This window comes from Streptopelia decaocto (genome assembly GCF_964273445.1).
Source record: "Streptopelia decaocto genome assembly, chromosome: 1".
NCBI lineage: Eukaryota > Metazoa > Chordata > Aves > Columbiformes > Columbidae > Streptopelia > Streptopelia decaocto.
Window position 1 is genome coordinate 193882911 of NC_138663.1, and position 72089 is coordinate 193954999.

At 42.4% G+C, this 72089-nt stretch overlaps 1 protein-coding gene across 4 annotated transcripts; it reads right to left on the bottom strand.

Annotated features, from left to right (window-relative positions):
• Positions 1-3729: 3729 nt before the first annotated feature.
• ZC3H12C (zinc finger CCCH-type containing 12C) lies at positions 3730-51531 on the bottom strand. 4 transcript variants are annotated; one of them, XM_082051040.1, is made up of 7 exons: positions 51103-51113; positions 50786-50933; positions 29744-30510; positions 16494-16633; positions 12575-12809; positions 11554-11660; positions 3730-10795 (listed from the first exon to the last, which is right to left on the bottom strand). In XM_082051040.1, the coding sequence occupies exons 3-7, from the start codon at positions 30436-30438 to the stop codon at positions 9399-9401; spliced, it is 2574 nt and encodes an 857-aa protein (XP_081907166.1). In that variant the 5' UTR covers positions 30439-30510; positions 50786-50933; positions 51103-51113; the 3' UTR covers positions 3730-9398. The 4 variants fall into 4 exon arrangements, with proteins under 4 accessions (XP_081907166.1, XP_081907164.1, XP_081907163.1 ...); XM_082051038.1 differs by having other exon boundaries at positions 50786-51531; XM_082051037.1 differs by lacking the exon at positions 51103-51113 and having other exon boundaries at positions 50282-50886.
• Between the last annotated feature and the right edge of the window lie 20558 nt (positions 51532-72089).

Consider the following 72089-nt stretch of genomic DNA (forward strand, 5'->3'; position numbering starts at 1 on the left):
AAACTGATTTCTTCTTGTATGAAATAAATCAGTAAACAACCACAACGTCACCCCTCTCTGCAGCTCCTGGGTCCCCTGCCTCTCCTCGGCCCTGGGGCCTGTGATGAGATCCCAGACCCCCAGTGCGGGGGGTGGGTCGGGATGGGGGGTTGCTGTGCTCTGCGCCCCCCAAGCTTGTTTCGCTGGGGCTGAGCCCCAGCAGGTCAGTGGTTTGAGTCAAGTCTGCACACGTGTCTGACCCCAGAGCCCCCGCACCTGCAGGGACAGCAGGCGGGGCTGCGAGCCGGGTCCGGGAGGGAGCGGGTAGGAAAATGCACCACCTGAAATGGGGAGTTTTGCTACTGCATTCAGTCTGTTATTTTGCCCCGAGGGAAAAAGAGACTTTCTAGTTCCAAAATTGGCCAGACAGAAGTTAAATCCAGGTTTGTGCATGCCCAAAAGCTTTGTACAGGTGGATGGAGACCAAATTCCTTCTCCCTGCCTCCCAAGCAGCCCCGGCAAGACCCCTGTGCAGATTTTGCGGTTTTCCCCTTGCCAAGGGGTGGAGGGTCGGGTCACCCAAACCTCGGCTGCAGATCCGGTTCCAGGAGCCATCGGGGATCTCTATAAGCCGACCTGGCCCCTGGAAGGAACCTGCCTGGCACTCGCCCATCGCCCGCTCCTCATCCCCTGTGCTCCCGCTGCTTACGCTTCATCCCCCTCATGAAAATTAATAGCGGTGTTTAACTTCTGTCATACCTACCTGCTGCTCTTGGCAAGTTCTGCTGAGGGGAAGGGGGTGGGAAAGGCCAATATAAGAAAAAAAGGTCCTTCCTGTGGGGGTGATTAAATAGAGGGACACTATGAACGTCTGTACACCTACCATGGGGTGCTCACACACGTCCCAGCACCAGCTGTTGGCCATGGGGAGAGTGGGGCAGCCTGGCTCCAGACCCCAGCCCCGTCCTGCCCTGTGGGACACTGGAGAGGACAGGGCTCCTGGGTCTCCTACAAGCTGGTTCTAGGCAGGTCCTCCTCAGTCTGGAGCTTTGCCCAAGCTCTTCTCGGAGAGCCCTGTGGGGTCGGACAGCGGGGCAGCAGCTCCTTCCTTGGTGGTAGCCGCAGGACCCCAGGAGGCTGCTGCCTGGTTGGGAAGGTGCAGGGAAACAGGGTCTGTGACAAACCTGATCCATGCAGGATATTTCAATAATTTTCAACACGTTGCTGCTTCTGCCATGCTGAGTGTCTCAGGAGTGGGTCCTGACACTGAGGAGCAGGGTGATGCTGGCGTTTTCTGCGTGCACTTGTGTGCCCACACTAAACATTTGTAGCCAAAGGGATAGTTCACACACTGAATCAGAAAGTCTCTCATCCACTTCTTCAGCACAGATTGATCTCAAAGATCCTACAAGGCTGGAGGACAGTGCTTGGAGCAGCCAAAGAAATGCTTTCTCCTGCTTGGAAATGGTCTTGCAAGAAGCATCCCTGTGTGGTTGTACAACAGTCTGTCTTGTAGCTCCTCTGAACAAGGTCACACAGTCTGCACGTTAACTCTTGTGTCTTACGGCCCAAGCCTGGTGACAGCTCAGGACACGCTCTAGGGCCTGTTACCTCTCGCTTTTTGCAGGGACAAGCTGATGGTTGTGGTTGGGCTGTAGGTACCTGCCCAACCTGCCCTCTGCTCCTCAGCTCTTGGCATTCACAGCTCTCAGCCTTGGAGCAGCTCAGCTTCAACCCACCTCCTGCCCACAGTTCACTTCTGCGTCTGAGGTGGGTGAATGTGGTGTTGTTTTTTGTCTTCGCTTGCCCTCAGCTGTGCCCTTGAGGGAAATGTGACTTGCAGGAAAAACCACCTGTCTTCTCCTTAACTCCTCTGGGTGGGGGCTGCAGGTGAAGCAGAGCAGGATGGGGCCCTTGGAGGTGTGTGCAGGTTCTTCAGACAGCTCTGCCCAGCCTGATAAATGCAGCAGAAGCAATTTGCCCCTCTGAGACTATACTGTGAGTCCTTCCTTTACCTGCACTTTGGGAACGGAGCCTCAGCCCTCCAAAATTGCATTTTCTTACCTGGTGAGTAACATGATGCTATTTTTTTAGAAGTGTAAGGGAAAGTGTGCAGAGGATGCTTTTTCATTTCCTCCTCTACTGCAAATAGATTTCTGGATCTATCACGCAGAGATGCAATGCAAATGCTTTAGAGCTGGGATGTCAAACTCATTCTCACCAGGGGCCACATCAGCCTCATGGTTGCCTTCAAAAGGCTGAATGTAATTTTAGGAGTGGTTACATTTATGAAGTGAGCCTGATGTGGCCCCTGTGAGAATGTTTGACACCCCTGCTGTAGAGAGAGCCTTTGAGCAGCAGCCCAAAGAAACCAACAGCGCTGCGCCGTGCGGATCTGCAGCCACGGAACCCTCGCCTCAGGTCATCGACTCGTCTCTTCTGGCTGGAGATGTGCTCATCCGCCCCGAGCCCTCCCGCTGTTTACATACACGCTCTTTGCTCAAGCTCCAAGCAGCGATTTAATGAAAAGTAGCTGCGACAATTCAAACAGTGCTTCCGGAAAAATAATGTTGCGTTTCCATGTGGCGTGTGTGAAGGCTCAGCTGAGCTGAAGGCGACGGGGGCAGCTGGGCCAGCACCACCCTGCCATAGCCCAGCTGGGCTTCTGGCAATAAGGGGCAGCGGCGCTCCGAGTCCAGCTGCAGATCAGAAAAATGCAATGTGACCACAAACCAGGGGCCAAGCAGCCTCGGCAGAGCTTGCAGAGGAACCAAAACATGAAGCCCAGCAGCTCTCAGCGGTGGTGCCTGGTCTGGAGCACCCCGGGAAGCGCCTCCCACCCCTCACATTGCACACAGGCAGGTCCCACGGCTCCCACTCCGCTGCCAGTGCGACCCGCCATGGTGCAGAGCACCCGTGCTCAGCGTCCAGAGCAGCACCCCGGGGCAGCGCTGCCGTGTTTCCACGCAGCTGCTGGGCAGGGACCCTCAGCACAGTAACAGCGCGGGCTCAGACTGCATAGGGCACAGTAACTCTGCAAACCTGCATCAAGCAACTCACCCGTGGTCACAACCGATGAAGGGCATCGCTTTTTATTTGTAGGCCAGCTGCTCATTCCAGCTGCGTTCGTGCCACCTCGCGTGGCTCCTGCGCCCGCACGTGGGGAGGGAGCAGGCGGGACTGGGGTCCCAGCGAGCCCGGCACAGGGAGCCCAGCCAAGCAACGCCATTGGGCAACAAAACATCATCCAACAGCTCCGTTTATTCTGAGTAGTCATTATATCACAGCTTATTGCAGCTCCTGCTGTATCTTTGCATCCACCAGCTGATAACTATTTTCATTCTCTTCTAAATTTTCTGTCTACCCCACAACATTCTGAGCTCCACCAATAACAACTGCACGATGAAAGACAAGCAGATGTGCAGCAGCAGGTGGAAGGAGAACAGGTCCCCTGGCACAGTCTCCATCCAAATCCTGCTACTGAATAACTGACATTGCTATTTAACCCGAGTCTTAGTCTTTTCAGTCAGTAAAATGATGGGAAAGCACCTATTAAATATTAATTACTGCATTAAAAATGAACTGATAATCTACAATAATTTCATGTGTTTGAAATCCAGTTTAAATTTACTCAGAGTGAGCACTTCTGTTGTGCAGGTAGGAAAATGGAGCTGTCTACAACTCACTGCTACCTTCTATGCTGCTCTTGAGATCATTTTGTTTTTATGAAACAAAACCAGCCCATCAATGAGGAAAATGAACCTTTATTTTCTTCTCTAAAAGCAGAATCCATGTACATTTTTTTCTGTATGGTTTAGAAGGTGGTTTTAAGATGTGAATAGTCACATCACAGAAATCATACAGAGTAACCAGTGAAGGAACAAAGAGCCAGTATGACAATTGCTTTATCAAATAGTCCAAACATTATTTTTAACTCATTTTTTTTTGCTGGAGTGGACTTCAGGACAACATTAAAAATCTCACCTAGTCAACACAAGTACAGAGATAATGACGGGGAAATGAACTACAAAACACAATTATTGCTGCTGTATCTGCATTTCTGTTTCCTGGCAGCATGTTCTGTAATACGCTGGTAAAACAGTTTTTAAATATCAGTTCCATCAAGAATGTTGTTCAGATAAATAAAAAAGTAACCAACCAGCCAACCTAACTTGGTAAATGAGACTTCATCTGAGAGCGAAAGAACAAGTCAGCTTAAAAAAAGCAGTGAGGTTTTTGTTTTATAAGGTGAAGAGAAGGTTGTTACACCTTTGATGTGCTTAAACATCTACAGAGATTTGGCTTGGAGCGTTCCCAACAGCCACAAACTGCGATCCCGGCTGAACGACCTGTCAGCACCAGCGAGATCTCGGCTCTGAGCGGGTGCAGGCGGCTCCCCAGCTGTGCTCCAGATGTGCTCCTCAAGGCCCCGCTCCTCCCGCGCTGACACACAGGCCCGGTTTAGCTCGGGTCTCCTCTCGCGCCGCTGGAATCAGCGCACAGGAGTGACCTGCGCCCAGCCGGGTCAATGTGTGAGCACTCGGAGACCGGGCCCTCCAGCGGCCATTACACCTGAGAGAGGAGATGAGAACTATTGCCATCATTTAGCTTAGAAGGTAGACAGAGGAATAAACATTTCAAGCACGAGTTGTGACAACCCTTTGAAACCTGAAAAATGGAAGCTGGGACACTATTTAAAGCATACTTGTATCTATGAACACCACGCCGTATTGATGGTGCCGTCACACCCAGTGCCCTGCCAGGGAAACCCAGCGCACAGCGGGTGGGTCACACACAAACAGGCACTTCACGTGCCATTTGGTGGCCAGATGACCAGTTTCTGATGAAACCTCAATGAAATGTATTCTAGAACATCTAAAGATGAAGTCTGAATGTCTCTGATGTTACCTAGCAAAAGGTTAGCTGGAACAATAACACGGGTGATTTGAGGATTAGTTACATGGTTAGTCTGAACAATGTGCACATACATACTCAATTTGAACAAAATTCTTAAACTGCACTTCTCTAAAACGTACAAAGTATATAAAATGCATGATTTGACATTTATAAAACCTCAGCCCTTGTATAAAAAAACAAAAGAAGGCCATAGAGTTTTTCTGTTGTTGTTTTAAGTTTAAATCTATTGGTTTTTATTCTCAGCAGTTTTAGTTCCTATGATAAATAAAACATATAAACAGCGCTCCACCACGGCCTTATAATGCAAGGAATAAATTAGCAAGAGTCACACTGTAAATCAAAATAAATAATTTCTACATTATTTTTATTTAAAAAAACGGTATCTTTAATTGCACAGTATTTTAAATTTTCAGTAGCAATGAAAAGTCAGTTGGCTATTTTTCTAAATGCTCCAGAGAGTACGAAAACATTGTGTTTCATTTTTCAAGCTTTAGACATCGCAAACACCTTGGTCAAAGCATCAGCTGAAAACCGATGGATGTTTGGCAGTCTCGGTGCAGCCAGATGCTGCAGCAGCTCTCACCCAAGGCTTTCACTCCCCCGGTGCTCCCCTCGCCGGGGCAAACGCCCCCAGCTTTCTGTGCCCAGTGAGGTTCTCTGGTTTGCACCGACAGCTTTGATACTCTTGGAAAAGTGTCCACCATCAGCTACGACTTCCACAGCAGAAGATCATCGAGAGCCCATAGGCTGCAGGGCTGCACAAGTCCCCTTCCAGGGCTGCGCTGGCCCGTGCGACTCCTTTTTGGGGTGTCGCACAACACATGGGGCTGCTGGCTCTCCCCACAGCTATTCTGCAGTGGGGGACCAAGCTGCGATTCAGACACACCACAGAAAATAAGGACACCTGAAAAGATATGATCTTACCTCGGATTATTAGCAGTAGGCTTAAACCCACTTGCCAAGTGCATGTGAGTGTGTATATATGTAGACATATACGCACACACATTTATATTAAAAAAAAAAAGAAAAAAAGGAGAGACAACAAAGCTATTAATACTGTCATAGCCTGGGCATATTTACCTCAAAATTAGGTTTAAAACGCTAAATACTGGGAACACGCTGTATACAAAACAGTCGTGGGCAGATGCCTCATGTAAACGTGCATTCAAAATACGGAGTATCTATATACTATTACTGACATAATAGCTTGGGATTGTATCTAAAAATATGGAGTTTCTGCTAAGTATCAAAACAGCTCTCAAGTACTGAAGACAAGGGCGAGTGTTGCCCTCTTCTCGCGGTGGGACAGGTCTAACCCCAAGGTACTTAATCCTTTGCTGCAGCTCCAGCATTCAGCTGGGGAGGGATCACTGAACCACATTCACTGTTTAAGTAACACGGGACGTTACAGTTCATTTATTTGCATCAATGCAATTACATTGACAAATGTAGTATCTTACCAGTATCATTGCTTCATGTTTATTACTGGTGTCCTTCCTAAAGGCTCTTAAATATATAGACCGGTGTCGTCTTTGTGGAGGAGTTCACAGGCAACTTCTCATTATTATCACAGCAAAACCCAAGAAAATATCAAGGCCAATACCTTGTCCACAGCAAATCTGCTTTACCCAACACAAGAGAGTCTAAGGGGAACTAGCACATCATTGCACAACATTAAACACCATCAGATTACTCCTTTTCTTATACTTTTAAAGCATTTTCAGTGCCTGAGCACAAAGCACAGAACCTATTACAGGAATTCTCTAGCAATCCACACACTTCCAGGGGTTCAATACTGCATTGAACCCCTCCCGGAGGCAATCAATACGAGAGCACACAGTCCCACGCGTCTCCTCGCAGGGTTTTAACACCGTGGCTGAGCCCAGACCTCTCTATGTACACAGCAGGGAGCGTTCTGATGCTCACGCGATAGGGTAAAAGACCAAACGCCTCTACTACATACACGTTTCTGTTCATGCTTAAAGGAATTCAACTTTTGGCAGAAGTAAATTCCTACATAAAAAATAAATGTAGAAACCCATTAAAAACACAAATATAATAATTGCATTATTAAAACAGCTGCATCTACACTATGGTGTAGTACTTAAGTGTAATTCAATTTCAAAAAATCTCAGTGTACAACTAAGATGAGACCCATTTCCCAGTTCAAACCTCAGCGTCAGCACTGCATCGATCTCTACATTAAAACACGCTCTACGGATGGCGACCAACCAAATCCAGGGAAAAACTGTTGCCACGGATGAAGAAGTCCTCTCCCTGAACAGCCAGACAGGACAGCGGCGCCGAGTCCCCCGGCGCTGCCGCAGGGACAGGGGACAGACCCCGCAGCACATCTGCAGCGGGACCCGCGTGAGCACCACCTCCCGAATCAGTTTGCTGAACATGGTTCAGATTATTGGATGTGTCTATAAGCACAATGCTCTTTAGAAGCATTTACTGTGTACCCAAACCCTACTCGTTGCAACACACGGTGTCGCACAAGTAGTGAAAACGTCTTCGTATTCAAAGGTGCTTGGACATCATTTTCAGGCAGCATTTTACCTTTATTTTAGTGAGTTCCCACTACAAAGATTTTAGAAGGAAGAAGATGCCAATACTTGCTTTTTTTTTCTTTTTAACGTGTGAAATTGAGACAGACACCTAAATAAATATCTACCTTTACTTGCCTAAACCTGTTCTATGCCTGAAATCTCTAATTTTTTAAATAAGGGATAAAATGTTGCCCAAAAGACTAGTTACACATTTGTGTTTCTATTTAATCTACAAATCAAAATAGTTCTCAGTTAAAAAGATACAATTTGTATCAACAGTAAAAGGTACTTTCTGGTTCTTCAGGGCCTTACTTTAAATTCCAGCAAGCGTACCAAAATTATCAGCAGTAATAGTGTAAGCTAGTGATTTTTTTTAACACTGAACATCGTTACAATGGATGAAAACCTAAAACTGTTGGCAACTATGTCACATAAATACATCTGACATCAATTGCAAAATCTATTTCTATTATATATATATATATAAAAGCTTACGAAGTGCTAGTAAAACCCATGACTTAAAACCAGAAATATCCCTTACTAATACTAAAACAGACTTGGTTTGTCTGTTTCTAAAACTACACTATTTGTGGCAAGAATTGGGCCTACACGATGCAACAGGCCAAAAACTACTATGAGGAACACCTACGGTATCTTCTCTCCTCGCAACCCTCCCCTCTCCAACCGAAACAGAATCAAAAGAAAAAAGTTTAAGTTATTATTTTGAGCTACAATATCATTACCATAGTGCAGTCAATAAATGTTGCATATCCTCAACACACAAAACCTTTTCAGGCCAGCCTTGATAAATAGCAAGAAAAATCAAACAGTATCTTAAATACAAAACTTGCATTGAGATAATTAAATTCATTTAAAAACAGGTAAATACTTTATGAAAAGCGTATTTTATGCAGTACACTTGTGCAGCAATACAAATTAAAAACACACAAAACAACTAAACGAGACCCTGCGATTTCAGGCCCCCTTCTACTGACCAGAAATACACAGAGCTGGGTAACAACACGGGAACTGAAACAGGGTGGCCCGGTTTGGGGAGGTTCTGAGAGTTTGCAGCTCCTGCTTGCTCCAAAGGGGGCTGTAAATTCTCAGCACCTTTCAAAATCAGGCACTAAGGCTTTTACCTTGTCCATAAATTAGTAAAAAAAAATATATATTTTGTTTTTCCTCCGACTGCATCTGATCTTACTGCTAAACTGCATCAACAAAACATGTAACTACTTAAAACAAAGAAAGCCATGAAAAGTGCCATACTGTAAATTACCAATATATTGTTACCCATTTCACTGTTAACTGGTAACCTAATTATTTGTTAAAAAAAATGAAGTCAGTGCTGTAGTAAACCTTTGTTTCCTATAAATAGATGATTATAGCACAAAAAAGCTCACAAAACCAAACAAAACCAAACAAACAAACATACTTACGCTGTTGTAAAAAGTTCAAAAACTTGGCTTGAAAATTGCCTGCCAGAAGTAGCAAAATCCTCTTTCTGCAGGTTGTTTTAATACCACACAGCCCAAGGACAAACATCCAGCAAGTTAAAAAACGAAAACAAAAATCCCAACAACATGTAATAAGGATAGAAAGTGCTGCATATAAACCCCTGATGCACCAAAGATTATAACCAGAGACCACAGGTTTTTCATATATATATATATATGTATATATATGTATATATATTAATTTAAACTGGAACATTCTCCAGCTGCGAAAATAGCCGTTTAAAATTTTTCAAACTAGAACACAAAACATATCTGGTACTTCTGATGCATGGGGCTATACATACAGACTCCATGATACAGTATTTCACATAAACGGATTACTATATAACCTCCTTGCTGAGAAGGAGATCCCAAATGCTATTGTAGCAAACCTCCCTCAGCGTCAGAGCTGAGCTGAAAACTACTCGACACCACAAAGATGCATCATCTCTCAATAACCCAGCTGAGATTTTTCCACCAAGATGGCTGCAGCGAGCTGCTGAGCATCCGTCACGTGAGGGTTCTTCTTCATAACGATCCTCACAAGATCGGGGGGGAAGATGTTGCAGAGGTTAATGTAAACCTTCTCCCGGGTGTCTGGGTGCCTTGGAGGGTCTTGAGGGATTCCACAGTAAGGTACGCGCCAGGTCTGGTCCTGCTGTTCAGGTAAGCTTTGGAAGGCAAACTGTTCGTAACACGGCTGTGTGGGGTTACTGGGCAAGGAGTAGGTCTGGCGGAAGCCGTACGCATCCATCCCGTAGCTCTGCCTATCCCAACTTCCAAGCCCATCTTGGCCAGAGTAAGGCTTTCTGTGTCTTAACGGAGAATTATCATACAAACGTGAGTCTGAAATGCTGTCTATTCTCGTGGACACGAGGGCTCTCCCCAGATGCATGGTCTTTGAATGTGACGAACTCTGAGACGCAGAGTAGTCGTTCGGACAACTAGAGCGAGCACCGACTGTTGGATGCTGTAGATGCACAGCCATGTATGGAACTGGAGGTTTGTGGTGATGCTTTGGTTCTTCGTGACTATAGCTTTGCACTCGTGTAAGAGGCTCGTGGTAGCTCTGTAGGAAGGGCTGAGTGTTAAGGCGGCCATGGGGATGCATGTGTTGGCACTTCAAGTTCTCCTCCAGCTGTGGGTCAGGCGAACTCACGTAAGAGCGGTCGCTGTAACCCACGTAGGAATCACTGCTGCCGCAGCTAACGCTCCCTTCGCTGCTGCAGTCGGAAGCTACAGAGCTAATCCTATAGTCTGTGTCCAAGGAGAAGCACCTTTCAGGACTACGTGGACCAGATATACTGAGATTTGAATATGCACTCAGCATAGAGTAATACCCTGCATCCACAGGTGACTCACATTTTGGATACTGGTCATAAGGCATTGGCGTTCCGTGATTTTTGGTTGCCATCATCACTGTAGGATACTGTCCCTGTGGTCTTTGATCCTGAGGTGGGAAGTGAACTCCGGACGGAAGGCCGTTAGTTAAAGGTGCAGTACTTTGGGGTTTTGCAGCAGGGGAACATGGTATACTAACTAAAGAAGGTACGGACCTGGTTTCCAACTTGTTTTTGGTGGGAAGCTTTTCCTCCAAGTCTTGATAGACTTGAGTCCTTATACTAGGATCTGATTGCCTCTTTGGCGCAGCACGCTTCAGCTCAGAAGTGCTGTCACTTTTAGTGCTACAGGGAACGCTATTGCTTTTTACGAGTCCTCCCTCACTTGTGGTTTTGGCAGCTGTGCTTCTAGACATGGCACGAAGTTCATCAGCTACAGATCGCTGAGGCTGATTTCCTCTTTCTGGATGATAGTATTTGCATTTGTGTCCATAGGTACATTTCTTCCCTATTAATACAAACGTAATCAGATAAAAAAGCTTCAATGAAGATCTGTTAATAATCAAACAACGGAAATGCTCCTCATTTTAATTTTTACTGACTATTTGAAAAACCTTGCAAATGGTTTTGTGCAACACAGAGTGAGATCTAAGATCTCCTCTCTTTTATTGTGGGGAAAAAGAGGCAGTGGTAGTGTGCTGCATATAGTGCTCCAGGAATGCAAACCAACACTATCAGCCACATTTTGAGCTGAACATGACACTGTCAGGGTGTCTGTAGACACCTGCTGTATTGGGCCAAGGAGATACACAGGCAGAAAACTTAATAGGAAAGTCCCATAGAGTCATAAGACCAGCAGGTTTCAGTTCAGTCAAGAAGGTTTTGTGCCTGTGGGGCTGCTCAGCGGCTAACGTCAGCTCAACTGATTTTCTGGAAGAAAACTTAAATGTCTTATGAGCAAATCACATTAGAAAAGGGCTTTCTGGAGCCTGCAGAATTTAGGTACTGTTTTGCATTTATTCCTACAAATGGTTAATATAGTTGAACCTTTAGTTCAACTAGTAGATAGAAATATTCTCTAAATAAAATGTGAAAAAAATCACTTAGGTTTCCACCATCAGCTCAGCATTTCAAACTTTCTCAAGTGAAGACAACAATGTAAAAACCTCTGTTAAAAAGCTTTTATTTTTGTCAGTGTTAAAATAAAGTTGGAGCTTAGTCCCCAGTCCCAGCAGTACAGAAACTCAACAAATTAAACCAAATTACCGTATGGACACGGTTGCTTCTTATGTTCTGGCACAATAGGCTTCTTCCTAAGAAAATTGTCCAGACTTGGACCATGGCGGCCAAGAGGATCATCAGGAGGCATAAATCTATAAAGAAAAAAAAATAAATTATGGAGGCAAACAAGCCTTTTCATATTCTTCATGCAATGACCAAGAACCTCATGACTGTGACCTACGGCATAACCTGCCATGCTGGTATTTTTAAGCCTGGGAACTTTGAGAGCTCTTTTGAAAGGCCACCTTTCTGCTGCAGGCACTGCCTGAGAGGTGAGTCATAGAAAGAGACTGTGTGGACACCCCTCGTCTGCTTCAGAGACCTTCAGTCCAGCTCAGCTGGCTGCTCTGTGGCAAAGCCAGGCTGCACACAACCCCTTCCCAAACCAAAGTAAGGGCAGCAATACAGGCAGCGAATTCATAAAATGCCACAACTAACTTTGCAAAACTGTGCTCATTGTGTAGGATTCTTGGATCAGTACTTAGGCACTCAAATACAAGTGCCTGCTTGGCAGAGTACTGAGTTCCTCCCAGTGCAAGAAGCCACCAGCAGTAACTGCAGCTGATCTGTATGCCAGGGTATGAAGGTACCACAGATGGATCTAAGCAGACAGCTGAACTAGAGACCTCCTGAGGTTCATTCCAAGATGAGTTTTTCTATGACTTTAAGATTTAGGAGTCTCAGGCACTCAAAAATGCTGGCTCAGTATATCAGAAGAATTGGAATATTACACCATAGCACACATCTAATATAGTATATCCATTGGCATACATCAAAAGGGGAAGAAATAGCCTAAAAAGATATAAAGACATTGTTATAAAAAAGCTCTACCAAAAGACAGAGTTCAAGTATTTTTAATCAGAAGACCAAATCTATCATCAACTATTCCTCTTGTTTTCCTACATGTACCTAAAAATTTGGGTGTAAGATAAGAAATTCATACAAGTGTTCAAACTGTCCTTTCCTCAGTTATTTTAGTGGCACATATAAAGACAGAATGACTCACTTGTCATTAACAAATGAATACATCAGCAAGCGTTCATCTATGAACTTCTTCCATTCAGGCTTTTCATTAGCTAGATCCCTGTAGTTATCATTAGAAACAATGATGCCATCTGACTCAAAGGCCAACTTCACAATAAATCGGTCATCGTAGCACACCACCCTTCTCCCTTGCACCCGGCGGGATGGTGTGAACACAAGAATCTTCTCCTTTTCTAATTTACGCAAGATTTCTTGATCTACAAGGAATAGGAATCAACAGTTAGAAAAATAAAGGAAAGAAAAAGATGTTTGTTTTATCTCCAAAAACATTAGACTTGAGGAAGAAAACCCAAGCATTTAGGACTAAGCATGTCTTAAACGGTTACAGTCCAGGAGAAAGTGTCTGTTACACAGTATTTGAAGTTACAGTCGGCAGTCAATTGGCAATACTTTAAAAAAAAAAGAAAAACCCAAACCACACTGAAACCTCCTTCTCCATACAATTTCTCCAAGACCATCACAGGGGACTTTGTTCATGTTGCTGTGGTTAAAAGAAACACGGCATCTCAAAATGCCTGTGAAAAATTCCTCTGGTTGACAAAGGGGAGAAAGAAAAATCTTCAATCTTATGTTTTGGCAAATAGAAGGGCTATACTCTAGCACAGCCAAGGGCTTCCCACAACTGAGCTCCTTGGTAAAGACAGACCCTTTTGTGGTACCCAGCAAGAAACAGACTTTTAAGTAATTCCAGGAGCTCACATTAATGGGATGAAAGTTTCTGCCCATCAAGAGAAGAGGTTACTACTAGTACCTATAAGGACTAGAAAATCCACATTCTGTCCAAACACTCAGGCTCTTCACAAATCATCGAATCATTCTGGTTGGAAGAGACCCTCCAGGTCATCGAGTTTGACCACAACCTAACTCTAGCACTAAACCATGTCCCTAGGTACCGTGTCTATGACCCTTTCAAACACCTAATGCTAGCAGAATCCCCTAAAAAGATGTCTAATGTCATCTTATAACAAAGAAAAAATTTGTGGCGGCGTTTGTTTTATTTTATTTTACTTCCAGTAATAGTTCAGAACATATCTCTCCTTGAAGGGTTTACAGTTTTACATTAAAAGTCTTAGCAAATCCAAACAGATTTATCTTTAACCCTGCAAAATAACTTTAACATTCTACCTAATTCCTTCTTATCTTACACAGTCTGTAAATCACCTACCCAAAAGCATTAGTGTGTCAAGTTCTGGGCTCCCCAGTTCAAGAAAGACAAGGAATTACTGAAGGGAGTCCAGCAGCAGGCTACAAAGATGATTAAGGGTCTAAAGCATCTTTCTTACAAGGAAAGGCTGAGAGAGCTGGGTCTGTTCAGCCTGAAGAAGAGAAGGCTGAGAGGGGATCTCATCAATGTTTATAAATATCTCAAGGGTGGGTGTCAAGAGGATGCACCAGACTCCTTTCAGTGGTACCCAACAATAGGATAAAGAGCAATGGGCACAGACTGAAGCACAGGAGGTTCCACCTGAATATGAGGGAAAACTTCTTTACTTTGAGGGTACCAGAGCACTGGAACGGGCTGCCCAGAGAGGCTGTGGAGTCTCCTTCTTTGGAGACATTCAAACCTGCCAGGACACATTCCTTTGTGATTTGCTCTGGTGAACCTGCTTTAGCAGGTGGGTTGGACTAGATGAACTCCAGAGGCCCCTCCCAACCCCAACCATTCTGTGATTCTCTGTGTGGGACCTGGTGATCCTGAGGAACTTTGAAAGATGGCCTAAAGAGGTTGGTCTGAACTAAGATTATGGATGTAGCACCAGTGCACCTAGCACTGAAGCACAGACCCCTTGTGTTGATTCTCCTAGCTGTCACTCTTCTCAGAGCAGACAAGCTATGAAAGAAAAATAAACACAAAGCTAGGCAACATCTAAAACAGCAGAAGATGGTTATGCAGTGAATATGAGTCACAGGTCTTAATAATGGTTTAGATCTCAAATTACTCAACTGTTTTGTAGCACAAGAAACTTGACAGGGAACATGTTCCGTCTAGGGAAAAAAAAAAGACTCCAACAGGAAGAAATACATCATTAATATTACATATACGCAATATATTTGATACAAGCATTTATCTGCTTAGTAGAAAAAGCAGAAGATTTAAAATGAAATCCAGTCTTTTTGTATTCACACACCTCCACCCTGCCATGTGATAAACAATGAATAAGAGTGTGATGGAAAGTGATTTTTTTTCCTCACTAATGAAGAATAAAAAAATCTGCCATGTGATGACTGGCAGGTAATAAAAAGAAAGATGAAGGTGTTGTTTGATTCAAGCAGCTTAGTAAGTTTGCTGATGACACAAAACTCAGGGAGCTGTTGACACTCTGGAGGGCAGAGAGGCCCTGCAGAGGGATCTGGACAAATTGGAGAACTGGACAATCACCAATCGCATGAAGTTCAACAAGAGTGAGTGCTGGATTTTGCACCTGGGACATGGCAACCCTGGTTGTACACATGGACTGGGGGATGAGACACTGGAAAGCAGCTCTGCGGAGAGGGTCCTGGGGGTTCTGGTCGATGCCAAGTTGAACATGAGCCAACAGTGTCCCTGGCAGCCAAGGGGCCACCCGTGTCCTGGGTGCATCCAGCACAGCATTGCCAGCCGGGCAGGGAGGTGATTGTCCCGCTCTGCTCTGCACTGGTGCGGCCTCACCTGGAGCTCTGTGTGCAGTGCTGGGTGACACAGGATGAAAAGGATATAAAGCTACTGAAGAGTGTCCAGAAGAGGGACACGAAGTTAGTGAAGGGTTTGGAGAGGAAGCCGTATGAGGAGCAGTTAAAGTCACTTGGTTTGTTCAGCCTGGAGAAGAGGAGACTGAGGGGAGACCTCATTGTGGCTACAGCTTCCTCACAAGGGGAGGAGGAGGGGCAGGCACCAAACTCTTCTCTTTAGTGACAGAACCCAAGGGAATGGCAGGAAGATGTGCCAGGGGAGGTTCAGGTTGGACATTAGGAAAAGGTTCTTCCCCCAGAGGGTGCTGGAGCACTGGAACAGGCTCCCCAGGGAGGTGTCACAGCCCCAAGCCTGACAGTGTTCAAGAAGAGACTGGACAACACCCTCAGACACATGGTGTGAACTGCGGGGTTGTCATGTGCAGGGACAGGAGTTGGACTCGATGATCCTTGTGGGTCCCTTCCAACTCAGGGTATTCTATGATTCTATGATTCTCTCAAGTACTGACAGTCTAAAACCACCCTAACGTTAGTCATCTACAACTTTCTAAAAATACCAGGTGGACACATATTTCAGGTGCCTATCTCTGGAAACAGAGTGTCAGCACAATGTATTCCACAAGACTGGTAGCAAACAGGAAGGACGACTCTCCAGCCTTCACACAGAATCAATTGGTTTGATCAAGAAATAAATGTCTTCATCATTTTTTTTTTCCTAGATAAACAGGTTCAAAATGAAGATTTTCAAAAGCTATCTCACTTGTTAATAGTAATGATGAAAAGGGGAACTGTTCCTTTTCTGTCAGCATAATTCCCGTAACCCCAAGCACAGGCAGTGACTCACCACAGGTGACGGGCGCACACGTCAGCCTGGCAGAATCTTCTCACCACACACAAGACTACCCTGTGAATCACTAACTTCAAATCCCTTCACTGCTAATGCTACATGGGCATAACAGATTTAAAAAATGGCAATTACATTATTCAAGAAATAAGCAGCAACATTAATGGAACATTTACCAGGTGAGCAGAAATGGAGGACTTGGAGAAGGCACTGCTTTCTTTTTCCTTCCTGAAGATCGCAATGAAGTTACGACACCAAATATACTTCCTATTATAGTCTTTCCTTTCTAAATATTTTTTCATTTGAGTAGTAACATTTATGATGTGCCAAGTATCAAACAAAACAACCAAGGTGGAACAGAGCTTACCTGTGATAAGAGCGTCAGGTCTCGACTGTTCTTTCCTCCATGCTGGTACAAACACTGTAACATCCTTGTGGCCTCTTTCCAAAAACCAATCTACTGCCAACTTGATTCCTCGACAAGAAAATACTTCTTTGTTCCCATGGCTGAAACACACATTAAAATTCCTTATTATATGACTTTGTTTATTATATGACAATAAACAGAACACAGAGAAACACGTATCCCAAAGCCACCCTCTTCACTTGCACCATGCTAAAGGCAGCTGGGAGTCAGCCTGAGCCTTGCCCAAACATTGCCATCACTTGCAAAATGGTGTGGAAGAGGGATACCACATCTGCTGAACATTTTAACATCTGTACACAGATTCAACAAGTAAGGAAAAATATAAGCAGAGAGTGTTAAAAAAACTCATAACCCAACCAAAAGTACAGGGTTTAACAGGCACCATGGAGATCTGATGAGGGAAGAGTTCAACGTGTTTAGGAAATGCCATGGATGAGTATGGAGCACTGGTGTGTGTGGTGGCAAGGGAAAAGACAGCAGATCCCCACTGCAGGAGCTCTGTGATGTCCCATCTGAGCAGGGAAAGAGAGAGAAGGACTCCAAGCCCAAGGCGGGGAAGGCACTCTGCAGGACAGATCAGGCAAACTGAAGAGACTGTCCAAAATCAACATGAATTTGCTTAGTACTGCACTTCAGAAGGAGAAATTAATTGTGTATTCAGCAGAAACCCATCAGACACAAGCAAAACAAAAGATGTGCATCTGTTGAGTAATAATTGTCTGAGGTAAGGCAAGAAACACAATTATGTCATTTTCTAAAGGCAGATGAATCTTCAGCCAACTTCTACATCCAGTTTCAGGCATGACATATTACAAATACACAGAGGAACTGGAAAGAATGCAAAACAAAGTCAAACAAGACCTATGGGACGAGGCTGAAGGAAGTGCATTTAGTTAATATGGAGAAAAAAGGCAGTCTGTTCAAGAAAAAAAAAATCTTCAATATATAGAAGGCAATTAAAATAGAGGACAGCAATCAACCATAGGGTGTTGATGGAAAAGTTTTGGTAGCAGGGGGCTGCACGGTCAGGGGCTGCCCCATGCTGGGCATGCTTAGGTCCAGCTGGCTCCATAGCAGAGAAGAAGGGAATGAGGGACCACCAAAGTCAGAGGAGGAGGAGGTGCCCATGAGGAGCAGGTAACACCCCAGAGACACCACAGCCTGTGGAGAAAGGGAAGAAAAGCATGACAGGAAGAAATAGCAGAGAGAAACCGCCATGTCCTAACCAAAGAAAAACTGAAGCAGGAAAAAATGATCTTTCGCTAATATTGTTGGCCTTAAGGAAGGAAAAAATAAATAAAACTGCTTTGAAACAAGATATTGCCTGCTTTTCTCTGCCTCTTCCACAGGAGGAGTTGAAAGATATTTGGCAAATGCAAGTTCAGTGTGCTCTGGGGTTTTGTAAGCTGGTGGTCCTGTACTGGTACTGTGGTTCTTAAGGTTTCTGCAGGGCCCGTTGGTGGCTCAGCTCATTGCCCAGCTTTGCCCACAGTGGCCTTGCTGTGCGTCCCTTGGGTAACTTCTGACTCTCATTCCTGTAAAACTGATTGGGCTGTCATTGATTCGCTTCCAGATGCAGCCCCCATAATAAACCTTGTTTGTTTGAAAAAGTTGGAATTTCTCTTTCTGTGAAGAGATCAGGAGGAAAGAAATGTTCCTCCTGTCACAGGGCAGTGTTAGATTAATGGCTGGACTCGATGATCTTGACTGCCTCTTCCAATCAAAATGAATCTATGACCCCAATACCTGGTGCCATTCACTGCCTCTCTGAAGGGACCGTGGCACCTGCAGCCATGACGATGGGGAGGAGAAGTGTCTGGGTGAAGTGAGTCTGGGAAAAGGAAAGGACAGATGTTTTTCCCCCTAAGTGTTCGAATGTTTTTCTTCTTTGTTACCTGTTTTCTGAATCAGTAATTAAATATTTATGTTAGCCTTCCAATAGAAATCTATTCTTATTCTATTCTATTCTATTCTATTCTATTCTATTCTATTCTATTCTATTCTATTCTATTCTATTCTATTCTATTCTATTCTATTCTATTCTATTCTATTCTATTCTATTCTATTCTATTCTATTCCATTCCATTCCATTCCATTCCATTCCATTCCATTCTCCTCAAGTTGAGTCTGTTTGGCAGGCAAGAGTATTGGTGAGTGATTTCTCTGTCATTATTTTGATCCATGAGTTTTCTTCCTCCTGTTCCTCTCCTGTTCTGCTGGTGGAGGGAGGAAGCACTCAACTGGGTGGGTGCTCGGGTACCAGCCACAGCTGATCCACCATAGTCCCACTGAGCAAGGACAGAAAAGTCCTTAATTAGCATAAGGAACAGTAAAGCAATACGTTAAAAAAATGCGTTCTAACTGATCAATGGGACATTCTGCCCATGGATTTGGTAATCTGCTCACCATACACTTTGCAGAAGAAGTCTGACAGCTACTCTGAGGCCAGTCTGGGTACTCTGTGCCCAGGAGAAGAAGAGCGACTTCTCTGGGGTCTCTCCCAAGCCCACCACTCTATGCAGCAGGAGAAACACAGGGGCACGGCAGCAAGCCGTTATCTTTCACCAGGCTGGCTTGTCCTGTGTAGCACGTATGCCACAATCTGCTCTCCATAAAGGTAAAAGACAGTTCTTTCACCATGGAGTGATTTGTGGACAATATGATGACGGACAGAGACAGGGATCCTGAAAGTTTCTCCTACTTGCATGTTTTGAGGTAAATAAAAACACCAGAAAGTTACTTTAAAAGTTTTTTTTCTTAGTAGTACCTACTATTTCCAGCTTTCTAAAACATAGCACTGCTGTCCTTTCCTTGGTACTCTGAGGGAGCCTGAGTAACTGTGCCATGAAAGAAGTGACACGGTAAAAGTGAGAAAAATTTTGAAACAGTGTTCAGGTTCCAGAAGCCTGTGAGGGAGGTGGTTTACACGTTCACCTGTATCTAGGTGTTGAGAGAGAGTGAGTCATGGCCAACACCTCTCACAAAGCATCATCCTCAGCAGAGGCTGTGATGAAGGTCACAGGGCCCCAACAAAATTAAAAAAAAAATTAAAAAAAAAAAAAAAAGAAGGGGAAAAAAAGAGCCCACTACCATTATCTGCGTTTAAGTGAGGAACTGTCCTACTTCCTCTTCTAATGATGCTGGGAGACAGGACCTGAAAACATAACTGAATACCAAGATCATGCAATTGTTGCCAGCTATAATAATCAAGTTTGTAGATTTTAGCTACCACAGGGTTTTAAGTCCATCTTCATTGCCTACAGGGCTATACTAGAAACACTGGCAGGAGCAAGACATCGATGTATCTTAATATTCTGTTTAACTAAGGGAATAGCCCTCTGCAATAATACATTCCTTGTTTTGTACAGCAACATCACGTAATACACTATTACAATTACACTGTAATAACACTATAAAAAAGTACGTAGCAATATTTTTTCTAGGCATTGTTTTGTATTATACAATTATTCTTGTGCTTGTTTGGCTAAAAGAGTGGCATCTTTGCGTATTTCATTACTTCCCAGGAACGGGAAACCAAACCACACACTTGTATGTCACATTTAAAATGCACTTGCACACATGCGTAGAAAAAATGGCCAACGGTATTTCCAGTCATTGCAAGTCTAATTACATCTCCCCTCGACAACGTAAAATCAGGACATGCGGGTGCATTCAGCATCCAGCGGGCAGCCCTAAGGCCTCCTTTGCAAAGCCTGAGATACAAGAAGTTACTGTTCCTGCTATCAGCAGGTCACATGCACCATAAACACATTGCAATCCCTTTTAAACAGTCAAGAAGGGCTTGTTCCAGATACTAAATTCCAGTGAAATCACTGTACTGTTATTACTCTAAACAACTTCCATGGTTTCAAACGGATAAAACCACTTTTCACTCCTGACAGCGAACAAGTGTTTTGTTAGACTGCAGTTTAGTTACAGTATGTTTCTTCCCATAAGTCTCAGAAATTATTTCTGGAATGAACTCCTGGCCTCTCTGAAATAAATGGACATTCTTGCCTATTGGTTTCCACCAGGCTGGAATTCAAGTCACACTTTTAAAGGCAGAGGGAGGAACAGGCAGTTCATCCTGAACGGAAATTTTAAATATACTTAAACTCTAAGAAACAGAAGTGGGAAATACATTACAATACATACTAGCTTTTCTGCATTGCTGAGCAACTGGATTTATAGCTTGTATAAATCCTCACATTTTTTTTCCGCTCCTTTTCAGACACTTGCATAAGCTGGTATCTGAGTGGATACAAATTCCAAGAATTTTAAATGACTTGTGAGAAAGTCTGAAGAAGATGTGCAATTAAAATCTGTTCTTCTGTTTTGTTGTCATGCAGATCTGATGCTCTCCTTTTTGTGATCTTTGTGCTTCATCAGCTTGATTATATATCAGATGGTAAAAAGACTGAAATCATGCTTCTTCCTCTAACTTTTTCCCTTCTGATTAGTTGTAAAGAACAGGAGAAATGTCTGTACTTCTTTGTCAAGAAACTTTCCTATAAAAATCTCTTCCCAATTATTACAAGTATGTGAAATCTCAGAGCAGTCAGGATGACAACTGTAGCCCTGGGTGAGATATTGGTGTATTCTGCTTTGGTTCTGCTTATGGACTATATTCAATCTACCACTGAGTTGAAGGAAGATAAAGTATATTCCTTAAGAAGTATCTATTTCATATTGTGCACAAACAATCCTTTTTATCACCACTTTCATATTTGACCTGTTGATAGCTGTGGTTTTAGTTTTAAAAGAAAAAAAACCCCAACATTTCCTGATCAAAAATCAATCAATCAATCAATCAATCAATCATTTTCTAGGCCATCAGAGTTAGAAGAAAGTGATAAGATACAATGAGAACATTTTCGTTTTCTCCATCACCTTCCTAGTCCCCAGATGCGATTTTCAAGTTACTAACTCTCCCCTCCTCTACTCTTCCCTGGTGAGGCTGTATCTGAGTGTTGTGTCCAGTTCTGGGTTCCCCAGTTTTAGAAGGACAAGGAATTACTGGAGGGAGTCCAGCAGCAGGCTACAAAGATGATTAGGGGTCTGGAGCATCTCTCTTACAAGGAGAGACTGAGAGAGCTGGGTTTGTTCAGCCTGGAGAAGAGAAAGCTGAGAGGGGATCTCATCAGTGTTTATAAATATCTCCAAGGTGGGTGTCAAGAGGATGGACCAGACTCCTTTCAGTGGTGTCCAATGATAGGATGAGGGGCAACAGGCACAGACTGAAGCCCAGGAATTTAGACAGTTACCGAACTATTTTCTTCCATTGTGTTCCAGCAGGAAAACAGTGTTCAGTCCACAGCGTAGAGATAAGGATTTCCACCCATTATCAGATTAGTGACTTGTCAGCCTGGCAGTCTGGTTTTGTCACTAGTCTTAATTTTTTAATAGAAGCTCCACTGATTTCCTAATCACAGTAATAATTTGTCCCAAAGCATTTCTCAGTAACCTGGCCCTTCTATCAGCTCTGCATTTGTTCCTTATATATACATTTTGGTGTTGACACTAAACGAATGAAACAGATCCCAAATGTGTGGTTGTTTGGGGTTTTTTTGTTATTATTATTGTTGTTTTTTTTTCATCTTCCCATTAGCCCATGAGAAATCACTCCGGTGCTTTGAGGTCTTTGAAGGAAAAAAAGCCCTGGAAGCTGTAACACCTTTCAAGATGTCTTTTGTCCGTAGGGCTTCCAACGGCAGGGCACACTACGCAGAGTGGCAAGCACGGCCACCAGCCAGACACGTACGTGGGTGTCTGACTGAGCACGAGTCACGCACTTGGTAGTCAGAGGGCAAAAAAGGCAAAGAGAAGTTATATTCAAATCTGCCAGTGACAAGCTCCTATCCATGTGATCGTGACTTGTTGGAAAAATATTTTATCTATTCCTTAAAGTGACTTCTCAAAATAACGTAAGAAACAAGTCAGGCTGCGAGGAAAATGCTACGTTAGACTGCCCGTGCCTCTGAAAGATGAACGTCTGAATCAAGACACCAAGGTACCATCACTTCTATCCAGCTCAGCAACCCACTCGCTGAGAAGAGGCTAATCCAGTTTAATTGTTAATTGTATTGTTACACATGCAATTAAATTGCCAGATGAAAACTATGCCTGGCATAGATGAGACAAATCAAACCATCCTCTGGTTGACCCTGCAGGGAGTGATTTGCAGTTGTGGAAAAACTTCTGTGTAGACATGGTATCAGCAAACCTTACCACCCTGTTCCAGTCCAAAGAAGAGTGAGAGTCCCTTGTTACAAGGAGTCACATGGAAAACACAAGGGGTAATGGGTGCAAGATACTCCTGGGGAGATTCCAATTGGACTCAAGAGGAAAATTTGTTAAAATGAGAACAAACAGCTATTGGAATAATCTCCCCAGGGAAGTGGTAGGTTCCCCAACATCGGACACTTGTAAGATCTGGCTGGACAGGGGACTGGGTCATCTTGTCTAGACTGTGCTTTTGCCAAGAAAGGTTGGACCAGGTGATCTTTGAGGTCCCTTCCAACCTGGTATTCCAAGATTCTGTCATTATGATTCTTTCACTACGGCCAAATGACCTGCCTCATGGTTAACACAGGGGTACAAGACTCAGTTGCCTAAGCAGAAGTGCAGAGGTGTCCAATGCTGGTTTAGGCCCCTTTGGGTATCTCACACTTCCTCCAGCTGAATACCGCTCCTCAACAGTACTGGGGTTTCTGTCGTGTCTGTCAGACCTGCATATATGTTTCTAATGCCACCAAGCACCTAGAACATTCACAGATAGCTGGACAGCTGAGCACGAAAGCTGTAAGAAAACTGTAAAATACCTGTTTTAAATGGGAGTGCATTTAACTAAAAAACAGAACTCCCAAACCAGCATTGTCCTCTGACAAGTAAGTATGCAATGGTTATCTCACAGTGTGTTTCCCATTGCACAATGAAGTACCATCAAGCACTATTTAAACATACAGGCCAAGATTTTCCAAAGGGTGAAGCTGAAGTGCATCACCTCCATGGACTGGGAATCCTAAGGGTAAAGTTTTCAGAAGAATGTAATTGCTCAAAACAAGATTCATTTATTCCAACCTGCAAACCCAGAAGGCACATGATCAAAACGCTTCAGTTCTTTTGCCTTTATCATCTAAAAGTGGTTGTCTAAAAATTATAATACAGCAAATAAAATATCCATTTATTTGCTTATCGGTGTTGTCTTCATGTTGCTCTCTCTGTAAGCACAGCAGACTGTTGCCTGTATGTTTTCAACACAGAATTTTATGTACATTTTCATAAAACTTGAAACTCATTCTTTTCGCTGTTAGCAAAGACAGTCTGAAGGCACCCAGGTTCAGCCAGGGAAAACTAACAACAATTTTCCCACTGTCTTTGTAACTAACAACTCTGTTTCTTCTTCCTTACTTCTTGGTTGTAAAAGCCTGTCTTTGATTACAGTAAAGGGAAGAAACACAGCAATAACCAATTTTAGGCAATTTTAGCATCCCAACCTTATCCTTTTTAAGGACAAGCAAAGGAAAAGGACGGTGAAAATATCCTGCAGATATAGGGTTGAAGAGCTGATAATCTGCTGTTGCTAGATGCACACAAATCACTTTCTTTCACCTGCCTCAGTTATGTAAAGGGAAAATTTACAGTAGCTTAAATCTCATCACACAGAACTACTATTGACTGAAATGTCCTACCTGTCTAGTATCTATGCTGTGAAGTTTACGCTAGAGTGCATTGTTGTAGCAGTGGACAAATGACGTTCTTACTCATGAGGGCTAGGGTTCTAAATGAAGATTTTTCATTACAGCATTATCATCTACATGCAAAAAAACCCCACCTTATGAAGCAGGGTTAGAGCTACACAGTTCTCTGGAAAGCCAACAGAGGTCACCGCTCAGGTGTGGCATGAGGAAATCCTGTGTCCTGTCCCTCAGTCCAGCCCCGCTCTTGGCTGTGGGAAATGTCTACCAAGAGCTCCACCGCTGCTCTAGGGCATTCTTCAATTTGCTGCTCAGCTCTGATGTTAAGTTTACACACACACACAGAAAAATTAGTCTCACCTGTAAGAGCACTCTAACAAAAGACTTCAGGTGTGTTAGGCTTAAATGCATAGTCATCTTTCCTCTTCTGGAAAAGGAATAAGTCAATACCATGAAAACCAGAATAATGAAAGAACAAGACCAGATCTGAAGCATCCCATAGAAACTAAATGGCGATTCAAGTCCTAGCCTGTAAAAGCCACCTATTTGCAATTCAGTTGAAAGAGTGGGTTTGCTTTGTTTTTAAAACTTTAACCAATTTGTACCCTTTAGCCAATATTGGATCTTTAAACTTGAAATACACGAGATGCATGTGATCAACTGTTTTCAGCTTAAGGCGCAAATGACATGCAACGCTGCCTCAAGGTATAAGAAAAGCTTTCCAAGGATTAGCAAAAGCCAGAGGTTGTTTGTTTTTTTTTAACTACAGTTTGCTGAAGCAGCTTGTCTGGAGCAGGAGTAGTCACCAGCCTAGATCACCATACTCTGGCTCTGGCTGGCCAGAATAAGTTATTCCGGCCCAAGTCTTGCTCTGTGCTGCCCTCAAGGAACTCACAAATCCACCCATCATCAGTGGCCATCTCCCGTTAGCAACTCCAAAGCGAACCCATTGGCCACAGCTTCGGAAAGCAAAGAGGAAAGAACAGACTGTGACAACTTATAGTTTAGTTACTCGTAACAGGACCCTGGACATTTAGATAGAGAAATTTGAACAAGATTGTCTGAATTTCTGCAGGTGAATTTCTGTATCTCCCCTACTGCTTTGAACATTGTTCTTTCATGTGTAAAAGCTGAAATCTTTAAGTATTTAAAGTGCTTATTTACTATTACATATTTTCTTGAAGGGGAAGGGACAGATCCTGCTGGTAAACAACTGGTTTGCACAGCTGGTGTCAGCAACACGGAGTCAGTCATCTTTTACAAACAAGGGACCAGCTCTCATAATCAAGGACTAATTTCTAGGTAAAGGTGGGATCCACTCGACCAAGCAGAACAAAAGCACCTTTACCAACTGGCTGACCAAAAGCAGGGCAAAAGTATCTTTGCCAATAGTCTGGCCAACACAGCGAGGCATGAGCAATCCAGGAAGTTTCTGGAGTGCCTTGATGATAATTTCTTAACATGGGTGACTGAGGACCCAATGAGGGAACCTGCTGGACCTCTTACTTACAAACAAAGAACAACTGGTCAGAGATGTGAAGGTCAGGTGCAGCCTTGGCTGCAGTGACCATGAGAGGTGGAATCCAGGATCCTGTGAAGAAGAACCAAGGCAAAAAACAGAATCACAACCTCAGACTTCAGGAGAGCAGACTCTGGCCTGTTCAGGAGAATCCCAATGTGATATGACCCTGGATAGAAGAGAGGCACAGGAGAGCTGGTTCATTTTCAAGGATCACCTCTGCCAAGATCAAGATTGGTCCACTCTGATGTGCAGGAAGTTAGGCAAAGGTGACAGAGCAAGACTTTCCCTCAGCAGAAGTTAGGGAACATCAAACTGGGACATTCCCAAGCTGCTGGGCCCTGATGGGATGCCCACAAGCATGCTGAGGGAGTTGGCTTATGACACTGCAAGGTCACTCTCGGTAATCTCTGAAAGACTACAGTGACTGGGGACCAGAAGAGAGCAAATACTCTGTCTGTTTTCAAGGCAGGCACAAGAAAGATAACTTAGAGAACAACAGGCTGGTCAGCCTCACCTTGATCCCTGTAGAGGTAATAGAAGCCCTGAGGAGAAGGACTTGGGGATGTTGGTTGATGAGAAGATCAACATGAGCCAGCAACATCAGCCTGCAGCCCAGAAATTCAACTGTATCCTGGGCTACAGCAAAGGAAGCATGACCAGGAGGTCGAGGGTGGTGATTCTGCCTCTCTACTCCACTCTCATGAAAATCCACCCACAGTACTTGCATTCCGCTCTGGGGCCTCCAACAGGAGAAGGACATGGACCTGTTGGAGAGGGTCTAGAGGAGGGCCACAAAGATAATCAGAGGGCTGGAGCACCTCTCCTATGAAGAGAGGCTGAGACAGTTGGGCTTGTTCAGCCTGCAGAACAGAAGGCTCCAGGGAGACCTTATAGCAGCCTTCCAGTACCTACAAGGAGCCTACAAGAAAGCCAGAGAGGGATTTCTTACAAGGGCATGTAGTGATAAGACAAGGGGTAACGGCTTTAAACTGAAAAAACTGTAGATTTAGATTAGATATAAGGAAGAAATTATTTACCATGAGGGTGGTGAGGCACTGGAACGGGCTGCCCAGAGAAGCTGTAGATGCCTTATCCTTGGGAGTGTTCAAGGCCAGGCTGGATGGGGCTTTGAGCAACCTGGTCTAGTGCAAGGTGTCCCTGCTCATGGGAGGGGGGTTGAAACTAGAAGATCTTTAAGGTCCCTTCCAACTCGATGTCCCTTCCAACCATTCGATGATGCTATGAGCCCTTTCCTTACAAATTATGTAGATTGAGTGAAGACAATTTGGAACAGTCAGCATGGATTTATGAAGGGGAAATACAGCTGACCAACCCGACAATCTTCTATGGTAAGATGACTGGCTCAGTGGATTAGGAGAGCAGTGGATGCTGTTTATGGTGGCTTTAGCAAAGCTTTTGACACTGTCTCTTATAACATCTTCACTGACAAACTAATGAAGTATGGGCATCATAAGAGGACAGAGAGGTGGACTGAAATGTGGCTGAACTGCTCTCCTCTAAGGATTATGATTAAGTAGCATACAGCCCACCTGGAGGACAATCAGTACTGGTGTATCCCAGGGACTGATACTGGGGAAAGCATCGCTTAACATCTTCATCAATGACAATGGGGCAGAGCACACCCATGGCAATTTTGCAGAGGATGCATGACTGGGAGGAGCACAGCAGGTGGGTGTACTGCCATTCAGAGGGAACCTCGCAGGGCAGAGACATGTGCCAGCAGGTACCTAACACGTTCAAAAGGGGGAAATGTCAATCCTGCACCTGGGGAGGACTCGCATCAGGCATCAGTACAGGCTGGAGTCAAACACCTGAAGAGCGACTCTGAATATAAGGACCCTGGGGTTCTGGTGAACACCAAGCTAACCATGAGCCACTAACGTGCATTTGCAGCACAGGAGTCCAACAGCCTCCCGGGCTGCATTAGGAAAAGTGTTGCTAGAAGGTCAAGGGAGGTGATCTTTCTTTCCCCTCTGCTCAGCCTTTGTGAGACACATTTGGAGTGCTGAGTTCAGTTTGGGCTCCCCAGTATAAAACAAACATGGACAATACTGGAGAGAGTCCAGTGAAGGACAGTAGAGTAAATCAAGGGACTGGAGCACCTGTCATACAAGAAGAGGCCAAGAGAGCCAGGACTGGAGAAGGCTCAGGGGAATCTTATCCATGTGCATAAATAACCGATGGGAGGGAATAAAGAGGACAGAGACTGACTTCTCACTGGTGTCCAGTCAGAGGACAAGAGGCAACGGGCACAAACTGGAATACAAGAAATGTTTAAAAATAAAAAAAAGGTTTTTACAGCAAGGACATTCCAACATTGGCCCAGAGAACATGTCAAGTCTCCATCCTTGGAGACATACGAAACCCAGCTTGACATGGCCTTGAATTGACACTGTTCTGTGCAGCAGATTGGACTAGAAGATCTCCAGAGGTCCCTTTCAAACTGAATGATTCTGTGATTAAATTTGGTAGAAAACAAGTAAAGACCTGTTAATTTAATTATTGGATACAGAAGGTTGTTATATTAATAGATTTAACCTAAGACCCTTTAGCATGCATAACATGTATTCATGTCTGTCTCGTTTTATGTAGGTGGTCAAGAAACTAAATTGAGCATAGGAAGGCAGGTCCTAAATATTTATGCTAATAGCTTAATAAACATCATGGAAAAGTGACTGAGCTACTTCTGGAACGTGTTCAGCGCAGTTCGTGGGAGAAGTCCACCCACCAAATCCAAACTGTGGTAACTAGGTAACATACAACCGTTTTGGATTTATCTAAAATACAACCCAAGCCCATTTCTCTGGGTAACTTCTTGGTTGAGTACCAGAATAGTATTTGTTCCAACTGGACATACTTCCTTTACAGCTTAAATTGCACAAAAAAGATTAGGAATGACACATCAGGTAGAAAGAACTCACAGGAATACCTCATTTACAAAAAAGTAATATCCTTGCTCTCCTGGGTAACACATCTGCTTGAGAAAATAGAAACTCATATTGGCATAAATAAAAGCTGCATTTAAATTTCATTTTTAAAAGCCTCATTTAAAGGTAAATGACTTGATCAGGAACTAAAAAAAAAAAAACCTTGGGTCTTTAGCCCTGAAATGTCTTGCACAAACTTTTATTACTAAGCTAATAAAAACCACATCTATCAAGTCATCAGAAAACTAAAACTGACCTTCTAAACCATGGTGCTAGTCATCAGATAATCCTTATGAGTTATCCAATTAGTTACTAATCAATTTGTCATTTATACAGCCATAAAAAAACATCTCTCAGCACGTGTCTGCCATTTCCTTCTCCCCCTAATTACCGATGAAGCATGAACCTCCCGCCCCCCCGACAAGTTTCTTGCTCTGCACCTGGGGCCAGGATGAGGAGTGAATGCTGTAGGCAAATGTTATCCGTGGGCGTGTAAGTGAAAGTGTAAAGCGTAGTAATCTCAGGAATTAATGGCAATAAAACCTAACTCCAAATCTGATAACCAAGGCTAATTTTACCAACAGACAAATTATCACAGAACAGCCTACCAAGGCGAAGTATAACTTAAGCCACTTAATTCTAAATTGCTACTTTATAATCTTAAGAAATCTTACATTTTCTTCACCCTCCTGTATGTAACTGGATACACCAATTGCCCATAGCAATGGTGCCTACCAAAAATTAATTAAGTACTAGACTGGCAGTGGGAAGGAGAGATGTGACAGCTGCCTACAAAGGGAGACTGGCATTACGCCATGGTTGTTCTAACAGTGAGTAAAACCACCAAACTCTTGCAGACCTCTAGCCTGATCACACGATTGGCATACTGCGTGGTTGATGAACATGCTTGCGAGACAACCTGCTCTCAGTTTTGGGTAATTATAGTGAGCATCAGTGCTTGAATGGGACAAGGTCATTCTGTTTCCATTTAAATATAAAAGCAAAAGCTTCATGGTCACATACCTCATTGCAACGTTGCTGCCATCAATAACTATTGGCCTCAGGTTGTCACCGTCCTCCGTCACATCCTGCTGCAGCGGAGACTCTGATCTCTGAGACTCTATGGAAGACGCTTCGCGCATTACACTAGTGTTAGCATTAGTTACAGTCTGATCAGTCTCAGTTTTATTCCCAAGTTTGACAAGTTCTCCCAAAATATCATTTATTAAAGCATCAGTACCAAGTTTATTCAGTACAAGTTGAACCTGCTCTTCAGAGTAACCCAACTTCAGTGCAAACTCCAGTTTGGTTTGATATTCTTTCACCACATCAGGGGCCTTTTTGACTTCCTTAGGTACTATCTGAGCCTCTTCTATCTTAAAGTCTTGGAAGATTTCATTTCTTTTTAGTATATGAGGCCCTAAGCAAGGAGATCGGCACAGCTGTCGGTGAGTCTTAGGTAATAAATGTGATTCTGATGCAGAACTATTCAGTCTCTCTGAATCATTATCAGAATTTGTGCTTTCTTCAGAGTCACAGCTGGAGCTTCCAGAAGTCTCTTCAGACGCCTCCTTGTCTACATCCTCTTTCCTAGAATTAACCTTATCCATCGTTGGCTTCTCCGCCATTGACCAAGGTACAATGGCATTTATTTGTGTGCCAGTGCTCCCCACATAAAGGTGGCCTAAGTCACGCCCCAGATGATCCTTCAAGCCCATGAAGCTGCTGCATGTACTTGACTCCACTTTGCTGTTTTGCTTGTATTCCTGAATATAAAGTGTCCCGTATTCCTAAAGAGAGAAAAAAAAACGACATTGCAACTGGTTACACATATTACTTGTTTCGTATTTCCTTGCTGCTTCCTCAGAACTGCATTTATTCTCTCCCAGCAGAGACTTTTTTTAACATGGAAAACTTCTTTTGGAAAAACTTTTCCTAAAGAATATACATAGGTAAGCAGATGAACAACTGATCATCTGTCTTCTGACTGTATCTAATGCTCTTACTTGAACATTTCTAGAAATGGGTTTATGAAGGAACAGGAAGCCAAACACTGCAAGTTTACCTGCTGTAATGCAAAGACAGAAGTCTTGTCACAATTTAAAGGAAACAAGATGTTTCTTCTATCTTAAACCAATATTGAAACAACAACAAAAAATGCAGATGTAAAATACAAGTACTAGAAAAACTTTTTAAACTAAACTCTCTGTTGAACAGAAATAAACTAGCATAGTACTAGACTATCTGGCTTATTAGTTATATATAAGACAACATAACACATCAATTAGTAACATACTGGTCCTAAATAAAAAATAAATAAACAAATAAAAACATACTGGTCCTAAAACCCACTATCAGTTCACTGAATACACTCAAACTATTTCTGAATTCCCTTATAGAGTGATAATTAAGTCAAGAAAAACTAACTACTCTCACCAGAGTGCTGCATTACTAACACATGCAGCATTTAGAGACAGGAACTGATCTAATGGCCAATAAAGCCAATGGAAGTCTTTGCACTGATTGCAACAGACCATTCATCAAGCCAACAAGGTAATAAAATTAAAAGCTGATTTCAATGCTCAGAGTAGATTTGTGCAAGCTTTTTGCCGAATCAGAACTAAATATATAGAAAGAAGTCATGCAGGAAGAATGGAAGAAGAAAAGTTGCAGTTTTCTGAACTTCATACACTTGCCACATCAGTTTTTCTGGAGGAATTTTGCATAATGGTATTTATACAGAAGTTTGCTACCCATTTCATTACAAAGATTACTTCTGCAATCTACATTTAAAAGAAGATTGCTACATCTTTATTTTGTTATTTTAAACAGGAATCTCTGCTAATTGCTTCGATAAAGTAAAAGATAAATTATTTCTCACAGATAAAAACAGACCATATGGACCAATTGTACTGCAAGGTTACAATGAAAAAGAATAATTTACATTAAGGAAAGGCTATGAAACAAAGAGTTCTTTCACACTTCCATCTTGCAAGGCAGAACATAAAAGTAAGATACAGAGGCAAAGGATTTCACTTGAAATTGACAGATACATTACAGACACAAATTTCATCAAGGAGGATATACTGAGAAAAAAACATGATGTCAAACAGAAACTCTTGATCATTACTAATACAAATTACAGGTATGTCTTGCAAACAGCCAAAATTTCTGACAGCAAATACATTAACTCTCCTTTCCATTTACAGGTCAGCATTTAAGAGTGACTCAGTATTTTTAAAATAACGTGTACTTTACCCTCCTTGGGATAAAATTTTGAGAATGCACACAAAAGAATTCATCCAGGTTTAAGACTAGAGAGAACAAAGCAAAGAATCCAATCTGTGGTTTAGTAAAAGCAGACTCAATGGGCACTGAGTGCCAAGCATCACCACTGTGGTGGAGCTTTTGATTATGGGGCAAAAACCCTTTACTTAACCTAAGCTTTTCTAGTTAAAATAAATAAATGAAAATATATAACCACCGTTTCACCTCCAACACCTTAATCCAGGCAAGACTGATATGAAAGAAAATAGTCAAGTTCCATTTAGATATGGTCTTGTTAGAAGGCAGCAGGGCTGTAATACTCTCAAGCAGCGTATCAAGGAATATTACTTTCTCTTCACTTGAAGCTTTAGGATTTCAAGCAACACCACAGATTAAACACAATGAGAATTTAGGAAATTAGCCTTTTCACACAGTGATTTATTAACTAACGTAATGCACTCAATGCCACAGTGCTAGTAACAAATCACAACAATATCCCAATAAAAGGATACAGTTAAAAAACCCAACACTGTGGCCCTCACAGAACTGACACCCAAAAAAAAAGAAAATCTCTCAAACAAGAAACCCCTATTGGAAGCGAGGCTGCTTAGCAACAGCCTGTAGTTGCTAGGATGCGCTCCTTTAACATACCATCATGAATACTAGCACAGCAAAAGAATAATTTGGTATGAACAAAAGCCCATGAAAGAGAGCGGGACTTAAGTGCGTCTGGTTTCCCCTCGGAGAACAATGCAGCTGCCAAACCGATCTGGAAGCCCCGACATTATTGTTCCACCAACCCCACAATCTGCTCTGACTCAAGGAAGTCTAGTTAATGGGCAACACTTTTAAGCTGGACTGAAAAGTTGAGCTGGCTCATGTACCGCTGCTGCAGAATACGGGGAGATAATGGGTCACTGCCTAAATCCATGTACTGTGAAATGTCATTTTAGTATTGAACTATAAGTAGAGTGAGGTTTTTTTTGGAAGGGGGGACGAGGAGGTTGCATATTAACAGCATGGAATAAACAAAGCCTGAAGTGCACAGATCAGAAAGAGGATTTTTTTTTTATTGTCAGTTAAAATAATACTTAAGTCATTCTCCAATCGCTTCTTCCTTGAAGTTTAAGTGCTTTACAGCAACTACAATCATAAGAGCCTCCAGTGGGATTCAAAGAAGTCACTAGCATATGAATGCATCAGAAGATCTGGCATTATATGAAACGTACTCTAGATGATTTGCACATCAACTGCCTATGAAAAATGACCATAAACTGAGCTTTGTCCATTGTTGGGAATGTATACATAATCAGCCTCACATCTATCTGCTTTACGTCTCCTGTCAATCTCCATCTTGCTCTAGTATACAATGGCTTCTTTTGCACAGAACTCTACTGTTTTTCAGAAACTGTTTAAAGTGGGTAATATGAGCAGCAGCTTTAAAATCTGCCACAGACAGTATACAGTCATCATACTATTGCTTCAAAAGTGTAGTTAAAATTATGTTTATACAGTAAATCCAAAGCTAAAGATTCTAAAATAGTTTTGCATAAGCAGTTCCCTATTCCTGGCATTTGGTCTAAACCCTGCACACAAACTATTTCTTTTCAGCCAAATTTTTACAATGTCTGTGAACTTTGTACACCATGTTTGTGGTCAGCAGCACACTTCTCTTAGAAATGCTAGACTTCGGAGGTCCCAACATGATGTCCTTTATCAGATTCATTGATTAGAACCATGCAAATCAGATGTCCCTGTTGAGCACTGCTGGAATTGATGATTTTGTCCTGATTTGGTTAGTAAAGAGTAGCATGCCAGACAGTTTATGTGAATAAATGTGTATTCCAAATAAACACTAATGTACCTATATATAGGACAATGAAGCTCATGAAAACCACAAAAGGTCACGTTTATCCAAGGAGTAACATCAGATAAGAACAACTCTTTGCGCTTTATTTGCAAAGAACTCTCATTATGCACATATGGCTTTAAAGTATGCTTAATGATGCAACACAATATAGCTAAGAAAAATATCTGCTATCAATTCTGACTCAACTGAGAAACAAATGAACAAACAAAAATCAGCCAAAAAATTCTTGTCAAGAAAGTTTTTAACTTTTGGCTATGCTCAACACAGCTGAGTAACAGAACTTCTATTTATAAATAAGTTAATAAAATGAGTAACTCTCAATTTACACACATTTATGATAATGTCAGTTTTAAACTACAACCTGTTTAAAACTACAATATCTACAGAACTTACACTAGGTTCAATGTTAAAGGCTTAAATTACTGTATTACCGAGTCAAAGACATTTATCAAGTATAACTGTAATACCCCAGATGAGCACTGTGCTACTACACTGTAGAAGTGTAATCTTTTCACATTTCTTAGAAGTCTCCACCATTTTCCACCAACCACTAACAACAATCAGCTCATTAATTGACCTTCACACAAAACAAAATATTTCTGGAAGGGATGCAAGCAAGTAGATCACCTAATCTTTTAATGTGTATTCAGAATATCTTCCACTTAGAACTGAACATAAGAAAAGCAGTTTAATGCAAATTTAGTTTACACAGGAAAATAACGAGTAAATGGGCATGTCGTGTGACACAGTATAACAGAAATCATGTATTCTCAAAAGACTGTCGAAAGTTTCTGAACATACATTCTACAGTGAAATAGTTCAGCATGTTTTCACACTGGCAGAATTTTTCTAAGTCTTCTAAACACAAAATGGAAAATATTGAAATCCCAGTTTGTTGAAACACTGTCATTACTCGTCACAAACAGGAGAGAGACCTGATCAGAAAAGAAAAAAACTGCACATATCAGTTATCCAAATGATAAAGATACTGCAACAATGCAAATAAAATAACGAATATGTAATAAATACCTACTGCTGTAGTTTCTATGTATTTAATTACCATTGTATTTCAGTGAGTGCTGTTGTCTGCATCATTCTATCCAACAAAGGAAGGATGTCCCATTGAACAGATTGGTTAATGCTCTGGGGCAACAGATGTCTACTGGAACTGCAGGAGACCAGCAACTGGTGGCCTGCCCATCTTCTGAAAACTTTCAATAGACTCATGCATATGTTCACACAATAGGGCGTGTGGTAGAAATGCAAACCTCTTTTTAACCCTTTTATATGCTCCCTTTCCCTCCCAGCTGATATATGAAAGTCTTTGGGTTTTTTTGGTGTTGTTTTTTTTTGTTTGTTTGTTTTTTTCTTTACAGGATCCTTGGAACACAGGCTCATGGAGTATATAGTGCTTGTTCTTCAGCCTCACATCTGAACTCAAAATATAAAACAAAACAGATTAGAAACTTTATAAAAATAGCCAGGCTAGATCTAAGATGCTTACAAATAGTTTTCAAAGCACAAAACCTTCGACCTGAACCTGTTCTCATCTGAGAGCACCCTAATGCTCTATCTCGCACTACAGTATCTTCAGGTAGCCCACAATGGAGCTCCTCCTGTTTTCACAAACACAAGAAATTTCATCTATTGTATGTTATAATAGCAAAGTTGTTTGATTGTTTTTTTCTTACAGGTTTTTTCTACCAGCAAAAAACTAAAGTAAATAACAACTTATTTGGGGAGGGGGGGGAAAAAAAAAAAGGGGTAAATACCTATAACTTAAAGTTGAAACCTCCCCTTTCCCCAGGGGGCTAGAGGAGAATTGGTTCCATTCATGGCTACTGCCTACCATTTTCAAATTCTTGGAAACACCATTACTGATCCTTTTGAAAGTTCCTTAATACAAAATGCTGGGTGAGATCATCGGTCTTTAATACACTTGGTCTTCAGACACAACTATTTTTCTTTCCCTCTTTTTCCAAGAGAGACCCAAAGTGTGCCAGTCTCAGCTGACACACACACTAGCTACGTTGTCTGAACGCAAACTGATGCGCTGAAACACCAGAAAGGTGAAACGTCCCGTTTCTGCAGAGAAGCCCCTATACTTACGTTCGCTGGAAAACACACAGACATTGGTTTCCTGTAGCTGTTCCAGAAGCAACTCCTTAACACGATTTCAGCTGCAGACTTCAGGCAAGCAAGCAGAACAATGACCGGCCGAACAGATGGACCCGCGATGTCTTTGCTTAACCTACTCCTGCGCGGCCGCGGAGCCAATCACGATCCGCAGCGCCCACAATTAGTTGGCCAGGCAGATGCGAGGCAACCTCCCACCCACCCTGCGTCAGGTTCGGAGCTGTCTCAGATAAGCAAGTTGATGTCATTCTCGGGGTCTGCCCCGGGCAGCATGTGTATTAACGAGGGGTGTGCAGCAACAATAGGCCATACAAAAGAGACTAGCAGGCAGCTGCTGTACGAGAGCCAGAGTCATTAGGGAGCAGGCTGCCAACAAGAAACACCTGGCTTGGGCAGACTTCAGCTTCTCCTCATTGTTTCTAATTCATGAAACAAAGAAAGGAATTATTTTTAAGTAGTAAAAGTTGCGAGTTCCTATTAAAATATCTCAGTTGTATGGAATATAATCCCTTCTATTATGGAAACAAAAAGTTCTTTGTAAGGAAAAATATTAAAGAGAAATAAATCTATCAGTAGCTGTTTGTATTTCCCTTTTCCCTTTTGCAAAATTACTCATATTGGTACAAAGTGCAAGGAGGTATGAAACGAGCCCACACTAAACACTGAAATGTATTCAGAAGCTGCTTTCTGAATTTCCTGACACTTTTGTACATCAGTCAATAAATGTAATAAACTTGCATTTGCACACAACTCTAACAGAGATCTTGTGGGTGATTTCAAAGGAAGGTGAAACGGACTAAACTAAAACCACGTGATATTAATATGTGGAATAATGGATATTTTTAAGCAGTGGCATTGAAACACTAGGGCACTTGATAGAGAGGAACTATGAATCACTCTTTTGTTCTGGAGTCACTCATATTTTTTTGCAACAGAACTTCTTTCCCTTTTATTTCACAGATCTGTTCTAGATGCCAAGATCTTCCGTCTCTTTGCAACAATGAAATATTTGAACACAGGTCAGGAGCTAAGCCATTGCCAGCTTTTTATTGTTTTTATTTTTTATTGAAGTAAGCCACATGGAAACACAAACTCCAGTCCATACCTCCTCTCACTGCCCAACATTTCCAATATCACCAAGCCCTGCAACACTCATATTTAGCAATATAACAATAGAAAGGTTTGATGCTTGATAAAAAAGGTGGAGACATGTGGACCTTCAAACAAAAAGTTGCCATTGCTGTTAACCTCACTCAGCGTAACTAAGGAGGGGATTCTACATTTGCAATTGTTCCTCTGAATGACTACTAGAAAAGTGGATTTACTCAACTTCAGCATCATTACTGAAAGCAATACTAAGAACCACAGAGGCAGCTGTCCTCCTCTGGTTGGGAGGACAGGCTATCTGCTGGGAAACATGCACGGTGATTTAGAAGAAGGAAAGAATTAGAATAGGTTTGTTAGAAAAGTTGTGAGTAATTTCCCAAGTTTTATGTGGATATTATAGTGATTCAATACAGCAAATGAAATCCCATGCCACCATGTTATTACATTGATGTATTTATGATGTGCCCAGACACTAAGCTGCAAAGCAGAAACCCCAACTGCAGTTTGTCTGCACTTTCCCTTGAACACTCCCAAGAACAACTACTAACACTGCTATTTTGGAGCTTTTAAGTTGGAGGCAGGAGGAGGCTCCTCACTAATTTCTGCCACTGCGAACACAAAGAGTGAGAGAAAGCTACCCACGAGCACAGTGGGACGCCTGATCTCCAGCACCGGATTAAGCCTCTTTGCAAACAGCGAATAAAAGTAGTGATCTGAAAAAGCTAATCAGTCCCTGCTGTGGTATTTAGACTACCTCAGTTGCTGGTATTGGATAATGTTAAGCATATTAAAACTTCTGTAGGCAAAATATGAAGCCAGTCCAGCTCACCTATGTCCAAGAATTGCCCTGAAACACAAGCAGGGTCACCTGGCTAGTTGCTGGACGAATATCTCCTGATTAGAGCCAGGCACTGCTCTTGCAATACCAGAAATGCTTCTTTTGGCAGAGGACATGTACGATACCCTTTATGTACATCTGTAACAAACTGAGAACTCCATAGCACAGAACTGGTATACTTACAAGCACAACCAGGGCAAGTGTATTTATCTGGCCTAAAAATCGGCCTTAAAAATGAGGTTGTAAGACGTTTACTTGCAAAGACCTGTCTCCTCAATGTCAATAGGAATACTCCCACCCCCAGCAACTCAGCATGCTCCCAAGTATGTGTCTTGAGGGAACCAGGTCTAAACTTTGGCTGCAGATTATTGTTCATGCTAACCCCATCCTGCAGCCCTGTGACCAAAGTCAGAACACACAGAATCTCAACATTTACATTATATTGCTTAATTTACAGAAAATATTCTAGCAAGCTGTAGAATTAAGATGACATTTTCTCAGTCAACTTTGTGTACAATGTCAGTTACTTAAACCAGCTGCCTGTTCTGGAAGCATTTTCTCAGTTCTTCCCTAAAAGAAGTTGGGCTGTTCAAGGTTTACAAGGTGCCAGACTGTCCTATTAAATCATGCTTGTGATGACAGAATAGCATTCATACACAATGCTTCCTAACGGGAATGATGAGGTCAACAAAAAAAAAAAACATAGTAAGAAACACTGTGGCTCTTCTGTCTTATCTGTGAGAGGCTGTAACAGCATCACAAGAAATTGGGCAGCACAAATAGACAAAGCAATTTCTATTTTTTGTGCTAAAACCTCTAAACCCAGTAACCTGACTAATTAAACAGTCGCCTATTACCATATCTAAAATACAAGGACTAAGCTAAATCAAGTCACCAAACTACAGCAAAAGTAACAGCTCTTCAAGTTCTTGGTATTGAAATATCGGTAAGCTATAAACACCTATTTTTGTGGCTCCTAGAGTCTGGACGTTGTATACATCCTTCGCTCCCTAATACCACTTGATTAAACAGCAGGGCAGCACAAAATCATGAACTGGCTGTAGGTGACGGGCTCAGGGACTCCATGGCGGAAGATTTCCAAAGGGCACCCAGCAAAGCGATCGGATGCTGCAGACAGGGACCAGGGTGAACCTCTTGGCTGGGTGAGGGGTGGGAAGGAGAGGGTCCCCTCCCAGCCGCTGCCCAGTTTGGTATGAGAAGCACGCATGGGAGGAGCAGAGAGACGGAAGGAGGGAGAGCTGGAGCAGCTGGGAAATTCAGACAGCACAGGCTGAGGATATTAGGGATGTGCTACTATAAAAAACAACAACAAACCAAAAAACACTTAAAAAGCTGCTAGTTCTTGCCAACTCCTGTTGTTTCAAACACATTGAAAACAAAGCCTTATTTAAAAAGAAATTATTTCATGCAAGCATACAAAGTGGTCATTCTGTAACTAAAGTGGTATTATTGCAGCAATTAGAAAGACAACTTGCCCCATTAATGTATTTCATTATCTTTGATTGCAGAACTTTATGCTAAGCCTCCAGTAATAAATGATACTTTTGCAAGAATACACTGCACAAGTTAATCAATCACATACCATTGCATTTATGAATTAGAAATAAGACTTGTATGTTACAGACAAAACCCATTACTGTGCCATTGAAAAATATGCTACGTATACTGTTGGACTTGGGAGCTGCAAGGAAGGTGCTTATCTTTAAAATTATGATGTGGTAATAAAACAGAAATTCTTCTTTTCCAGTTAGTATGTTAAGAGATGCAAAGTATCTTAAGTATAACACTTTGAAAGAAGTTTACTTAGTTTTGAGGAATGGTAAGTGGTGCTATAGACTGTGTTTACACACAGCCATAAAAACAAAAAAACCACCACAACTCTACAGGCATGCAGAGTAGTGAACTATATCACCAGTAAAAAGTTCCCAGAGTTCGGAAAAACAACTGAAATTATGATAAAGATGAGTAATGCTCTGCCTAGAGAACACCTAGACTTAAAAAAAATATATATATATATATCTATATATATAGGTCAGTTGCATTTTTAAATGCAGTGTAGTTTTTCTGTAGAAAAATATGCACTTTCAAAAACATTAAAACAAAGCAGCAAAGAGTTGTTTCACTTTTGGAAAGAAGACTCAGCTGTCTATTGTTATCCTTAAAGTTTAAAAAAGCAGGGAAGCATTCTCCAGCAGGCCATCATCTCAAAAGAGAGTTAGAAGGTCTCCAGTTTCTACTATAATCCAGTTAGATCATGAATACTGACTGTATGCAAGCCTTGAGGAAACTGTTGTTACATTGATCATGACATCCTCTGTTTTGAAGAGGAAAAACCTAAGTTTTACCATGACATAGCAATTACTTTTTTGCTGATCAGGAGTATAAACAGCTCCGGCCTTTGCGTGCCTGTGGGTAGACAAAGACCACAGCCAGGAGCTGTTTGTCATGAGATGACGTGGTGCTCACCTGAGGAGCCCGACAGGCTCCAGCCAAACCAGCCACCACGCAGGCAGCGCAAAGCAGTGCCTGCGACAGCAAGGACTCCCACATCACCCGTCAGCACCGCAGTGAGAAGTTACTCTTCAAATGAAACCCATTTTCTGAAGCAAAGACTAATTTTGAAAGTAAGTAGTATCAGGGAAATGTCTTCCTTTACTAGAGACATAAATAATTCAATCATTTCCATGGTTTGGCTGGTTAAGGTTCAATTTTTCCACTATGCCTGTGTCTGTTGGGGTAGATCCTTTTACTCCCTGCTATGATACAGCCACATGGAAGAACTATTCCCATCTTTCTTTAGTACTGTGGCCTCAGGTACCATTTCCTGTCTGTAAAAAAAAAAAAAAAAAAAGAAAAATTTTACTTAAAAATGCAAACATAAGGGAAAAATACAACAGCTGCCATTAGCACTGAGAGGTAGGCCTAACAGTCTTTTTAGCTTTCTTTAAAACTGCACTTTAATCAAATATCTTGTATTTGTTTCTTCTCTTTCAGGGGATGAAGGAACCTAAAACATCTTAAGGTACTAAGAAAATGTCCTAGATTAAAAATAATAATTAAAAAAAAATCTTCTGCCACTGTTTTTCAAATTTCAGTGTACAGGCAGCAAAGGGTCTATCCTATTTTTACACAGCTTGCCAAAGGAACCCAAGAAAATCCAAGTGGCAGTTCAGCTACTTAGATTCTAGAGCTTCAAACTCTACCAGAAGGTCTTCAGGAGTCCGCAAGCCAGAAAATGCTGAAAACCCCTGCCGTACAGAGACGGCTGTCAAGCAACTGCTCCCACCAACGCCAGGGCGGCATGGAACACGCTGCCGATTTCTGCAACAAATAGGGGAACAGCGCTGATTTAAAGATTATCACTGGAGGGCACTCTGTTGAATTTCTTTCTTGATTTTATTATTTATGAATTAAAGCTGAGACACTGCGATACAAAGCACACTAAAAAAAAAAAAAAAAAACAAAAAGCGTTTCCAGTGGTACATGTTAGATTTGATCTCTTCCCACTTCCAGAATGAGTCACGCTGTCTGGATACTTTCTGAGCACGAAAATTTGAACTGTCTAATTAACTTTCCCTGTGACAATATTGGGCGGCCAGACAATGCCTACAACTGTACAAAGTGTAAGCTGTCATGCTTAGCAAAGTACTTTTGTTCAAATTTGTTCTGTCAGAAGAAAATCCTCTAACAAAACTAACATGGTTATGTGAAAAAAAAAAGTATTCTCTTCATTTAAATACAAATTTAAGAGACTTAGCTAGTCAACCTAACATCTTTCATCTGTGCCACAGACTATTATTAAGAGTCTGAAAGGCTTGTCAGAGGAAAATAGGCCTCTCAAACTGTCTAGTGACATGGCCAGGTTGTGTTTCAGGTCATGCTGCTGGCAACAGAGCTCCATAATCTCCGGGGTTCCTGGACAGACTTCAAGGTGTTGGTTGGACTCTGCGTCGCCCTAAATGGCTTCACAGGGTTATGCTTATTTGAGAGACAATTCCTGTGCCTGTACCACACGACTGCAGTTGTCATTTTGGACTGGAGCCTTCTGCGAGAGAGCTGCCAGCAGCGGATTTTCTGCAAGACTTTCAGCCTTGCCATTTACTCTCTACCAGAATGAAAGAGCCAGAGAATACGTTAAGGTCCAATTTTTTAGCCGGATTGAGTAAGTTAAGAATCAGAGAAGACAGAGACGGTCACACAGTTTGTCAAGACACACTTAGTATATAATTATTTCTCACTTTCTGGGAAAGCTTATAATAGACCTGACAAGTAGCAACAATAGCCAGATCTTACAGAAAGTGGGTTACTGTAGCTGTAAATCCAAGTTCAAAAATAAATAGAAAGAAAATAGCTGCACAGAAGTCTGGCTACCTGTCAATTAGGTATGGTGTTTCTTCAGATTTACTGGATCCCAGAACTCAGAAGAAACTACCAGGAAGACCCCACACTGAACTACATATACCAGGCTTTGAAATCCTAGTAATTTATACACTAATAAAACAGTTTGCCCACTTCTGTTTAAGAACATAATATATCGAAAGGAGACAAACCATCTGTTAGTGATTTCACATAATTTTTGTAGGTCTTCAGAGTCTCACAGTAATTTCATTCTGAGCTCAGAAGTTTGCAACTTTAAAAGTAGAAATTAATACTGCAGACCAAATTTCCTTATGTTTAGCCTCCACTTTATGAATCTTTTCTTTACCTTCCCCCCCCCTTTTTTTTTTTAAAGTTGGAAAGCCAAGTAGATTTTAGACTTGTGAAGACCTGCACAGATTCCTTCATTAAGTTTAATATTTGAGCCCTTTTTGGCCCCCAGAGCTCACATTTTGTTTTTCGGAGTCCCACCTTGTCCTGAAGTTAAATCTGACAATGACAGATGCAAATGGGAAGACTTCATTCAGAACTGGTGATGCTACTAACGTTCAGAATTAAATAATCTAGTTTGGAAGGGATCTCCAGAGGTCAGCTAGTCCAACAAACTCCCACTCAACTTTAGTAGGATGCTCAGTGCCTTTTCCAGGTCAACTTCTGAGCATTCCAAGGCTAGAAATCCCACAAACTTTCAAGGCACCTGTCCCACTGTTGGAAGTATCCTCATGGTGCCATTTTCATTCATTTCCAGCCAAAATTTCTTCACTGTAACTTGCGACTACTGTCTTTTGTCCTTTTGCTGCAATACTTCTGTCTTCTCTATAGCCTCACATTATGCAGCTGAAGAGAGCAATAAGATCCCACTTAGTCTTCTCTTAGTAAGGTTGAACCAATTCAGCTCTCCCAGTCTCTCCTTGTATGTGATGTGTTTCAGTCCCCCAATCACCCTGGTAGCTGTCGACTGGACTTGCTCCAGTAAAGTCAGTGCCTTCTGTGCTTGGAGACCAAAACAGGACACAGTGCTCCAAATGCAATCTCATCAGTGCCAAAAAAGAGGCAAATGATCACTCCGCTTGATCTGCTGGCTATGCTCTTGCTAATACAGCCTGCACTTAACAAGGGATGAAGCTTCACTTTCCACAAAATCATTCCATCTCAGTGGATGAAATAAACTCTACTTACAATGCCCGCTGGAGGCATCTGTTTTCAGTCTGCCTGCTCCAAGTGTTTTCTCTCCAGAGCTCCCCCAGGCATACCGACAAATGCATCCACGCTGCAGCTGAACAATTCAAACTGCTCATGGAACTATGTGAAGCACAGCAAGAAAGATCAGTATTAAGGTGATGATGCTTGTTTTCACACTAAATGAGTTTGTTATCTGAGGTCCCTCTTGTGACAACTGTACACATAAAAAGGTAACTGATTTGTGACAACTGTACACATAAAGAGGTAAGTGATTTGTAACAGCCTGAAATTTAGGAAGATGTCCCACGGGAACTACAGATTGCTACCACAGCCTCACAAAACTTTTGAGCAGCCAGTTCTATCAAACAACTCAGATGAAAGATTATCACCAAATACTGAATAAAACCTTTTGGAGAGACAAGGCATGTAACCAACACAGTTAAACTTAGCAAAGTGAAAGATCAATTATTCTGAGTCTTGAAAAAGACTGGCTGTGTAATTCCACAATGCAAACAGATGCTAAATGTCTCTGAAGATCCGTAGTTTAATTTCACATAATTCATCAGGCAAGGGTGGTTTACCAAGTTCCACTTATAACACAAGAGATGATCATTCAGAGAATGTATAGAGCTCAAAAGAAACTAAGTCGAAACTTTGGATGAGTCTATGTAATAAGGTCAAACTCCAGCTAGTGGGTAGCACCTAAATATATTTATGAGCCACACAGTCTTCTGCTGGAACCAGATGAAAGTCACATCAATGTATGCATGATACCAGATGTTATCTTCTTCCACACAATAGCTAAAATAAAAAGCTATGAACAGACAAGCAAAGAGGTGGCTGAGGAAACAACAGCTGAAGCAGAAAACTCTGATTTTAATCTTTCCGCTGTAAGCACAGGCTGTAGCTCAGCAACAACTTCAAGAAACCCAGACTGTAATCCCAACAGTGACAGTTCCAGAAACACTAATGAGTCGAACTCACAGCTCAGCAAGAGCGGCAAAAGCCCAGTTGGCAGCCCAGCAAGAATAGCAGCAGCAATCCCAGAAGCAGCTGCTACAGAGACTTGTGAACCCAGGTGCACAGCCCTGGGCACTTGTACAACACAGCCCTTCCCCAGCCAGAACAAACCATTTCCAGAGGTGTATCTGGCATTACAAATAGTATGTATTGGAATTACTGCTGAAGGAGAAATCGTCTGAGGTTTTAAAATCAGTTTAATGTTTTAAGGTGGAAAGGCCTTAGCAGATGTTGCTGCAAAATACAAGGCTCTCAGACCTTCCCCTTAGGTAACATGGAGATCTCCATGAAAGGGTTGATGGTACTTTTTACAGGAGAAATGTCTCTCAGCAAAGATGAGGCCATGCATTGATGCTGGAAATATCAGATAACTCAGTGATTCAAACATTAGCTTTACAGATGACAAAGGACTGAAAAGATCTGTCAAGAGTCAGGGCACCAACTATAATAGAATGGTGATGCGAAAAAGCATAGAGATGAGGATTTATAGTTACCAGCTACTTATGTTAACAGTTTGCAGAACAAAAGGAGACTAGGAAAGTAACTTCTGTTAAAGGAAATAATACATTCTGTCCCTCTTCCAGCTAATCACTGCCAAACCACCAAGTTTCATTAGTCTTAAGATAAAAGGTTGAAGTCACAGCACAATAGAAATTTTCAGCTCATCGGAAAACTTCAAAGTTTGATGGGACTGATTCACTGATTTCGCAACTTAACACATTACTTTTTACAGCTCATAGGGGAGGACGGTTCACAGAAATGGTCATTCAGGAATTATCATGACAGTTTTTGTAAATTAGTAAAGGACTCACAGATTTAAGACTCTTCCCAGCCTCTGAGCTTTACCTACTTGCAGCAAGCAGACTGCTCTTCAGGTGTTTGCAATAACCTTCATCACATTTACTGCTGAACACCTCCAGGTTCACTGACTTCCCCATCTCTGGCACTCCCCTTCAGCTTTCAACCACCTCCCAAGACATTCCTTCCATACCAAAAGAAATTACTGTATTTCTTCCATTGGGAGGATTATTAACCTCCATTAAACTCTCCTTCACTCCCAAATACTGAACGTCTTGGTTAGTCTCCCCCTCCTCTCTCTCTACTCTTTTCTCAAAATGTCAGCTTCCTATTAAGTAAAATCCCTCGTCCTGGACATAGCTTTAGTTTCCTCACTATCCACTCTCAAGAAAGCTGTAATTGTAACAAAGAATGTATTTTAAATACTTTGTATAATCTTGCAAAAGTTTTATGTAAAGGATCTATTTATCCTGAAAGAACTCAGAACCAAAACACTTTGGTCTAAAATAGAGATACCGTGAGCTGTAAATGTGAGCACATAGGTGCTTTCTACATTTAAAGGACAGCAGACCCTAGGGTGGTCTAGCATTCTCTTCTGTATCTATCTCCCATACACACGCACACACACACACATGGACATATACATACATAAACAGACATCTTCCCTCCCAGGGAGGAGGATGACACACATCCAATTTTGAAGTGTTATCCTGGTATCATAAATCAAGCAAATGCAACCTTAAAATGCCCAGGCAGTCAGGATAGTGTGGTGTGTGCTGGGAGGTGAGCCTGGAAGAATGACAAATCTTGCAGTTGCAGAGGGTGAGCTTCATTACTCCCCAGGGCAAACTGAAAAGGTCTTGTCTGGACCTTTCCAGTCGGGATAGCATAAGTACAAGTTTGAAAATTAAAGTACTGTTTCAAAACATACTCCCTCTGAAGCTATGATTCAAGAATGAATGGAGCTTTAGTTTACCAAAAAGCTAAAATAACTCCATAACTGGGGAATATAATATCCTTGGAGAATGGGAAAGTCAGTGTCAAGCCCAGCATTTCACACTAAGCAAAATACAATTTGAATTTTTGGGAGTGCAAGCTCAGCCTTTTACCCAAGAAATGTGATCTCCCCTGAAATAATCAACCCTGATGGGTGAAAGAGAAATGCCTAGTTCAACTACGCAGAAAGCCCCAAGGTTATGAAAACCTTCCTCAGTTTCTGCTCATCACGAAACAACACAGTAAGGAACATACTTTTTGACAGAGCCTCAAACTGTCACACAAAAACATTTAAAGATGCAGAGCTTTAAAGTGAAAAATATCCATAGATTGTTTTTCTCCTCTAACTCTGGAAAGCTGCCTATTCCACATGACATGCAGAGGAAAAATACGGTGAGAGAGAGAAAAAGAAACAATTAGAAAAAAAAGAAGAAAGGGGGAGGGGAGAGAGGGACAAGGGGAGAGAAATGCCTCATAACTCTACCAAGAAGGCAATTATAAGCAGATTACAATTGATTTTCTATCTATGTGCTAACTGGAAATGACTACAGCTTGAGATCAGGAGGTAAGAAAATGACTCTGCTTCTTGTCACACCATCTCACCTCTGTTTTTGTTATATTCTACCTTTAACATACAATTTAGTAACTAAACTGAAGTGTCACTTCTCTCAAGCATAAAAACACGGGTTTGTTCAATTAATGGGTTTCTTCCTTCAAATATATAGTAGAAGTAGTACATTTATTGTGAATATCTAACAATCTTTAAGACAGAAGACATTTTAAACACAACTATACATAATAACAAAGCATCACTATACAATAACTGTGTGAGGACAAAAGCATTTCAGTCTCTTCACAGAAACAACTTACTGCAGTCTTTGTACAACAGCTGTTTCTTATGATACCTCAGATATAGTTTCCAGTACCACAAGACACAAAAATGAAGTGTAACCATCTTAATCACTAATCAGGCCGCTGGCTAGCTGCCATGGCAACAAACACTACAGAAACCAGCGAACAACCAAATCTCTCTTGAGTAACTTTAAAAAGCCCCTCATCCATGTTAGTTACATGTTACATGTGGGAGACAGAAAAAGAAGTGGAATAATATTTATAGAACAGGAAAAAGAGGAGTTACACGTCACACATTTTCTAACCTTCCTCTTAGTTACTACAACCCCCCAGCCTCTTTATTACTACTGTCACTTTCTTTCAAGTACTTCACTTTTTAAGAATTTAAAATACAGACTACGAAGAGATCCCTGACTGGAAGCTTAGGCTAGCAAAATTCAGAGTAGGATGTTACTTAAAAAATAAAAGTGCAACCAGTGAAAACCTACACAGACTTTAAGTGTTCAACAGCAGATTTCTTTTTAAGTACTGGTTCAAGCCCAATGTTACAGATCTGATGCAGAAAATACCAAATAAGATTTAATGACTTCTGTAATGAAAGAAGTCAAACTAAACCACACACCTCCTTCCTACTGAACATGGAATTGCATAGCCATAGCCATTTCTGAGTACAACACACACTGACCTGAGCCAAGCAAGTTCCTCTTTTCATTTCACACTGACTTTAAATTGTCTGTTTCCAGCTCACTTAAAGAGTATTTTCAACTGCATGTAGGATGTATACGACCTCACAGAAGAAAACCTCATACAGTTTTTGACTTACCTACGTAAAATCGAACAGTAAATAGTTTCATCAACTATCAAACTGAATCCCCAATCTTTTCAAGTTTCATTGACTCCAAGCCTAGCTTTTCTTCAAAAGAATAAAACAGCTCTGGAATACCAATAATGTTTGTAAAGGCTGGCACAACCCAGAGAAGCAGCAGTGAAATCACTCCGGTGGACTGTTGCTCAGCTCAGCAGTCAGCCTGAACTGCACAATCTACACAGATGAGTCAAGCCTGGATAATCCCTTCATGCTCTGTCAGGTTGAGTGTATGGGGTTTGTTTTTAAATTGCATACCTTCAATAAACTCTACTTCTCTTTGCATTTACATTGTGAGATGACTTTTTTCAAAGAATGTTTTGATTTGCAGATGCCTAAAAACATTACCAGTGGAGCTCTATCAGGACCTCATAAATAATAACTGCCTTTTTAAAAGGATCACAAATAGTAATGGTAATTATAAGACCACTGACTGCTGCCCTATGGAAGTTTAGCGTAGTAATAAAGGTGTAACAACCATGTTGGACTAAAAGAATAAATATGGTAAGGTTTGTGGAGAGATTAAATATTTTGAATTGGTTCAACTACCTTCTTTAGGGGAAAAAGAAGTTTTTGAATTCTGAAGACTAATTGGTCCAATTCATAAAAAAGAAGGTAGGGAGAATATACAAAGCCCTTTCCCTATTTCTCTAAAATTGTTGTTTTGTGTTTTATACTGACATAACAAATTCTCTTTAAAACTATATGCTCAGATTTTGATTCATTCACTACAGTACACTTTGTTGAGGTGTAACCTAAGCCTGGAGCATCACCAGATAGAAAATTCAGCTAATTAAGATTTATCTAATACAGTACTGGCAGAAGTGTTATTGTGAACTCAGTCGTTTGTTATGTGGGCACAGTCTAAGTGGTCAGGAGATGTGGAAGACGAATTACCCCACCACTTTGAAAACCCAGACATACTTGAATGGTTTATTTTCTTTTCAGATCAAAAGACTGTGCTACTGCTATCTTAAGTATGCTGTTAATTCCGTAATCCTAAAAGCCACAATTATGAATGATGTCTCTGCTCTGCAAACACAGACGGAGAGGACAAGACACAGTAAACAAGACATTTCAATACATCTGCTGTTAAAGAAGTGTGGTTTGCTGTTCAGTGGGACGGGTTTACTTAAGCCAACTTTCAGCAACACCACCGCATGAGGGCTATTTGGCCCTGACAAAGTTGGCAAAGCAAGGTCAGGCACAGGAGTGCCAGACACAACCAGGACGGGCTGCAGAAGGTGCTGTACAAACACAGCACAGCGGTTTCCTCCCCCGGGGGCATCATAAAATAACGTCACCACTCCACAAATACAACCGTACATGCCCGGCATTACTCAGACATGCCTGCAGAATTAGGTCCAAAACACACAGGTGAATGAAAATTATTTTTTTAAGAGAAATTGCAACTTAAAAGCCACCGCTGGATCTGAGAATGGTTCCGCCAAAGCTTTTAGAGGTTTTTGCCTATTACGGTTTGGTTAAATAGAGCAAGACAATTTATACAGCCGGTTCTCTCACCCAAAGTGCAGAGAATAAATCTCCACTGTTCTCACTGAATTATTAAAAACTCCCTCCAAAACCCAAAAGTTAGAAGCAGGGGAAGGGCAGGGTAGGCAGAGTACCTGAAATAACTTTTAAATTCCTTCTCAGACTCCCGGTAGCGGTGGGTATGCGTGTCCCCCGGGACCGCCGTCGCTCCCAAAGCCACGGCGGGACCAGCACCGGGGGCAGCGCAGCGGGGTCGGCCCGGCGCTGCGGTGTCACACGGCCGCTCCCGCCCGGGTCGGCAGCGACGAGGTCGAGGAAAACTTTCCGCAGGGACGGGGCCCACCGAGGGGCCGGCCGCGGGGCCTGCCGGGGCACGGGGCGGCCGGCGCCGGCCTGCCGGCCCCCCGGGGTGGCGGGACGGAGGGGCCGGGCTGTCTCCTGCCTCTCCGGGAAGCACCGAGCGGCGGCGGCTCCTCCGCGCCGCGGCCTCCGCCGCCCGAGCGACCTCCGCCGGGCGACCTCGGGGAGGCGCCGGGGGCAGGGCCGGCGCCGCGGCCCCGTGTTGACAAACGCGCCGGCTCAGCCCCGGCAATGGGCGGCGCCGGGGCGGGAGCGCGGAGCAGGGCAGCCGCCGCTGGCCACGGTACGGCCCCCGCCGCCATCGCCGCGGGCCGCCGCGCACCCCGCCTCGCCCCGCCCGGAGCCCCCGGAACCCCCGCGCCGCCCCCAGCCACCCACCTGCAGCCTGCCGGCAGCCGCACGCCGTGAGGAGGGGCGGCCCGCCCCACCGCTGCGGGCGGGAGGAGCGGCGGCAAGGTCGCCCTCCCTTCGGCCGCCGCCGCGCCGCCTCCCGCCGCCCGCCTCATGCCCGCGGCGCTGCGGGGCGCTCCGCGGGGCCCTGCAGCCAGCCCGCCGGGCCCCCGTCGCCGCCGGCCCCCCCGCCTCCCGCCGCGCCGCTGTGAGGCCGGGTCGGGGCGGGCAGAGCCGGGGCGGGCGGGCGGCACCTGCTGCCGGAGCGCGACGAAAGCTGACAGGGGAGCAGCAGCGGGGGCAGCGCAGCAGGGCCGGCCCAGCGCGCCCCGGAGCGCGGCCCCGCGCCGTGAGGGCCCGGTCCGGCCCGGCCCTCGCAGCGGCCTGCGGTGATGGGCGGCGGAGGGACACGGGCCACCCGCCGTGTAGTGCATTCCCGCCCGGGAGTGAAGGCCGCCGTAGTGCCACCCTCCCGAAACACCGAGACCTTACCGGCTGGGCTGGAGGGCGGGCACCGCGCTGGAGCGGCCCGGCCTGGGCGAAGGGTCCTCCCTGCCTGGCACGGGTCCTGCTGCCATCTGAGAGAATCTCCTGTGCCTATGGACAGTCGCTGTTCACATCTCCCCAAGCCTCGATGTCCCTGTAGATGGAGAAAGGGAGGTCGTCGGAAAGCATTTTGCCGAGGATCACAAACTCAGTCTGTGGCGGAGTTGGTAGAAACCTTAATTTCCGTCCCGTGTTCTAATTATGAGACGTTTCCTCCCACCCCGCAGTTAGTTCTGTGCAGATGAAGTAATGGAGCTCTTCACCATCCCACCCTGCCTTCTGTGCTGCTGCCGGGGCGGCTGAGCGCCAGGAGCCTGGTTGGAAGAGATGAATGAAACTCTGGTGTTGTGATTACGGCTCGTGAGCTGAGTGAGCGTATCGTATACAAGATATGACATACAGCTATTGCTACTCACAGACTGGAAGATTGTATATATAATTGTTATTCACCCCTGTTCTACTACTGAAGTTTGTAAAAGACTCTTCCAGTACCCAGCAGAAAATGGGCTAAATTTCTTAAGTTTTGCACCTAATCTACAAAATCCAACACAGAAATACAAGACTGAAGGCCCACTCTGCAGGGTTTACTTTTCCAATAAGAAGTGATAGATTTTCTTGGGCAGAAGATTGTAGAGGAACAGGGCTATGTTGTTTTCCTGTATATGTTTCAATAAACCTTCCCTCTTAGAGCTGACATAGTCTGTAAGTGCAACAGCATGATTTTGTTTGTTCAACTCATCCAGTACAAGGTCTGTTGAATTCCCCGGTGTATCTCACCCACATCTTAGACATGAGTTTGGAGGGCTCAGCTCATCGGGCAAGAGGCTGGCTCTCTCCTCTGGTTAATTACTTAGATGTGCAAAAGGAGTTTGAGACTAGTTTCCTCAGTCCCAGACATGGTGATGCTGTTTCAGAAATGTTAGAGTGGTGTCCAAATGTGACTATGAATATTAATTCAATAGAGAAAATCAGTGAAAACAAGACTAAAGAATTAGACACTTGAACTGCTACTTTGCTGCTTATTATAGAAGCCTTTGCCAGTGACTGAGGAGTGTATGAGTCAGTTAAAAGCACTGCAGTGCTGGAGAAAATGATTCTCAATTATCAGAATAAGAGAGAACAGAATAATGTGGAGTGGAATTGTTTTTGAAACTGCTTAAAGTCACAAGGGAGTTTCACATTAACTTTTTTTCTTTAGTATACGAGAGTTCATGGTGGGATTGTCTGAAGGATCTTTTTGACCTCATCTCCTGTTTAGAAGAGATTGTGTTTCTGTAAACCTACAGTACCTGTGTAATTGGTTAAAATGTGCTAGCTATAAGCACAAGTTAAGTCTGCTTAAATGTGAGATTTACTCAAAGTGAAGTGGGCTGCTTGATGTCACTGCATTGCTCATTGGCAAAACCTCGTTTCCTCTCTATTACCTTAGGAAGCAAGTTGCTTCCCTTTTAAAACAGAGATAGGGGAGTCAGAATCCAGGATTTTTCTGTCCCGTGACCATAAACCTCAAATACAGCAGTAGTACCTTGGAAGGGAGGGCCGTAAGTGTTAAAAAACTTTCTCTGAGTAGGACGGTCAGGGCTGGGGATTCATTCACCTCCAGCACTTCCCACATCTCCTGGGTTTTATTTCCCATTCTACCTCCACAGTCTTGCCCACATCACTGTTCTTCAGGTTTTGCCGAAACTCAGGATATCCGTAGCTTCTCTGGGACTTTCACACATTGCAAAACACTTTCCTGGTCAGTAAATGGAGTAAAAAGTTGTTAATGAATGCAAATTCACTCATGGGATTAATCAGTACTTAAAGCAAGAAAAGGGAAAAGAGGACTGCCTGCCTCATCCTGAAACCAAAACCTCTTTTGTTTCTAGAACCTGTATTTGCATAACTACAATGTAACAATGCAGAATAACAGAAGTTTATAAACAATACTTTTTTCAATAGAACTGGCCTCCTCTATGTGTTAGTTCTGATTTTCTTCCTCTCATCTTTATGAATCTCTGTCAAGTCAGAATTGCTGTAGCATGTTACCTCTTTTTTTTTTTTTAATTAAAGAACTGCACCTTCATATTTTCAAAATTTCTTTACTGTCTCAATTATGCTGTGCATTTAACCTGCCCTTTCTGCTCTCCCCATAGAAGCTACAGCTGTTTACCATGACTTGGATATTTTCTGCCTGTGACGCAGAGAATGACTCTTCTGTTCCCACAGTTGTCCAACGAGCTGGCCAGTGTGTTTAGCTGAGCTTGCTCCTCACTCTCTTGGCTGGGAAACCTGCGTTTTGTGCCTCCATTCACAGCAGCCCACTTCTCAGGTAACCCCTGCCCCAAACTCTCTAGATCAGGGTTGTTCTTGAGATTATCAGATGTGCCAGAGCAGATAACTGATTCTGGCAGGATGTCATCACTATTAGTGTCTGTTGTGTTTGTCTACTTAAATAACTGCTGCTTTACTTGAGGATCCTAAACAGTAAGTTTACTTCTTGCTGGCTTTCTGCTTCAGCCTTGAGTACCTTCTGAAGGTAGACCTTTCCTTTCTTCACTTAACCACAGTTATGATCTTATCCCAAACTGGCATCCTTGAAATGTCCAGGTGATTTGACAGCTCTTTCTTTAGCCTCTGCCTGGCATTACTTTCCCTTTTCAGGTCACCACATTTTGTCCAGTAACTTTTTAATCTCAGAATCTCGTGGTGCTTCTGCCGTTATTTACGTAGAAAAGCCTACATACTTTATATGACAAATCTGCTATGACAATGTACATTTTGTTAATATAATGTTACCACAGCAACTGAGTAATGCAAAATGTACTGTTACATTGTTTGGTACTGTACCTTGATATTCTGATAAAAAGCTGGGGCAACGTCATCTGAATAGAGCTGCTATGGATCTGGGGCTTAGCTAGGTGCCTACAGAGTAGGCATCAACAGCTGTTGTCAAAATGGGTCTACCAGGTAGGATCCTCTAGGACACTACTACACTAGCTACTCCTACATTTATAAAGTCCTAAAATTATATTCAACCCTTTGAAGGCATCTGCAAGGCTGATGTGGTCCCCGGTGAAAATGAGTTTGACACCCCTACTCTAGAACCTGAATACAGCTCTGTTCAGTTCTGGGAAGAATTGCAGGCACATTGAAGGAGGGGATTAGGATATTGACAAATACAAAACTGATCTAGAACATATAAGGCACAGCTTGGTGGGGACAACAGCAAGCTGCTAAGCCTAGGCAGGTATAAAAAATTGCACAAATTCAGGAAAATGAACAACTGGTGGAAAAGAAATCTTCCAGAAAGGAACCTGGAGTCTACTGTAAGTCACAAGCTGAATATGAATCAGCAAAGTGTTTTCATGGCAAAAACAGTAAATATCCCGGGAAGATGTATGTGTGGGAAGCAGTCTGTAGGCTCTGTGCAGTGCTGGTAGGACACCAGCGAATGGGCTAATTTTGTGCACCATAGCTCAAGAAGTATGTGAACCAACAGGAGACAGGGCAGGTGGCTACAAGAATGAGCAGAAGACAGGAAGATTAAAGGAGCTGGATTTGTTCAGGCTAAAGAAGGAAAAAGAAAGACCTGCTAAGAGTCTTCATATACTTAAAGGCCGTTGCAAAGAAACAGGGAATAATCTGTTCTTCGTAGGTAGGGTAGGATGTAATGGACTTAAATTGCATCAAGGAGAAAAAGCTTTTTTAATGGTAACATTAGTGAGGCACAGCTTTATATTACAGAGGGTGTAATAGTGTCTCCATTACTGGATGTCTTTAAGTATGTACTGGACAAATAGTAAGTGCTATTGATCTGTCATTGGAATTGGAGGATGGACTCGGTGACTAATCAAGGTTCATTCCAGACCTATTTTTCTGTGATTAGATACAATCGGAGGCTTCACATTAATCATCGTTCCTTTATCTAGTCCCGTTGTACGTTCTGTTTTCTTTTCAAGTAGGATCCCCTGTCATTCTTGTGTTCTTTGGAGGACAAAAACGTTTCTCTGAGTGTGACCAAAGCCTTTCTCATTTTCTTGGCAGCCCACAGTGGACACAGACTGGTGAGTTGTACTACAATGAGCTCTGAGGTATCTATGATAATTTCATGTGAGTCAAACATGAAATAAGAATTACTTCAATAACTGTTGTCAGCCTCTTCAAACACATTGCACATAAACCCTACATAATGTTAGCATAAATATGAGATTCTTTAGACACATGCTAGATAAAATTAATGAAATGTTATTTTATTCCAGACCTATCTCATGCATACAATCCTAGATTCTCCAGTCTTCAGTGCTAGGGGCCCATAGAAATGTTTAGTGTGAATTGTACTATGTTACTTGTTTTCTAGGCATGATTTGCTTTTGCAAAGTCTTGTATATTTTAAAAAAAGTAGTTTAGCATTCATTTATACATAAATAGGTTATACCAGGAATAGCTGTTTACTTAGCAGATCTAATCAACAGACAGCATGTCTGATAGGTTTACTATTTTTCTGACCATGTTATCTAGTCTAATTAGATAGTACGTCTTTCTATGAACTTGTATTGTTATACCCTTTTATCACCATGCCTATGCGAGCAGACTTATGCACATTATAGGAACCCTAGAATAAAAAAGCTATTGCAATAATTGCCAATGCTGAATATATTACTTGCAGGGCTTTTAAAGACAATGTCCATCAGGAGTTTAAACCTACCTTTTTTTCCCTTTCAGGACAGCTTTGGTAAATTGTATAGTCATCCTTGCAGAGAATAAGGATTTTCTTCTACTGATTTCTTGTTAAAGATTAATAGTGTGCTTTTCTATAAAAAAACATGTATTGCCCATGCACCTGTGCTCATCAACATATTCATAGGTGATGTGGAAGAAGAGATGGGGAGTAAAGTGGCAAAATTTTGTGATAATACTGGGCTTCTCAGGGTCATAGAAATGAAAATCCAACAATGAAGAGCTATTGACCTCATGTGAGGCAAAGGATGTTGGAATTGTAATAAAAATTCTGTGTTCTGTATAAAATGTCAGTAAATATATATATATATATATTTTAAGGAAAGAACAGAAAACAGAAAGCATCATTGTGTCTCTGTACAGGTTTATGGTGCTCTAGTTTTTTGAATGCTGCAAGCAGCTCTTGCCTTCATATCTGAAAAGAGATGCAGCAGAACTAGAAAAAGTGATGTGGATGACCAGGGATATGGGACAGCTTCTCCATGAGCTGTAGCTGATAGACAGACTCTTCAGCCTGAAAAGAAACCAGCCGAGAGAGGGTATGAGAGGGATCTGTAAACCACGGATGACACAAAAGCCATGAACAGATGAACTGTCTCTCTTAATATAGGAATTAGGGAGCATCAGATAAAATTGTCAGCTGTCACGTTTCAGAGAGACAAAAGGAGAAATTCCCCGAAACTCTCAGTGTTTTCAGAAAGCAAGTGGATGTGTTTGTGGAATAAAAACCCACCTAGAGCTGTTAAACATCAAGGTGCAGAGTTCTCTTCTTCAGCAAGTCCCTAAGACAGCCCCAAGCTCCAGGTTCCAGCCCTACTGGAGCCTTTTTACATATGTTTATTATAGTTCCTGTGTTTGGCAGAGGACATGTTCAGCTGGCCGCTGTTGCAGAGCAGTGCTGGGCTGGACTGAGATGCATGTCCCAGTGTGAGCATTCTGACTTTTTTGTTTATGAGCCTGCTCACTGAGGAAGCTCTGAAACCCTTTGAGTTGGCTGGGGCTGTGCTTCTGCAACCTTGCAGCACTGCAGGAGACACTTACCCTGGGAAGTGATCAAAAGAATAAGCAGGAGGCAGAAATCTGCCTTTGATAAGTCAGAGCTTTTTTTTTGAGTAAAAAAAAAAAAAAACAACAAAAACCCAATTGCCTCCTTCATCCATGGAAACAGACAAGCATGGACAGATGCCTGACTCCATTATCACCTTCTCTTTCACCATGAAAATGCCAAGCAAAGTCCTAAAAGCACTCTGAGGCCACAAAATGGGTCAATAATGCTAGGGGTGAGGGGAGCAGTGAAGAAATTCCCTTGCTGTGCTTGCTGGAGAGTGAATCAAGCAGATGCAAACGTACTTTCTGCAGCTGGGAGACGTCACTTGGGGGATCCCTGAAGTGGGTCAGGGCAGAGGTCGTGCTCGCTGTTTTCAAAATTTCCAGAGCATCAGCAAGAAGGAGAGTTATCCACTGTCAACACATCCAGAGGTATGATTGAGAACTACCAGGGGAATCTTCTTCCCAGCAGCACACAGGAAAGCAAGAGTTTGATGTTTGAAAAAGTCTGACTGACAGAAATATTGAACAGGCTTTCACTCAGCAGGATGTGCATGTGTTGGCTTCTGGAGACCAGGAGGGACAGAAATCACCTCGAGCAGCAGCTTCTTGGCGAACTGGGTGATACTGTTCAGCCAGCAAGTGAAGATTAGTGCTGAGGGATTCATCGTACCTACAATCCCCTTTAGGCTGGTGAGAGCACTGTGAGAAGGTGGTGGAGAAATAAATAGTAGCATAAGAAAAAGAATTTTTAGAAGGGTCTTTGTTACCCCATATATTCATCTGTTGCTACTGTCATGTTGCTTTTTAATGAGTAAGGAAGGGAAGGATATGGGAGTGTAAAATGCCTTCATCCCATTTATTTACTATGGAATGTTTGTATTTTGAAGCAACGAGAATTCAAACAAGTAGTTGCTACAACATTTCAAATTTTCAGTCAAAAACCTTGAAACATTGAACATTTTTAGATTCATAAATTTTACAGAATTTTCACTAAGTAAAATAATTTGTGTTTACATCCTTAGTTGGGTTTTTTGATTCCTTGCTGAGGAAGAAATTTTCACTGTGAAATTTCCTTTAGTTTATCTTTAAATATTTTAAATGCCGAAAATTAAATTGAAAGAGCACTTAGGTGATAATTTTCAGATACTCAATTGTTGAGTCTAGACATCTTATTTTCTTCACAGCTGGCAAAAATTGGCAGAGCACTACAGAGGAACAAGCTCTTTTCTGTCCTTCTGCAGCCAGTGTGGCTCTTGGTTGTCATCTGCTGTTTCACATGACAGTATTTTTTATTATAAGTTTTATAGCTCAGTGCTGTGGGTAGCTGGTGCTTTTGTAAGGTGAAGTGATACCATTTTGTTTCCGTCATTTTAGTAGAGTCTGATCTTACTGACGCAATAAAAGAATCAATGCTTGTGCTTTTTTTTCCTGGAGGGAGGACGTATTTAGTATATAGTTCTGCTTCATAATGTCTCAGAAGTCAATGTAACAGTTACCAGAAATGAACAGAATGGCTTTTGATTGCAGTGAGAATTTGTTTTTTTCAAGAACTGTGCAATTTGGCCAAAAGCTGCTAACTACATGCTACCATTTTCTTAGTGGTTTTGCATATCATTAATGAGATAGCAGTAATATCTTCTCTCCTACTGGTTCCTGTTCTTTATACTTCATCTCCTGGGAGGAGACAATCTCTACTTTATTCCTTCCATTTATATAATTTTTCTGCCCCCTTTTTTTGAACAAAGCCCTGAGAGCAAACAAGCATTAAATTGTCTCAGCTAAATGCCTAATTGTATTTGAGATAGCAATAATATGATAGCTGGGACTGAACATTCATGTTCTCAGATTTTGGTTCACTTTGATTTCCTTGCCGATTTTTGAACCAACAGAGCAGTTTGCAGTGGGTATATTTTAGTCATGAGGCAAAAGTGACTTTTTACAATCACTTTTTAATCTGCTCCAGTCTTGAAGCCTCTTGGGGCCTATATAATCCATTCCTGGCCACCCTCATACATCCTTATATGCAGAATCATAGAAATCATAGAAAATATTATGAGAATAGGTGTCATTTAGCCCATCTTTACACTCCACAGCAGGATCACCTCCACCTCAATTAGTCCTGAAGGTGTTTGTTCTACTTCTTCTAGGGAATGCCTGGTGATGGAGACACCGTATACTTTGTAGGCAAAATGCTCCAGCACTGACTGGTGTGTACTGTTTGAATAATTTCCCTGGGAAATGTCTTTCAGATAGTCTTTGTGGGATTAATTCTCTAAGTATGGATGTCTACAGGTCCATATCTACAAATACTGTAGGTTTCTAAGTTTCTGCTAGAAGAAGTGGAGATCTGGATCTTGATTCAGTTGTCTCCAGATAGGTTGTGTACCATTTACCCTTATTTATCATGCTGCCTCCCATCTTAGACTTAACAAGTCAACTATTTCTTTAAATGCTGTTTATTCTCAAATCATCCTTTTTGTTCCTCTTTGGACTCCTCACAGCTTGTTTGCGTAGTTCTCACAATAAGGAACTCGAAACCAAACACGTGGTGGAAGAGAGACTGCATGCCATTAAACGTGCGCTGCGTGAACCCCAGCTTATCTTTTAGGACAGTGGGTGGGGAACTTAATCAGAGGAAAAGCTGAGTTCCACTACATCACAGCAGAAGCAAAAGCAGTGAGTGCAGCTGCACAGTGCTCGCTCCAGGCTATACTTACTGCAAAGCTGAGCAGTAAGCAGGGAGACACAAGGCCTGGTAGGAGAGGACCCAATTCGGCAAGCATCATGTAGCAAAAGTGTGCTGGCTGGTTCTCGACAATTTATGTCTACAGTGCTTTAAAAAAGATACTCGCAAATACAAGGTGCCAGAAGTGCTCTTAGGAAACTTCATTATCTCGATCACTAGTTTAAGAAGGTATTGCCTTCATTCTTGAAGTTGTGGAGTAAATTTTCAAGTTCACGTGTGGGGGAGGAATACTGAGAGGATTTTTTGCATGTGTCTAAAAAGCAAGTGGATCTAAAAATATGCTCCATTGTAGCTGAGTGTTCAGAAATATTACCTTTTCAGTTCTATTTTTATAAACAGCTTAAATGGTTTATAATAGTTCCTTAAAAAATTCCTTATTACTGTAGTACATCTTATGATAGAGGATAATTGTTTCTGAATTTTCTAATTGTTTGGGTGTCAATCAAACTACAAGAAACTCAGAAGAGTTTTGTGAGGATAGCGGAACAAACTTTAAGTGGAAAGAGTTGTCTGAGGTCAAAGGTAATACAAAGAAAATATCAACAACTAGACTGACATTAGGACTGTGGGAGAATGCATGAGTGTCTGCAAATAATAGTAGTAAATCTGTAGTAGTAAATCTGTATGACTTTGATCATACCTTGATTTTGTTATACATATATATATATATATATAAACTTTATGTTGTTCAGGACTTGCTGACGTACAGGACAACCTGCTGCTTCTAGTTATTCAATTATTATTTATAGTTTGTATTACTGTTACACTTAAATGCTTACAGTAGGAGACTGAGGACTTGTTCTAGGTGTTGTACAAGCACAGAATGAAAAGAGTATGTCTGTCCCCTCCATAGCACCTCACTTAGAACAAGAGAAGATAGATGCCACAGTCAGAGGCATGTGATCTGAACAACCACTGGCTTTGGAGATATTAAATGAGATATTTTGAGATCCTACATAGAGATAGACAATTCATCTTTTTCTCATTTGAAAGTAACTTTTCTACTGAAACTCTATGGTGAAAAAACCAAAATCATCAAAACTGAATTGAAATATCTTTTTAAAACCAAGTAATTTTCTATACTTTCTTTAACTGACGTGAGTACTTGTCCCAATTTGTCGTTGAGAATTTTTTCAGTTGTTGAAAATTTTCCCAAGGTGAGAAAATTGTTTCCTATCTGTCTCTTCCCTAGAGTTCAGTGAGACGAGGGAAAGCTCTTCAGTCTTGTGGCAAGCCTGTGCTGACACAAGGATGCGTACAGTAAATTGTACAGTGCACTTTTCATGATCAATGAAGTAATTTTTAGTCAGTCTCCCTGATTTTGACTTCTTCAAAGTAATGCTTAGTAACAATTACTAAGTATGTCACTAGTGCTTTTCAAAATTTAGAGTTAACCATGTTGTAGGTGACCTCTGTGTAAGGACAGCTTCTTTCTAGGAGTACCACGAGAGGAAATGTTAAGAACACAAGGAAACAATGGCTCACAGCATGGCATTTGAGAGGTGGGATGTGGAAAACCAGGGCCCTGGCACTGGTTCTCTTTTTGTTTCTAACCTCAAATGTCAGGTTAATTTTAGTTACTGCTATTGCTTTTACTTTGTGTTCTATCTGTAGCTAGTCTGAATTTGCTTGAGCATTGTAGACTACTGAAGCTAAGGCAGAGCTGACACTAAGCAGGGTTGTTTCTGTGTCAACAGAAGATTTGGTATTGTTTAGACACACTGTTGTGAAGTGAAATCTCACCATCTATTTAAAAGTGACAATGTGAAAATATTAACACATTAAAGAGGCATAATGATTTCCGATTTGATGTTTTAATATGTCCTATTGCAAAATTCACTGGCTTGATTGCCATGTGTGCAATTTCCCAAAATTACTTATGCAAAACACATTATGAAAGGGCAGAGTCTTAGGCAGAGGTAAAAAGACAGCTCAGAAATGCCTTCCTAATCCAAATATACTTGCCCCATGCTAGACCTACACTAAAAAGGGATGATTAATCTTTTAAATATCTTGAAGGCCTCAAAAGCATTCCTGTATTTCACTGTCTGTACAACACATTAACTACAATGTATTGTGATTGCCATCCTGGTTCAAGTAAAAATAATAGTGCAGTTTTCTATTACAATCCAAAATGAATTTAGTCCAGGTCTGGAGGAATGTACATAATGCTGGATGGAAAGCTGCTTCTCTGTCAGCAGCAGCATGTGGGTTTTCAGCCAACGAGGACATTTGGTGATGTTTCAGCTTTCACAGATGAAAGGTAAGGAAGATTTACATTTATACATAAACATGCACAGCATGGGGGAGGCTTGTCTGCCTCACTGCTTGCGGCAACTGTTCAAATGAAAATGAACACTTGTTAAGAGTACTATTCTGGGAAGTGCTAAGAGTCCATGCTGCGCACTGCGCCAAGGGCCCCAGGAGAAATACACCTTAGATGTGAGCCACACTGCGCTCTGGCGAACAAGCGTATCCTCAGCTTCAAAGGGTTATGGAGATCAATAAATTGTTTATTGACCAAACATGAGAGAGCTCAGCAGCTAGTGGTGGAGGTTCTACCATATACCAGGAACATCCATACTGTGACCTGGGAGAGACACAGGTTGATAAGAAAACAACATTAGTACAATTACTAACACAGCAGGAGGTAGGGATGTGGGAAGAGTCTGTGCCGTGTATCTGCCTTGGTACCAGAGCACTTGTGTTTCTGCTTTTAATGAAATCCTGTTTGATTTGGGACAGGGCTTTACTGCAAAATCCTCAATGTATTTGTCTTACTGCAGGCAAATCTATCTTGCTGTTCGCTGAGGGGATAAGTGCAGAGTCACTTTCTTCCTGGCACAGATGGGACAAATAGTGAGCTCTTGGCTGTCCCAGATTCACGTCGTGCTATAGGGTCCTTATTGCTGGGGATGGCAGGAGTTGCTTGATGGCAATATTGAACAGCTTTGATTTTAGTTCGTGTCCGTCTGTGGGTTTTCGCCACTGCTAACAGCCCTGTGTAGTGAGTGTGTTCAGGGTTCTGGTGTCCAGGTGTTCTGCATGAGATTTATGTTTGCTTTGCATCCTTGGGTAGTTTCTCTCCACATGGATTTTGGTTGGCAAATAACCAAACGGTGCCTGTTTGTTGAGCAGAGGAACGGTTCCCTACTATGGAAAAAACAAATCCCCAGGCTGCTTCTGTCACAGACAGAGCTGGGTGTTCCTGGGACAATCTAATGTCATGTTAGAGGGAACTGAAAAGAATACTGAAAAATTACGAGGCTACTGTCTTTGCCTTATGTAGATATTACTCAAAAGAGAATCACTTGTTCTCATATTTGCTGCTTTTTAGTACGTAGCAATGAGACTTTAATATAAAAGACAGCTGCCTGACATCAGTCAGACCCTGATTTTAGTCTCACCTCTTTTTTCAAGAGGTATCGCTAACCTAAGATTAGAACCTTGCAGCTTTGGCTTGGCTTAGCTGTCTTAATAACAGCTTATAAGCATCTTGCCAAAATATTAGCATAATATGTACCAGTACTGGCTCTAGGAATACTGCTGTGTGAACCAAGCCTTTTTGTGTGCCTCTCCAAATGTGTTGCTGAAGGCTACGGTTGCAGGAGGATGATAATCCGGTAATGGTTTGCACAAGGTTAAATTTGTATCCTGTTACCTGAACAGAGCTTGCAGCAAGCCTGAATGAAACTTGCTGTTCTTGCCTCATTTTCTGTTACTATATTTCCAGGATCATCTGCTAGTGTTACTGCATATATATTTGCATCACAATCAGTATGATTAATCTGCTATTTTTACACAGGTGGCAATCTTCTATGTTAGGAAAATGCCAGGTCCTTGCCTTAGATATCACAACTCTCCCCATATCAGTCCTTATTTTGACAATTAATTAAATTTGATTGAAATGATGCCATACCCCGGGGTTAACCTTTTTATTTGAGAGTAGATGAATGTTTCCTTCTTTAATGTGATTTATTGTTTGGCTGGGTCAGAGTTATGTATTCAGAAGAAGGCTAAACTTTAAAACAAGTGAAAATGCAGACTTCAGGTCAATTGATTCTCATCCACATAGGGCAGAAATTTGTAAGATACTCAGTTTAGCACGCACTAACCAGGTTAAGACCATGACTTCATTCTAGCTGACAGTGCTGTATCTGATCTGGTTTAAAACTCAATTGCCTAAGTACCACCGGCAGTTTTGATGTGCCAGTGTGGTACCACATTTGAGCTGTGAAACTTGACAGCGTGACTTTGGGGAAGCTCTGGTGATTCGGAGAGTCTCCCTGCTGCTCTGTTGCACGCCACCGACACTCGGCGTCAGTCTGACTGCTCAAGTCTGTTCCTCAGCCCACTCCTGCAAACCTAAACGCTCTACTCGGAGGAGTCTGAGAGGGAATCAGTCTTCTCCAGGATCACCACTAAGTCTGGTCTATTTTTGTCTCTACCTTTCTAGCTACCCAAAAATCACAGCACAATGAGTATTGGTACTTTGATAACTGCATTTTTAAAAATAAAAATTGAAAAAGCTACATACAGTAAAGCAGAAGATGTTTGAAAGTCATTGCTTTGTTTAAGGTCAAATACAGAGAAATGTGGCAGGTTCTTTCTTTTTCATTCAGCTACAAAGCTCTCGGGTTGCTCACTGAATCCAGTTCTTCGATGAGCCTCACTCTCCAATTTGCTTGTCTTGAAATGGATTCTGATTTGAGTTTAAACTTATGTCAATGTTTTTCTCCAGAAGCCTTCAAGGAAGATTTCAAGGAAGGTCTCAGATGAACCTCTGTAAAGTTCTCAGGGGTGTTTTGGAGTGCAGTTTATAACTGTAAAAAGTAGCCACAGAAAATGAAATTCTGTGTGAACATATTATTGGGATATCCCTCTGAGACAGAATGTTTTTATTGATAAATAAGTGAAAAAAAAAGTGATTACTGGTGCTTTATAGAAAGTAGTTATGAAGATATGAATCTGGGAGCAATAGTGCATTGGTGGTGACTCCTCTGTTTCCCTGTGGCCCCCATGTCTGGCCTTCTGACACTGAGATACCATGATGTGTGCTAGAAGATAAAAGGTGTATGCTGATAAAACCTTAAACAATTAGTTCTGTGCAGTTGGCAACTCCACTGATCCTTGCACATGAAATAGCATTTTAGACTGAGCAGATGCAGTTGCAAAATCTTTACTTTGGAGCTGCCTGATTCAGCTGAGAAAGGGGGTTCACGGCGCAGCTTCTCACTGTTCATTCCTAGCTTGATGGCATTTGTATTTCACTGCTCTCTTGTGGGGGATGCTTAGGAAACTGAGCCTTTTGGGAGGTTTTATTAAATTCTGTTATTGTAAACTACAATAAATCCAGCTGGTGCGGAAGTAAAGATCTCTTACGTGTGCTCGTGTATTTTTAAGAGCTCCAGCTAATGCTTGGGGGAGGTTTTATATATATATATTTATACATATATATATAACTATAAAATTAAATACTTTCTGTATATTCATCTGTTAACTTGTTTTAGTCAGTGAGTAACAATCAGATGAGGTATGTTTTAAATGTCTTTTTGTTTTCACTGGACCCCAACATCCATGTAGTATCAAGGAGGGTGGCATTAGTTACTCATACTGTGTGATGTTTTGCACCTGTTGCTTGTGCTCTTTATTACTTTCTATTGTCAGGAAGTGCAGTACTTACCAGGTATCTTGAAAAATCTTGCCAGATTTTTCCCCCTATTTGATGAATGTTGTTTCACCAGAAAGGATTTTGATAGAGGGTTATTTCCCCCCGCCCCCGGCTCGGTGATTTTGTGCCAGGCTTTAAGAAATGCTGATCTGTTTTTTCTGTCCAGAGAAAGCGCTCAGTAACAGCATCAACATTTAAGACAAAAATGCCTGATCACAGAGGTTACACACTAGTGGTTATGGGAAGAGCCGTGTTCACTTCAAATTCAACTGCTAATGGGTTTTGCATTAAATTAAAATTTATCACAGGCTTATTGCAGTAACTTGCAGACCAGCCAGGGTCGTGTTTGTGTTAATCCTGCACCTGCACTCACTGCAGAAGACTGCAGTGTCAGACGGTGTTGATGGCAGGAGCTCTGATGTGTGTTGCTTTTGGGTAAAGCATCCTGGACTGCTCTGAGCAGCCGTGGTGCGGAGCTGCGGGCACCAGACCCTGTGTGCAGCCCTGGCCGAGAAGCAGCTGCTCCCAGATAGCAGCTCAGGTTGCTCAGAGTGACTGTCGCACTGTCACCCCTGCTTGTGCTGAGTTCATAGCGCACTTCCCACTTGGTTTAGGCCTGGGACAGCTGATGCTCTGTTGGACAAAGCCTGGTTTAGCACAGGCCTGGGACTATTCCCTGCAGGCAGTTTGGATGAGGCCAGTCTTTTGGTGGATGGAGGGTATCTACATGGATGTGAACTCTACTGTGCCAGTTGGTCAGATAAGAGTCACTGGCATGTTTATTTACTTGTATGGATATGGTGTAATGGATAGTTGAAGCTGCCTTAGTATCTGTGTTTTAATTATTCCTGTGTCATGGGTTTAGAAAGTATTACAGAAGTGCTATGAGAATAAATACATTGAGAAAAGGCAGTGAGATGCTCAGAAAATGTGGCTACCAGGACTACTTAAGCACCATTGATCAAACTGGAACACTTTGCAATTTCTTTTCCGACTTTAATGTTCTTGCACGCACAGCATAGGTGACACTTAAAAGGCATTGAGAGGTAAATGCATATAAACCAGCTCCCTCAAAGTAAATGTCAGGAGAAAAATAACCGTGCCATCAAGGGTGTGTGTTACTATATTGCAAAGCATGTGAATGTTTTAATTGCTGCCGGGACTGAGTGAGTCTCTTGTTGTTCGTATCTGTTGTACCTCTTTGTTTCCCTGTTTGGCATAAGGAAAGTACTCATAAGGTCCTCTTAAAAGAAACAGGCAGTGTACTACCATCCCAAAAGCAGCTCTTTCTGCACCCAACGAGTCATTCTGGTCTCCTTTGCAGTATTTTTAACAGGTAGCCTGACTTGAAGAATACAACATGCTGGCCAGAAGGCCGCCCCGATGACGTAGACACAGACAGAACTGTGATGGGCCATATGCCAGAGCATTTATGGCTTCATTATTATAACTCATTAGGTCTTAGTCAGCTTAAAAACAACAACACTTGATTGTGCCAAGTGACAATGTGTTTGCTTCATGACTGTGCTCTGCTCTGTACTGTCTCTCCTCCCAGTACAGTGCCTGGTTCACAGAAGATGTTCCCTCAAAGCATTTTGTGACCCTGGCATGAGCTTCCTGGGCCCTGCTGCTCCTGGTGTGGTGTGTGATGGAAGGTGTCCTCTGCTGGGGGATATTCTGGATTCGTGCCGTAGCCAGGTCTGCTCCAGCTCCCTCAAGGCCAAAGGCAGTACCATGGCCTGAGAAAGGAATATTTAAAGACCTGAACGTACTGGAGCTTGTTTAGTGTCAGAGCAACTCACACGCCAGCAGCTAAATAAATGCCAAACTAACTGCAGACTCACAAACATAGAAAGCCCTTCAACCTGAGCTTTTAGTTAAGAATCACTGTTCTCAAAATATCCATCTAGCTCATCCCATGGGTCACCCGAGCTACCTACTGTATTAAGGAGACCAGGAATTACTTTCTCTTTCAAGTGAAAATATGTGGCAGATGTGAGCATCCTTTCCAAGGTAGAAGGCCAAGCTGAATGTTTCCTGTCCAAATTAAAGGTCAAATGTGCCAGCAGAGAGTCATGGGAGCCAGAGCAAGATGCCACTAATGAGATGTTTGAAGCATCTTGGCTCAGGATGAAGCCTGGGCTGCAGGAACAGGGATCTGAAGCCCTTCTCTCTCCTGTCCTGCAAGATATCACGGCCCTGAGCTCCAGCACTCTGTGTGCCATGTGTGCTCTGCCCATCAGCGTCCCTCGGCAGCAGATTGCCCATCCCTTGTACCTGTCAGGGACTGGCTGCTTGTAGCCCTTTTGAAGTGATTATTTTGAAGGGCAGCAGCATGAGGGAGGTGAGGTGGGGAGAAGGATGGGGAAGATGGTCACAGAATTAGCAGATTCAGTTGCTGAAATTTATGACTCAGATTTCACCCCCCAAATTGGTACTGTTTTCTTTAAAACACCAATTTATTCCCCAGGCTATAACACCAAGCTCCTCACGCAGCCCCTGGCCCTGGGCTTTGAGCTGGGAATGGGCAGGAGCCAGGGTACCCGCATGGCAGCCGGTACCAGGGAGTTCAACCTCAAGTGAGGGTGGAGGTTCCACTCTCAAACCTTTAGGCAGGTTCAGAGGGCAGGGAGAAAAGACAAGAAGAGGCAGCAAAGTGTATTTGAGCAAGCTCAGAGGAGCAGGGTTGAAGATGAGGGACTCAACGAGCAGTTTTGCAGCTCTGTGCAAATCCAAGAGGCATTAAGGAGTGTCAAGGTGTTTGTGATGTTTCCTCCTTGACTCTCTAGCAGGATTGTCTGTGGCAAGTACTTTTAAAATTGGTCCAGTCTTGGGATTTCTTTTTTTCCCTAAGAGTAATTAAGATGCACAGAAAAGAAGATATTTTTTTCCTATGTCTCTACTGATGACTGCTGTCAACCTGTTGCAGGTATTTTGCCTTGTCTATGTTAGAATTAGACCTGCTGTTAGTTGGTGTCATGCCTGGGCTTGTTCTGAGTCCACTGGCATCTGCTTAGCTGGACCTGAAAGAACATTCAGATAAACCCCAAATAAGTTTAGGAGAGTTCAATGCCCTAAAGGGGAGACTGGTGACTGGGGCCAATCTGTCAGGGCATTTCTTAGCCTCTAGTTCTAGTAATGAATAAAAGCAGTGCTAATCACTCATCTTCTGCAAAACATTCCCCTTAAAGATATCAAAAATCAAATTTTTGAAATTTGGACTATCATTTATTATGTCTTTAGGTTTTTTGGCTATGAAGATTGTGGAAAAGAAATGGAAAGTTAATGTACCCTAAAAACTGAATAATAATATTTTTTTCTCCATTATGAAATGTAGCTTTTCTTGAACCCCTCTCCTGGTGGGTCAACTCCAGCAGCGGGGCTGAACTTGCATTTAACTCCTTTGAATGCTCCTGTGGCTGTTACTTGTGGTGATATCCAGACCAAATTTGTAGAAACAGTAGGCAAGATAAGGGCAATTCAGTCTGAACATTTTGTCCTTGAAATTATAGGCACAAAGTTAATAGCATAGCTAAGACCTTAATTAATGTTGTTTTCAATCCCCTTTCTGAACCAGAGCTATTGACATGTCTGGTGTAATCTCCTAAATGCAACCCCATGAAAGCCTTCACCCACATACCCCATTGTAGGAACCAGAGCACCTGATCACATCCTTCTTTGTTGTCCTGTTCAATCAACCTTAAATACCAGTAGCTTTGCCTCAGCAGCAATGCCGTGGGCACGATTCGTCATGCTCTCTGCACTGACTCAGTACCCTGCACTTCCTAGTGAATCTAACCTTCCCTTTTCTTCTTCAAAGTCCTTGAGGGCAAAAAACTATTTGCTGGTAGTAGTTCTGCTTTTTTTATGGACGGAGAGAATATTCTATTTATTTCTAGAGATGTACATTTACCTTTCATGTCCTTTTCGTTTTCTTGTTAGCTAAGAAGCTATTGCAAGAGTTTATTTTTCCCTTGGTGGATTTTTCCACATAATTAGTGAGAAATGGCAATTGCAGTGTTCACGATGTACTTCTGCTGTGGATAAATCACATTCAAGCACTGTGAAAAATGTAGTGTCATTTCCCACCAAATATAATGAACAATATTGTATCACCTACTGAGTCGCAATCTGTAAAGCACTGGCTGCTCAGGAGTTGATGCAGAATGACAATTTAGTGGTTGATGTCTTCTGTTTACTGACAAAGCCTAGGTAATATACATTTGTAGTCCACAGGATGATGATGTATAGTGCTTGATTTTTATTTCACAGAGTCCTTCTGGAGGGGCTGGAGTGGACATGATGGTGATGTGACTATTAAACACCCTCAGGAGTGACAGCCATACAGGGCAAACAGAAGTGGTACTGGTACCAGTCTAGCTGTGGTGCTTGTCTTGTGCCCTTCATCCCCGCCTGCTGACTGAAGCTGGCAGCTTTTGGGATGCAGATACGATGCAGATACAATCCCATTAATAGTGGAACTGGGATCGGAAACCTAGTCATTTCTAAAATTACTGCCTGTTGAGAGGACTGAGATAAATGGGCATCTTGGAGGATAAAAGGTCCTCTACCCCTTCATTTAAGCTTTTCAGCGAACCCACTTATGTTTTTGTTGAGATAAAGCAGAGGAACACTCACCACTCTGTTTAGTGGCTGCCCAAGCCAATCAGGTAAAGCTGAGAACTCAAAGGAATGTCATTAATTACTGTGCAAAATCCTGGTTCCCCCACTGAGCAGTGTCCCTTAAACAAAGCAACAATTCTTCGCTGCTACACCACGCAACATTTCCTCATTCAGTTGGTATGCAAGGGCACATGCTGCATGGCAGCAATGAAATGTAATGCAAAGGCAAAAAAAAAAATTCTTCGTCATTTACTGGTACCTGGCTGACAGCCCTAATAACAGTAATTTAATAAATGATTCAATATTTTTTATATGAGCAAGAAAAAGGTCAGTTCTTCACTGTTAAGAGAATGAGACTTGTATCTCAGATGTCCAGCATGCAGTCCATTTGCTATGTGCAACATCCTGAGAATAAACTCTGAGTTTAACTCTTCTAGGCAGATTCTGACTCAAGAAGAGCACGAAGGCCTGATCCCGTGTCCTTCAAAAACAGGGACACTACTCTACTGGACTCCCATATAATACAGATAAAGCTCTGACATTGGTTAGTTAGGTTAACTTCAACCATTGAAGTCAGTGAAATTGCTGAATATTTCCCTGGATATAGCAGAACAGGAAATCCAGGAGATTATTTCTGCAGCGTACCTTCGTTCTCAAGTCTGCGAACTCTCAGCCTGGTTATAGGAGATGCTCCTTGCTGTGTACTTAGAAATCAGTGCAACAGGAGCTTACTTTCTATTCACAGCTTTCACTTTAAATCAACTGCAACAGCTTTCAGCCAACGAAAACTTTCATGACTTTACTGAAGAAGCCACTTAAACAATTGTTTATGGAAGATCATAGGAAACCAACTGCTATTTGTTTTAAACAGAAACAGAATCAGAATCCTTTTAACCAGATGTTTTTCCTAGCAGTGTCACAGCTGTGGATGTCACGAGACTTGCCATACTCCTAATTCCTAGATGGGAACCCAGGTGTGATATTGGACACGATGGCCCCTTTTCTTGTGCCAGTTTCCTACATAGCTGAGAATTATAGCTGGAGAAACCAGGGCTGGATGGCTCCTTATAGTCACCTATTGGCCTTTTACCCCAGGAAAAATTAACTGTAACTACTCCATCCCTGGGATGTGTTTCTCCAGTATGTTCTTAAGGATGATGAGGATGGGCAGGGATCAGCTGAGGCCTCATGTGCTCTGAGCAGGTTGTGGGCATCTTCCACACCTTTCCTAGCCACTCACCTCTGTTTTATTCACTCTTGGTGTGATTTGTGCCTTTTTCCAAGACTTTGGCTTCTCTTCATCCTGTGTTCCTGTCTAACTGTACCCTTTCCTGAGCAGTGCTTCGTCTTTCATTCTGTAGATGCGTGTCTGTAAATGGGAATTGTGGAAGTATGGAAGTAAATGCATTACACTAAATATAAACAGATTTTCTTTTTTTTTCTGTTTTTGTTTTATTTCTTGAAATGTATTTCAACACAGGAGTTTAGGAAAGAAGGGTAGCACTTTTTGTCTTGGTTTCATAGCAAAGACCTCAGCTGTACTAATTCAAAGCCATTATCATGCCTCTTGGTTGCCTGGATGATATCAATTAGCTGGTTGTGGCTGGATGGATCAGTGACATGTCCCCCATGATAGGAGGGACATGAGAAGTGACAGTCTTTTACTCAGGTATAAGCCTGGTCCAGCCACCTTAAGTTTGAAATAAGAAGAGAAAGTGGCACATAGGGCTGGTTCAATAGATGAATAAAGAATTTCAGAATTTGTAGCTAAAATTTGATACTGTCCACTTGCAGTTAATTTACGAAGGCATGCAAACCCAGAAAAAATGGCAATGTTTATAGGAGAGTGTCACAGGTGGAACAGGTTAACTGAGATCATGGTCACATCTTTTTTAAAAATCAGTAGCAGATCTACATTTCAAATAGTATTTTCTTTCTGTTTTCTCTCAGCTTAATTTCAGCAGGGCTAAATTCCTGTTTTCAGGCTGATTTGCGCAGATGGATTATCTGGCAGAACATAACACAGACTCCTGAAAGGATCAGATTTCTGTAGCTGGTTGCCATAATTCACAGCATATTTAAGGCAGTGCAAATTTGCAGTAGAGGGAAAATAGAGAAGACAAGACAGGAAGCAGAAGAAATGATGCCAAGGTCACATCAAGATCATTGAAGTCACGGGAAGGAGATGCACTGATTTCCTCAGCCTGTGGGCTGGGCCCATAGGAGACAGTTACTAGGGCCCCTGGGCATTGGGGTGAGTTCATTTCTGCAGTTTGTGGCTTGTAGTGGGATTACAGCAAGAATGAGTTTAGCAGAATCATCACACTTTCATAAAAATCCTTTCATTTACACTTGATGTTCTGTCCCTTCCTTCCTTATGTTTCACTGTTCCTCCTCTGCACCCTGATTTTGTAGCACATGGATTAAGAGGCAGATAC

Bases quoted from the DNA above. Each gene is read 5' to 3' on its own strand.
- ZC3H12C (XM_082051038.1), bottom strand. From the start codon at position 30,438: ATGGGCTTGAAGGATCATCTGGGGCGTGACTTAGGCCACCTTTATGTG. The intron at 11,661-12,574 runs GTGAGTCATTCT...TTTTCTTTATAG, and splicing joins TATTCATTTGTTAATGACAA to ATTTATGCCTCCTGATGATC. The intron at 10,796-11,553 runs GTAATTTGGTTT...TTGTATTAATAG, and splicing joins GAAGCAACCGTGTCCATACG to GGAAGAAATGTACCTATGGA.